Source organism: Amblyomma maculatum, chromosome 6, assembly GCF_055883805.1.
Source record: "Amblyomma maculatum isolate TAMU_Amacu chromosome 6, ASM5588380v1, whole genome shotgun sequence".
In the NCBI taxonomy this organism is placed as follows: Eukaryota; Metazoa; Arthropoda; class Arachnida; order Ixodida; family Ixodidae; genus Amblyomma; species Amblyomma maculatum.
The window spans coordinates 158,968,917-159,038,742 of record NC_139349.1 but is presented as its reverse complement, the minus strand read 5'-3'; the positions used below and the strand labels follow the sequence as shown (position 1 = coordinate 159,038,742).

At 50.2% G+C, this 69,826-nt stretch overlaps 8 protein-coding genes across 8 annotated transcripts; 2 read left to right on the top strand and 6 right to left on the bottom strand.

Moving 5' to 3' along the window:
• Positions 1-47,656: 47,656 nt before the first annotated feature.
• Positions 47,657-48,137, bottom strand: LOC146187299 (histone H4). The gene has a single exon (XM_084607628.1). The coding sequence runs from the start codon at positions 48,043-48,045 to the stop codon at positions 47,734-47,736; it is 312 nt and encodes a 103-aa protein (XP_084463754.1). The 5' UTR covers positions 48,046-48,137; the 3' UTR covers positions 47,657-47,733.
• A 622-nt stretch (positions 48,138-48,759) lies between these two features.
• Positions 48,760-49,978, bottom strand: LOC146187298 (histone H2B-like). The gene has a single exon (XM_084607631.1). The coding sequence runs from the start codon at positions 49,926-49,928 to the stop codon at positions 49,554-49,556; it is 375 nt and encodes a 124-aa protein (XP_084463757.1). The 5' UTR covers positions 49,929-49,978; the 3' UTR covers positions 48,760-49,553.
• Positions 49,979-50,075: 97 nt separating this feature from the next.
• On the top strand, positions 50,076-51,043 carry LOC146187297 (histone H2A-like). Its single transcript, XM_084607632.1, has one exon. It carries the CDS (start codon positions 50,151-50,153, stop codon positions 50,523-50,525), a length of 375 nt encoding a protein of 124 aa, XP_084463758.1. The 5' UTR covers positions 50,076-50,150; the 3' UTR covers positions 50,526-51,043.
• On the bottom strand, positions 50,822-53,299 carry LOC146187296 (histone H3). Its single transcript, XM_084607630.1, has one exon. The coding sequence runs from the start codon at positions 51,972-51,974 to the stop codon at positions 51,564-51,566; it is 411 nt and encodes a 136-aa protein (XP_084463756.1). The 5' UTR covers positions 51,975-53,299; the 3' UTR covers positions 50,822-51,563.
• A 5,236-nt stretch (positions 53,300-58,535) lies between these two features.
• Positions 58,536-59,020, bottom strand: LOC146187295 (histone H4). Its single transcript, XM_084607624.1, has one exon. It carries the CDS (start codon positions 58,922-58,924, stop codon positions 58,613-58,615), a length of 312 nt encoding a protein of 103 aa, XP_084463750.1. The 5' UTR covers positions 58,925-59,020; the 3' UTR covers positions 58,536-58,612.
• A 617-nt stretch (positions 59,021-59,637) lies between these two features.
• On the bottom strand, positions 59,638-60,854 carry LOC146187294 (histone H2B-like). Its single transcript, XM_084607626.1, has one exon. The coding sequence runs from the start codon at positions 60,804-60,806 to the stop codon at positions 60,432-60,434; it is 375 nt and encodes a 124-aa protein (XP_084463752.1). The 5' UTR covers positions 60,807-60,854; the 3' UTR covers positions 59,638-60,431.
• A 99-nt stretch (positions 60,855-60,953) lies between these two features.
• On the top strand, positions 60,954-61,553 carry LOC146187293 (histone H2A-like). The gene has a single exon (XM_084607627.1). It carries the CDS (start codon positions 61,029-61,031, stop codon positions 61,401-61,403), a length of 375 nt encoding a protein of 124 aa, XP_084463753.1. The 5' UTR covers positions 60,954-61,028; the 3' UTR covers positions 61,404-61,553.
• A 146-nt stretch (positions 61,554-61,699) lies between these two features.
• LOC146187292 (histone H3) lies at positions 61,700-62,914 on the bottom strand. The gene has a single exon (XM_084607625.1). It carries the CDS (start codon positions 62,852-62,854, stop codon positions 62,444-62,446), a length of 411 nt encoding a protein of 136 aa, XP_084463751.1. The 5' UTR covers positions 62,855-62,914; the 3' UTR covers positions 61,700-62,443.
• Between the last annotated feature and the right edge of the window lie 6,912 nt (positions 62,915-69,826).

Below are 69,826 nucleotides of genomic sequence, written 5' to 3'. Positions count from 1 at the left end.
CGGCTTAAAGCGGCGCCACCGCTATCCAGTGCTTATAGTCCGGAAGGGTAATAACAAAGAACCAACAATAACACGGCTTCATTTCTTAAAATGAAAATAGCACCGAAAAATTTCATTATGAGTAGTAAATGCTCGTTCTTCGCGATTGGTCGCCCTCTACACTGTTCCTGTAGTTTTACATCCATCATCCTTGCCAAAAACAACCAGGCAACATAGTTTCTCTCTTGCAGGCGAGCAGTGGTGAGCTTATGGCACCCATTAAGTTACGAATTTGTACAAGGCAAAGAGAAGACTTGTTCGCACTTTTCCAGTCTTTGAGTTCCTGAATAGGGGTGCCGTGAGCTGAAAAGGAATTTTTGTTGTCTGGTTACCGTTCGCTAATGGGGTACGTTGGGCTGTTCTATGAAAGTGACATAATGGCACGCCTACTTTGGTGTCACACCATCATGGTTTACGTCACCTCGCTACAGGGACTAGTAGTGGGGAACAAAACAAAATAAAGCTAAAAACTAAACATAAATATGCTGTTAGAAACTACTGTAAGGAGCTTAACACATAATATTAATAATAATAATAATAATATTCTTTTGCAGTCGTCATGGTTGACATCCCAATAAAACGAAATAAAACAAAAAATTACAAAATGTGGCTCGTGCGCTCCTTGCACGCAACTCGCTGTTCCCTAGTACTCAGCCGTGAAAGAGGTTAGAGCTAGACGGGGTACCCTCTGACGGAAATAACTTTGAGCCGATGACTGCACGTCACAGCGCTCAGTACCTCTCGAATGCATTACACATTTTTCAACACTAACTGCAAGAAGAAAGGTTAGGGGGTGATAGAGAAGACTCCTAGAAGTAGCGTGTAGCCCTGGAGTCCTCTTTTCCTTCTAGATGGGTTTAAATTCCGCGTAGCATATTGTGGCATATACAGGCCACAGTGTTCTTGTTTGGGTTTTACCATATGAAGTAGTGCTATCGCACTAACAGCATCCGAAAGTTTACCTTGTTACAGCGAAATGTCGTCCCAAAGCACTGTTTGATTTACTCCAAAAAGGAAACATGAACTGATGTCACTATTCGCTGAGCCGATCAGGGGTCAGATAAAGAACAGTTTACAACGTTATAGCTCGGTTGTGGTGTCATATGAGTGCACTAAAAGCCAAATATGAAGGAACCAATTATATCAGGTACCTCACCTGGTTTTCCTTTAAAATACCCGAAAGGGACATCCCTTACAATGAGATACTTATGAACATAGGAAGAAACTCTAATCATCACAGTGGAAAGTTAGGCTAGTTGAAGGCTGTTCATGATAAGATGGCGCAAACGGAACGTAGACACAGAGAAGAATACAACAGGATAAGCACCGTTTTACAACTGGCAACTGGTTTATTGGGGAAAAACGAACTCTTACGAAATAACAGGTATCTAATGCACAAAAGGTGCGGTCAGTTAGCAATTCAAGAAGAGAATAATTTCAAAATCTTCGCAGATATCCTATTTCTCACTTAGTGAAAACGAAGGCTTGCTTACGCACTTAGCATACGAGGCGATGTAGACCGCTTCTATCACCTCTCTGGTTCTTTGCTGAGCATGAAGAAATATGACCTGTGTAACTTCTCAGACAGGGCTGCAATTATTGCACTCTCGGAGGTGTTCACTCACCTCTGAAGAACTATAATTTTTTTGTTCGCGAAGACAGGTATTCCAACCCCTTCCTGTTTGTCCTTTGTGCGCCAAACCGCAGTGAAAACTAATTTTGTAAACCACACCCGATTCGCAAAGCACAAACCTTGCTCTATGCTTTACTTTGCTGGAGCTGGAAACACCGGCTAAATTTTCTGGCTTTCTTTGCACAATATGACAATCTTCCCAACTTAATGGGGGCGGATGGGGCTATTCCTCCAACGTGTTTTAACCCATGTGGCAGGCGAATGACAGCATGCTTCTTCAAGGTAACTTGAGTGGGTGATACGCAGCGTTTGACCCATTTCAATAACTTCATGCATGACTGGGAAATGACATTATTGGGGTAACCTGCATTTAGCAACCTAGAAACTTGGATAGTGAAGCTATCAGAGAGAACACGTAGACACGTTTTGCGAGGCTGGATCTGCACAAGAAACAGCTGTTCCGTTTTTACCTAGTTTGGAATAATTTGAGCTATAACTGAGCAGTGGGGTTTTTGATGTAGGACAACTTTGACAACATAGATGTGTGCGAGTACAGATTTAAATCAAGAAACTGTAACTTGTTTTCTTTAAGAACTTCTAAAGTGAATTTGAGCCCTGAGCCACACTCTTTGAAGATTTTCAAGGTGTTCAGCATGCAATGGCTAAACCCCCATCTGTCACTTAAAACCACAAAATCATCAACATAACGAAATATACCTTTGTGCAAGCCATCCAACCTCTGGCTAAGTACACGATCCACATTGCTAAAAAAATACTACTCAAAATGGGCGCAACAAACGACCCGATGCAAATGCCCGACTTCCGCAGATATATCTTGTCTTTCCAACGGACAATTGTGGCTCTCAGGTACACATTCAGCAGTTCAAAAAGCCCTTCAAAGGAGACGCCTGTTTCATTTGCAAACTTCATTTCATCATTATCCTTCGTTATGCACGACTTCACGGAAGACAAAAGCAGGTCATGCTGTAGGAAGTAATGCATAACTTCTATGTGCACGCTGAAGGTATACACTGCGCCTGTTTTTTTTCCAAGAACATATACCAAATGACCCAAATTTCAACTCTGTTACAATGTCTTTCAGAAAGGTGACAATGAATCAGAATTTGGGACACCAAAATGATCAATATGTACCAAATTCGATAGGTGCTTCTGTAAATAGGCGCCCATATGACGGCAGACAAAGTGAGACCATAGGCAAAGTGGTTAGTGCAAAACAATCAAAGGATTCTAGTATCAGATAAGAAAGGTGTTTTCACCATAGTACCTAACGGCACTTATAGCATCACGGCGCTCGCTGCAGTTTAAAAGAACTTCAAGGAAGTGTGTGCTCAGGCACCTTAAGGTAAAGAACAATCCCTGGAAATCCTTCTAGATTTGAATCTGGAAGCGTTGCACCGTTCGGTAAGCGCGGCCAAACTTGACAAATTTCAAGTTTTCTTTTCCGTCAAAACACACAAGCCTGACGTTCCGTTCCGTGTCATAAGGTCTGAACGGGGAACTTGGCAGAATCATGTGGCCGTCTATTTACAGAAGCACCGATCAAATTTGGTCCACATTATTCATTTTGGTGTTCCACATTCTGATTCTATTGCCATCTTTCTGAAAAAACACAATCCCGGCAGAGCGTATGACTTTAGCCTAGACATAGAAGACATGTATTACTCCCTACCCCAAAATGGGTTTTTGCATTCCGTGAAGTCATGCATAACGGAGGATAATGAAAAAATAAGGTTTGTAAATGAATAGGGTGTCTCATTGGAAGGGTTTTTAAACTGTTGACTGTGTACCAGAGTTTCACAATTGTCGGTTCTATAGACAAGATATATCTACAGAAGTCGGGCACTTGTATCGGGTCGCCTGTTGCACCTATTTTGAGTCGTATTTTTTTAGCAATGTGGATCGTGTACTTAGCCAGAGGTTGGATGGCTTGCACAAAGGTATCTTTCATTATGTTGATGATTTTGTGATTTTAAGTTGTAGAGGGGGCTTCTCTGCGGTTTGGCACACATAGGAAAAACCAGGCAATGTTTGAATATCCGTCTTCGAGAACACATATTGAAAATCTTCAAAGAGTGTGGCTCAGGGCTCAAATTCACCTTCAGATTCCTAAAGAAAACAAGTTACAGTTTCATGATCTAAAGCTGCACTTCATTCGCATGCATGTATGTTGGCAATATTGTCCTAGATAAAAAAAACACAGCACAGTTAAAGATCACAACATCCTAAACTAGTTAAAAATGCAATAGCTGTTTCTTGTCTCAGATCCAGCCTTGCAAAATCTTGCCCACATCTTCTCTCTGATAGCTTCACTACCCAAGTTTCCAGAATGTTAAATGCAGGTTATCCCAATAATGCAATTTCCCAGTCATGCATGACGTTATTGAAATGAGTCAAAGGCTGCGTATCACCCGCTCAAGTGAACTTGAAGGAGCGTCCTGTCATTCCATACATCTATCGCCTGTCACATGGGTTAAAACACGTCGCAAAAAGGTATGATGTAGGAATAACCCTATCCACCCCTTTTAATTAAGGAAGATTATGTCAGCTACTGCATAGAAAGGCAGAAAATGTAGGCAATATTTCCCGCTCACGCGAAGTCAAGTATAGAGCAAGGTTTGTGCGTTGCGAATTGGTGTGGTTTACAAAATTCGTTTTCTCTGCGTTTGGCACACATAGGACAAACCGGGCGAGGTTTCAATAACCGTCTTTGAGAACACTAAAATGATAGTTTTTCACATGTGAGTGAACACCTGAGTGAGTGCAATAATTGCAGCCCTATCTGTGAAGATACACGGGTCCTATTTAGTCATCTTCAGCAAAGAACCAGAGAGGTGATGGAAGTGTTCTACGTCGCCTCGTATGACAAGTGCGTAATCAAACCTTCGGTTTCACTATAGAGAGAAATAGGATATCTGAGAAGACTTTGAAATTGTTCCCTTCTTCTTGAATTGCTAACTTTGTTCCCTTCTTCTTGAATTGCTAACTTACCGTATCTGTTGTCGATTAGATACCTGTTCATTTTTAAGAGTTCTTTTTATTCCCAATAAACCGGTTGTGAAACGAAGCTTTTCCTGTTGTACTCTCTGTTCCGTTTGTAACCTCTTATTCATCATAAACTATCATCCTCTTGTGGTTTTTATATTTGTTAAGAATTATGTGGTAAAAATATGGACTATGGGTTCTTGGAATCTTACCGGGGAAATTTGACGTTGCAAGGTCCTGGGTCCAAAGTTCGTGAGCAGACGTCTGTTGTGAAGAACGAAAGGAAGTCGTATGCAAGGGAGAAGGAGCACGTGAAACAATGTGTCATCTCTACTTCGTTCCTGTCTTATTCTCGCCGTTTGTTTTATGCCTTGCATGGGACAGATCGATTTGGTTTCCCGCGCTATTCTTCTTGGTTATTTAGGTGATATTCTATCATCAACAAGTCGCCTACTAGAAATTCATGGCTCAACACAGCCTTTTCCTTTTGGCCAACTTTAGCTCCCATTATATGACTGCTATAGGGTCAGAGCTGTTCAATGTGAAAAAGACTACTATTCGAGCTAGCATTCTGACGCAGCTCTAACACAGTCGTGTGTGTTTTAGGTATCACTGTCACCAGCTGCACTGTGACTTACTGGGCCTTTTTTAATGGAATAATCCTCTCTGCACTGAAGAGCGAACGAATAAAATAAAATGAAATGAAACACGCTAAGTTGCGGAACTTAAGCAGTTCGTACCGTACACAATAACTGAACACTGATCGATTCTTTGGTAACATTTATGTATTACCTTACTATCAATCGATGGATTGGTTGGATGACTGGTTGGTTGTGTTTTATATATATGCGACGTCTAAAATTTTGATGTCAACAGAAAGACCAACACCGTGACGAGTATTTGTATTCTCCGCGGAGAGTTGCAGTACAATGCGAAACTCATTCTGGCTAAAACTTACAACGCAAAGTTTAAATGTAGAGACATAAGGGCTGTTACGTTTCTCCACCGAGAAGTGGGACAGCTGACGCGGCCACAGCATAGCAACAGGCAGAACCGCGAGCGGATCGGCCATTTCGACGCCGTTCATCGGCCGCGCAACGCTTCCTCCCGTCGACAAGTCTCAGCGTGTTCCTGCCACGCGCCAAATGTGTGTGCGTGCGTGTGTGTGGAAAAGCTGGCCAAGCCTGGAGCTCGAGGGAAAGTGCGTCGCCCTCTCCTGTCTGCAGGAGGTGGAGGAGATGAGGTCGGAACACCTGCGATTGAGTCATTCGTCGTGAACCAACATGTTTGGCTCTCCCTTTCCTGTGAGGGTTTACCCTTTTCCTGTGAACGGGAAAACCTATAAAAAGCAGCGGCCGACTCCGCTGGGACAGAGACTACTTTGACGCGCCGTTGGCACGACGCTAGACACCAGCTGTGTGAGAGTGTCTGTAATCTCTCCGGGTCAGCTTCACTGCCCGTTTCTTCCTGATGTTACAGTAAAGGTTGTTTCGTTAAAAGACGCCTCGTCTTTGCTGGCACCTTTGATGCCGTCCGCCGTCCACGGAGCCGCCAGGCAAACGCTACCGTGGGGCCGCGCGCCGCAGCGGTACGCTACCCCGGCACTCGCGACCCAAGCCTAACAACTGGTAGGCATCGGTGGGACGACCAAGCCGTAACCGTGGTTGGAGGGACGAGCCAGGCGATACCGTCGTCCAACAACTGGTGAACAGCGGTGGGACGACGACGACCAAGCCGTAACCGTGGTTGGAGGGACGAGCCAGGCGATACCGTCGTCCAACAACTGGTGAACAGCGGAAAGCGGAGAGACGAGGACGACCAAGCAGTGACCGTGGTCGGTGAAACGAGCCAGGCCTGACCGAGGTGCAACATCTGGTGGGAAGAGCGGAGATGTCCGAGGCGTGACTCGTGAATCAAAGCAGCTCAGCGGAAAAGGCGGGAGCAGTGCAACGAGCCCTGTGTGATGACTGGTTGCCTGCAGCGGAACGACTGCGTTGGATTCTTGGCTGCGAGGTTTGGTGAGTGCGGGACTTTCTTCTACTGAGTTTTGCCAGGCTTTTGTTAAGTAGAGAACAGAGCTGGTAATTGTGTTGTCGTTGTTGCTGGGTTAATAGCAGCAAGGCAATAGTGGGCAGTAGAGAAGGCAGCACTCGGAACAGCCATGAATTTGGATTTGGAGTCGTTGCGCAAACCGAAATTGTTGGAGCTTGCGAAGGAGTTGGGTCTGGATTTGTCAGACAAACTCAGAAAACCAGAAGTGTTAAAGGCTATTCTTGCGTTGGAAGCTGAAGATGACGAGCTTTTGGAATGCCTTGAGATCATTGACGAACGTCAAGAGGAACATGAACGTAGAGAACGTCACGAGAAAGAGGAACGTGAACGTAGAGAACGTCACGAGAAAGAGATGCGTGAACGTGGAGAACGTCACGAGAAAGAGATGCGTGAACGTAGGGAACGTCACGAGAAAGAGGACGCCCGCGTAAGGAAACTGATGCAGCTGGAGATTTCAGCACATCGAATGAGCGTGGAAAAGTTTAACGCTTTCAGTGCCATTCAGCGTAACGGTTCGATACCGCGAGACGGTACGCCACCGTTCCTCATCGCCGAGGATATGGTAGATTATTTGGCAGACTTCGAGCATGTCTGTAGAAGTAAACGCTTCGAGCGAGGTAGTTGGGCGCTGAAGTTGGTAGCTCTTCTCTCCGCTGAAGCGTCGGAAGAAATGAAGCGATTAGTTGGCGACCGGTTGAAAAATTACGATGAACTAAAAGAGTCATTGCTGATACGATATCAGATAACGCCTCATGATCTTCGGAAGAGATATGAGAGCGAGAAACATTGTGACGAGCCGTACTTTGATTTGGCCTATCAGTTGAAAGCAGCTGTAAGCGAATGGCTAGACAGTTCGGAAGTTCCGGAGCAAATCGAACTTGCACCGGACTGTGAGAAACAGCTTGGGGACGCGGCCGAGCAATGTGACCGCAGTAGCGAGCCGACCGAGCCTCTAACAGAAGAGCATCGTGTTACCTTGGTCGAGCCGCCAGCTGAGACGGTTAGCACAGGCTTAATCGGCGAGAAGTCCGAAGGGACGCCGTTAAGCGAGGTGAACTGCATGCCGACCCAAGTAGCTGTAGGAGATACAGTTCCATCCAATGAGTGTGGGGAACTGGTAGTAACTGAACCGCCTCTCGAGTCGAAAGCAGAAGCTTGTGTAGAGCGCGACGGAGAAGGAAACGAGCTAGGAGTGGAGAAAGTTTCAGTTTCCGAAATCAGCTGTGTCGTAGAGCAGGGCACGCAGAAAAACGAAGTGCCGATCAGCGAAACTGCGCAGCCCGCGAGTTGTGATCAGCCAGGGCAGACCGACGAGGAGTGCGCGTCCGCTGTAGAGAGCGAGACTTGCGAAGGCGACAGCGAACGTCTAGAGCAGAGTCAGAATCGTTCGTGCCCTGATACCACGCTAGGTTGTATTCGCGAAAGCAACCCCAGTGCGAACGCGGACGTGGCAGCACACATGACCCTCACGCTATCCGAAGCGCCCCAGCTGTCGAAGGAGCTTGATCGTGCGCCGGTTAGCGCTGAGCAATGCGGCTCATCGGAGGACCCGTGTAACGTGAGTGGCGAGCCGCCAGAGGAAATGCCTAGCTTGAGGGCTGGCATAAGCGGTTGTTCGCATTTGACTGAAAGTGAGTCATGCGATGCAGCCGCGGCGCCGCCAGAGGAACTGCCTAGCTTGAGGGCTGCCATGAGCGGTTGTTGTTCGGACTTGTCTGAAGGTGAGTCATGCGCTGCTGGCCGCGATGCAAACGCGGCGCCGCACTTTGACCACTTTGACGATCCCGGTGCCCTACTAGCTCCGGTTACCGCTAAAACGTTGACCGCTAGCTTGCCGGAGCTCTCGCCGAAAGAAAGTGGGACTAGAGTATTCAAGTGCTGCCACCGAAAAACGCGGAAAGGCAGGCGCGAGAAAAAATGCTGCCATCGTAAGAAGAACAAACTCAAACGGTTGCAAAAAGAAAGCAGAAGGCTATATTCCAGCGCTGCCGACGAAAAACGCGAAAGGGCAGGCGCGAGAAAGAATGCTGCCATCGTAAGGAGAGCAAACTCCAAAGATTGCGAAAAGAAAGCACAAAGCATGTGTTTCAGTGCTGCCGTAGAAAAAAACGGAAAGGCAGGCGCGAGAAAGAAGCGAGAAAGTTGAAGCTATCGCTAAAGAGAAAGCGACTATCCCAAAGGCACAAATGCGCCCGTGCAAAGAAAATGCGTGATTGGTGCGCCACACGTAAGGAGAGGGATAGGTTGTTTAGGAAAGTGAGTAACTTATGCTCATGTGTTTCTTTGCACAGAAACAGGAAGATACGGTTGTTCCGTGAAACGGACAGCCGAAGCTTTAGTGAAAAAGGTGATCTCAACGGTAACGCCGATGGCTTAAGTCGGAGCCCATAACGTGAGAAGAAGCCTTTATTCACTAGTCGGTGTTTTTCTTCCTGACATAGGATTTTGAACATTTGTATTGCATTATCTTTGTTAGAAGTGCTGTTTTGAAAATGCGATTTTCAAATTTGTGGACGCGTTCCAAGTGCTGCTAAGCTGCCCTTTAATGTAGATGGGGGCATAAGAGGGAAATAGTCGGGCAGAACTTAGTGAAGTTTGTGCCGTGCTTGCTGGCTGAACGGTTGAGTTTTTAGCGTGGTTGTGACGTTGTGGGTTGTCAGAAATCTCTCCTGAAGACAAGTTGCAGAGTGCCTTGGAAACCCGGACTTGCCAAGGAATTCTTCAGGCTGACTGGCTCAAGAGAAACAGAGTCGGATGACTCCGGCTAGCAGCAACATCCCGATCCCTCCGGACAGCGGATGCAGTCCCCTGCCCTTCGGGATCTCCCTTCCCCGGCGGGGCAGTCTGTTACGTTTCTCCACCGAGATGTGGGACAGCTGACGCGGCCACCGCATAGCAACAGGCAGAACCGCGAGCGGATCGGCCATTTCGACGCCGTTCATCGGCCGCGCAACGCTTCCTCCCGTCGACAAGTCTCAGCGTGTTCCTGCCACGCGCCAAATGTGTGTGCGTGCGTATGTGTGGAAAAGCTGGCCAAGCCTGGAGCTCGAGGGAAAGTGCGTCGCCCTCTCCTGTCTGCAGGAGGTGGAGGAGATGAGGTCGGAACACCTGCGATTGAGTCATTCGTCGTGAACCAACATGTTTGGCTCTCCCTTTCCTGTGAGGGTTTACCCTTTCCCTGTGAACGGGAAAACCTATAAAAAGCAGCGGCCGACTCCGCTGGGACAGAGACTACTTTGACGCGCCGTTGGCACGGCGCTAGACACCAGCTGTGTGAGAGTGTCTGTAATCTCTCCGGGTCAGCTTCACTGCCCGTTTCTTCCTGATGTTACAGTAAAGGTTGTTTCGTTAAAAGACGCCTCGTCTTTGCTGGCACCTTTGATGCCGTCCGCCGTCCACGGAGCCGCCAGGCAAACGCTACCGTGGGGCCGCGCGCAGCAGCGGTACGCTACCCCGGCACTCGCGACCCCCAAACTTAACAGGGCCATTAAATTGAAATTGTACTGCTGTTACCTCTTGCTACTACTTTGCGAGCATTGTGCACATGCCTTAAGGAATTGGCAAATGAAAAGTTTTGATCTCGAGGAAACTGTTTTGTCTTTGATAACACTGAGCTCTATGTTTTCTTACCAACACTGAGTAGACATCCGTCTGCTTTTGAACAGAGCACGCCCTCTTTTCTTATGCTGGGTTGTTTGCATTTCATTCTGATTGGTCCGCGTCTTGCAACCTGTCAACGAAATCCTAGGCCGCCTTACCTTCGCAGCGAGTCTTGCAAGCTTCGATTTGAAGGAAGCTGTCCCAGGCTCCTTCACAGAACCCGTACTGGGTTACTTCACATCGTCCTGTCTTCAAATTGTAGTAGTAGCGCCCATTGACTCCGTGCGAGCAGCGACCACCCTCCAAGGGGGTCCGACATGGGTCTGCAAGTGTTTTTCCTTTTATACTCTTGCATGAAACTGAGTAAAAGAAACGGATCTCGCAGTTTTCGTGGAGATTGCTTTTTGTGATTATGCGAAAAATCATGCAAATGTGTAGCTTATTTTACGCATTTTGTGTGTACGGAATGCTAAGCCTATTATGATTTAAATTAGATATGGGAATGTGACCTGAGCACTAAAACACAATCATCATCAGCAGCAGCAGCCTGACTATACCCACTGCAGGGCGAAGGCCTCTCGGATATTTCAATCAATCAATCATTTATTTCAATAAATATACAACCACTTTACCCCGTTCTGTGCTAGCTGCATCCACTTGACCCCTGCAAACTTCTTAACCTCATCCGCCCACCTAACTTTCTGCCGCCCCCTGCTACGCTTTCCTTCCCTTGGAATTCAGTTTGTTACCCTAAGCGACCATCGGTTATCCTCTCATCGCACTACATGTCCTGCCCATGCCCATTTCTTCTTAATTTCCACTAGAATGTCGGTAACTTGAGTTATTTCTCTGACCCACTCTGCACGGTTCCGATTTCTTATGTTACCACTACCATTTTTCGTTCCATAGCCAATGGTGAGCGATAAATACATTCCATATTATATACCTAGTAGAAGTCCTTCCTCAGTAATAATTGTTATTTTTCACTAGGGCAGAAAATTTATTTTCAGCGCTTTTTTTTCTGCAGTTGGAGATTTTATTACTTTCCGGCCATGCCCTTGGAATCAATGGCATTGATTTGCTATAACGTTACTCCGAGCAGCTTACTTTAGAAAAGCATAAGATAATACCAAAATATCTTACAATTCTGTTATTTTAATGATGCCAATGTTATCCTAATATGTCCAATTAGAGTGATCATGAAAAACATCTTCAGAAGTCATATAACCTAGACGGTATCGCTGTATTTTGAGCAAACGTTTTCTCTACATGCTTAATTAAGAAAGTTCGCCCTCATATTTGCATTATTCAGAGCAGAGTAATGAAGCAAAACTACAAAATGAACACAAGTAGCTGGTAGTACTGCTTGAAGATGTCTCCAGGATTCAGAAAATTTAGCTGTGCTCACTTCCTACACATTTTCAACTTGAATTGCGCGTGAAACTGTTGCACCATGACGATAGAACTGAATACATCAACATAATAAATTTCATGCCCCCGAAAATATTAGCTTTAAAAAATATATATACTAATAACCTGGCAAATTCTGTAACGGTCAATCGCACTTACTCTCACACTCGTCATAGCAGTCTTTGAAGGTGGCGAAGTTATTTCCACTGCCGTCGCAGCCACTGAACGACTCACAAAAGCCGGATGTCACGTTAAAAAAGCTCCGCAACACGGGATTGTTGCACCTGACTTGGTGCAGTGGAAGCTTGCACAGTTCTGCAGGCAAAACATTACAACAAATTATTGCAAGTGATATGGCGAAATCTCAACCAGAATCTGTATTCAACGTTTGCGTCGTTATCGAAAGTCTCGCTACTTCCACGACTTCAGTGATATGATTGATTGATGGAAACGCCAGAACCGGAAGTGACTACTACTCTTGGTTCCAGTGTTTCCAAGAATAAGATATAGTCAAGAATATAGCGACACTTTCGATAACAATGTAAACTTGGAGTACGGACGTAGATGTTGATTTCAAAGCCTAAAACTCAGTTATTTGGATTCAATACAGAAACATTTGACGACCCGCGCACGACATACTTGCGCGCTAAAATGTTTCGCATTGCTGTACAGTGAATGATACCTGTTTATTTATTATTATATTTGTTCTCACGTAGGAAACACCTTCGAGATAACTTCGTGTCTCTAGTAGCATTAACACGAGGGTGGGTCGCTTGCTTTGTCTTCGAAATAAAAAAAGTTCCTAATTCAGGTTTTCTGGTACCACACTTTGAAAGCAGGAATTTAAACGCGGTGTAAGCCTAGCATGGCGAGTTGACCACTGTCGCGTAATACCTTCGTTCAACATGCTGACCGACATTAGTATGACGATCTTCACACAAAGCTGAATATTTAAGTATTCCCAATCACTCCATTCTATGCAAAAAAACGCAGTTTTAGCAGGCTAGATCTAAGAGTTCTCTGCTGGCAGAGGTGTATGGGCTATTTAGAAGGGATAAATACGACTATACTTCTGGAAATTATTGAACTCGTTTTATACTACAGTGGTCGAATGGAGATTGGTACTTACTTCAATATACAGTTAGCCCATTCTGACAATATTGCAAGCAACACGCTTCCTATGTACTTTTCAAGTCAGTTAGGTTACTCCTAAGCCTTACCGTAATCTTCTAAATATAGCGGTGAAATTATAATTTCCATTTAACGATTCAGATTGATTTAACTGATTTCCTCGCGTCTATACGCTGTTGTAATTTATCATGCATTCACCTCTTCAGAAAAAATGAATGTATTAATACAGTCTAGAAGATCGTTCATAATATTACTTCAAGCGTATTGTAAACAGCGACACTTTTATGACAAAACCTAATAGTTACTGAGCGAAGATTGCATGTCTAATCTATAGGATATTGAAACTAAGCAGAAGCTCAGGGCTTTACGCAAACGTTGAAAACAATTATGCATCATTTTACTGGTTTCAATTTACCTAAGAATGGCACATTGCTTCTAAATACTTCTACGAATCCCCGTGTAACTCCTCTGTCTCAATCTACATATCTAATGCGCTAGATAGCAGTGGGCTGTCAGTGAAAAGTTCTGTATGTATACTTACCGGCTCCTTGGGCAGAACACAACGACACAATGGCCAGCAGAAATGCAGCTGTCCTGAGGATTTGCATCACCTGCCCAAAGGAGTGCGACACATATGGCTTACAATTGGCAAGAAGTCAAACAGCTTGGTGTAATGAATGAGATGCAGGCATGATCATATCGGAACGTACAATGTGTGACCCGCACGTCTGACAGTGTGCGCCGACGTTTCTATTGGCCGGGTATCTATCGCTCTGTCCAGAATTATGTGGCCGCATGTGAGCGGTATCAGCGCTAGAAGAAACATAGCCATCTGGACGCCTGCAGCCCATCACCATCGCAACTAGCCCATTTCACCGCGTGGGCGTTACATTGCTTTGTCCCTTTCCAGCCTCAACCTTGGACAACAAATGTATCGCCATCGCGACAGATTATCCTACGCACTACGCCAGTACCCGCGCCATCCGATCAGATGCGCTACATTCATCTCTGATTTCCTTCTTCACGATGCAGTAATCTATCATGGCGCCTTTCGTGAACTACTCACGGATCGTGGTCGCTGCTTCCTCCCCAGTGTGGTTGACGAAATTCTTCGTCTGTGCACCGTCCGCCACAAATTCGCCACCGCCTATTACCCTCAGACCAACGGCCTCACAGAACGCCTCGACCATGCGCTCACAGACATGTTGCCAATGTATGACTTTGACGACCACGGGGAATAGGACATTAACGTACCGTTTGTAACATTTGTCTACAACCCTTCTCGTCAACATAGCGCTGACTATTCTCCCTTTTATCGGCTCTTTGGCCGACATCCATTACTCCCCTTGGACATATCACTACCGGGTACTGAAACCGCCACCAGTACTAACGCTCTCAAGGGCCCCAGGAATGCCGTTGCAACAGTAGCAATCGCAATTCGTACTACGCTTCCAGCTATCTCGTTCTTATTTGGCCCCCATACTTCCAGGTGAGCTTGCGTGAACAACTTCTCCTAGGCTACGCAAACCCTTACTGTATCTTGCGCCGAGTCACCAAAGTCACTTACGAAATTGTACCTCTGAACGCAAAGGCTTCTGCACCCCTAGCCTCCGACATTGTGCATGTGACATGCCTGAAGCCGTATGATTCACGCTTGGCTTCGTTCACCAACGCACCGGGACTGCGCTTTTACGGAGGGGTAATGTTATCTGGCGTAACATGCTGGCATTCAGCAAGTGAAAGATGAAATCGGTGGATGGGTGGAGTTTTCCACTGATAACAATATTGAAAATTTGCATTACCTGCTCAGCTTTCATGCGCCAGAATGCTTACTAAAGGAAATTAAGTTACTCAGAAAATGGCACTCTTCATATATTTTATTTGCAAGAATTGTCATTGTGTAGCTTGTTATCTAGAGCATTTTTTCACGTGCACTGCTAAAATGACCAGCCCAGGCTTATTCGGGGAAATCGATGTCGTCAAGCAGACCCTGAGTGCGTAAGAGCCATTAACGCGGCATATATTTTAATGACCATCACTGCATAATCAACAATTAGATTTTTACCAGTAGCGTTTTTACCTCCCTAACCTTCTGGGCTCGATTATGAAATTAACCCAGAACGAACAGGTTTATTTGGTGTTTGACTCTGATAAATTTTCTTTCATGAGTCATTCACAAGAAGTTATCATTTAACAAAAACTCATTCAGTCTCATAACTTTCATAATTTCTGGTGTACCCCAGCCTGATCGCCTAATTGAAATTTGCCGTCCTCACTCGGAAGGTGAAATCGGAGGTCCGTTGGTGCGCGAGCATGAAATATTTCCTATCCTTAAGTTGCTACTTCTCTTACAAAACCCCGTTTCGTTTCAGCGCTATTGGCACCCAGTATAGCCGTTAAGAAGGGACTATTCGGTTTCCACGTGAAGGCAGCATTAAAGTACTTCAAAACTCAGCATATCTGCTTCCGAATCATTTGCAGTGTGCGTCTGCTTCCATTGGAGTAATTATTCATTGCAGGAACTTCTCATTGCCATTCTGATGGGAACCATGTTTACTTGCGCATGCTGAGTCCGCATGCTTAGGACGGAGCCCTATCAAAAAGGCTAAAATACCGCACATACGCTTCGGCTATAGGAAAGGAGGCAATGGTGGTCCGAATATACTTAACAGGGTTTTAGAACATAGTAAATGCATCCCATACAACTAAGCACTTAAATTGCACATATTTAGACAATTTCTGTTAGTGTCTCTCATAAACTGAGTCGCTTTGGGATGGTAAATCCCACAAAACCAATTTCTGTTAAATAGTAGTGCTGTTCGTACTGTTTAGCTGCGTTTGTGCGAAAGACGGTTGTAATGTTTTGTACATCTGCTGTGGTATCAGATTTTACATGGCAATAGTGTCTTGTACATTTCTTGTGCTAAGACGCAGAGCTCTAGTAGAGTGCTAGATTTTGTTTTCCGTAGTGGCCCAGTCGTACCTAAGCCCAGAAGAAACCGGCGTAATATCGGTTGATTGCCCTCTCTATTCGTATTTATTTTCTTTTTAACTAGCTTACGAGGTAAGACTACAAACAAAACGGGAAGCACAAAGCACCCACCATTCGTGGTCTGTCTCACTCCAAGGAGGTGTTCACAAGAAACGGCAATGACCTCGCTACAGGACGGCCGCAAAGAAAAGAGCTGTGCAGAATGCAAGTAAGATCAAACACCTTCCTCAGTTTTGCTTTGCTTCCGACGGTAGGACGCCCTCTTTCTCCGTAGTATCAACAAGGAAGGAAATGGCCAGCCCTTGGGTTATCGGTTCAGGAGGAAACAATTTTGTCGTCTTCTCGAACCGACTTCCACTGATGTGGTAGCATGCACGTGCCTCCTTACTTTTAGGGCAGCGGCAGGGGTCCTACATTTCTTTTCACGCCTTTTCCTGGTCTGTGGGATCCAGCTTTAGAATATTGTTTTCTCTGGTTCTCTTTTTTTTTTCCATCAGCATGTCACGCTGTCAGCATGGCAGAGATTCGGAAAGGTAGTCTACTATTGATCATATCCATACTATCAACCAGGCGACAGAAAAATGTTCTGAATAAAGCAAGTCCCCATACATACAATCAATTGATTACGAACAAGCATTTAACTCAGTCGAAACCTCGGCAGTCAAGCAGGTATTGCGAAGTCAGGGTGTAGAATAGCCATATGCGAAAGTACGGGAAGATCTCTATGGCGGCTGCATAACCATAGTTCTGCGTAAAGAAAATAATGTAATTCCTGTGCAAAACGTGTTAGAGAAGAAGGCATGCTCATTCCAGCATTATTCACAATTTGCTTAGACTAAGTTTTCAGAGACGTGGAATGGGATCAGTTAGGTGGAAGGGTTGGTGGAGAATACCTCAGTAATCTGCTATTCACTGATGTGGGGCGCACTTGGCAAGTACTCGCAGATTATGACTAGTACCTTACCGGTATCGCACGAGATGAAACTATATACCAATTGCATCTTACTTGCACTCACTTATGGAGCTGAAACGTGGAGGCTAACAAAAAGGGTTCCACGAAAGTTGACAATACACAGAGCTTTAAAGCAGAAGAGAATATGTGTATTGTTAAGAAATAAAAGTGTTCTGAGTAGGCCAGAGAAAAGCTTGGGGTTAATGATGTTCTAGTGGAAATCAAGACGAAATGGGCATGGGCAGGGCATGTAGTGCAGAGGATAACAGGGGTCGCTAAGGGTAACAAATCGGATTCCAACGGAAGGAAAGACTGGTGGGGAGCGGCTGGAAGTTAGGTGGGCGGATCATAATAAGAAGTTCGCCAAGATTATTTGAAAGCAGCAAACACAAAACCAGGTAGCGTGGAGGCCTTCACCCTGGAGTTGGTACAGTACGGCTGGTGATGATGATCTTGATGATGTCACACTGCGTTGTTCTACGGAAACAGTGTGCAGGCATGTAATAAATGGAAATGTGGACCGGCTAAATTGGGTCGCTTTTCGGGATAAAACCAGCGCATGCAGATGGTCGTACAACAGAAGGGAATGGATAAAAGATGCACTCTGACACACAACTACAGAGCCTCATTTGCAGTTCCAAAAAAATATGCTGGACTGCGCATAAATCTGCTTACCAGGAATTTTACTAACTACCTCATCATTGTCGCTCCTACTATCATCAACACCATTGCTGCTAATATCATTACCAACTGTAGCGTCATTTTTCATCGCTCTATATTCAATATTATTATTACTAAGTGCATCATTGTTGTTATAACTTACTTGTTTTATCGTAACGATACACAAGGAGAATTACGACGGGTTTCTCACAAGTCCAGCGGAACATAGTGGTTTCCTGGCTCGGCTGGAGATAGGAGGGATTGCGGTTCGATTCCCAAAGCAGACCGATTATTTTTCATTTACATTAACTTCGTGCGAATATTTCCTGCTGACATTTCCACAGAGCATCAGCCTAGAAAAGCTTTCGCCTTACTACATACCACAATATGTGAGCAAATGCCCAGGAATGCTTTAATTGTCCTGATTAACGGTTGAAGAAAACTAACTACATTTCAATATAACTAGCTTAGAAGAAACGTGGAACTGTTGCGTAAAGATTAAAATTCTCACCGTACGCTTAAGGAGCACCTATGGCAAAACGTTTAACCCCTCCTTATTGGAAAATTCAGTGCCACTGGAACACAATATGCCGGTTCATTACATGATTATCGTACCAGTGTGGTAGTGGATAGTGGGGCATGAGCACACTGGGTGACACTGTATACTGACACACTAGGTAACAATAGATACTGACACACTGGATGATACATGGATACTGACACATTGGTTGACACTGTGTATTAGCGTACTGGGTGCCGCTCGATACTAGCAGACTGGGTGACGTTGTGCACTGGCACACTGCCTGGGTGACACTGTTACTGGCATAGTGGCATGTTGGAACACTGACAGCGGCTAGCCAGCATACTGGACCACATGTGATACCAGCATGTAGGACAGTGTACAGCCTTAGAATAATCGGGTGATGCCCTGTTCCCATGGACTGCAACATAGAGCTTTACATAATTTATGCCTGTTATTTTCACACATCACCTTCTGATGACCAATGCGACTGAATTCCGCAAATATACCACGAATGACCTTTCGGCCCACGTACATCATTTTGGCAGTTGACATGTCACTTGGGTTTTCTGCGACCACCTTTTGTATATATTGTGCAGAAGACTATGGACCCCTTCGCTGGACGCTGATGAGAAAGAAGCAGCTGTAGAATTGCCATCGCGCAAATCATGTTGGTCTTAATCGCCCCGTCGAACTCGACGCTGTCCTCAACGTCCTTTTACATTTGGTGGAGGTGCACCTGATATCCTTGCCTCACGCTGGAGCTTCGCAACCGCACGCTCTCGGTAACTCGATAGCTAACGACGAACACCGCCCGGCCACCCCGACGACCCCGCCGATTGTCTGCTCTGGCTCTGTACACCAGCGAGACCCTGCGCTCTTCAGCGGGACTGACGACACTGACCGTGATGACTGGCTTGGTTCGTACGAGCGAGTGAGTTCGTACAATAGGGGGACGACGCCACGAAGTTAACAAACATCATCTTTTATTTGACCGGCGTTGCAAACTTGTTGTATCGTAACCACGAAGCCGATATCAAGACGGGATTTATTCAAGGCTAGTCTTACAAGCGTCTTTGGCCGTCCAGCTGTACGAAAGCTCCGCTCCGAACAACGTCTGCAGGATCAAACACAGCGACCCGGCAAGACATTTACAAGTTATATTGAAGATGTACTCCACCTGTGCTGTCGCGTAAACACTCAGATATCCGAGCCACAGAAGATAGTCCACATCCTGAAGGGCATCGAATATGACGCCTTTCAAATGTTAACCTTCCGGGATTTGACTACTGTTGCTCAAGTTATCAACCTGTAGAGTCACTTTCTGGCCTCCCCGCAACATCTGAGACCTCCTCTCTGCCGCAGCAGCTCAAAGACTTCAATCGGGAGGAAGTTGCTCGCCAAAAATATCTGCTACCCACAAACTGCGAGCTGTCCCGCAATTTGGCGCTCCTTCGACAGATCATCGCCGACCGCGTAGCGGAGGACTTCCCATCTGCCTCTCCACGAGCGCCCATGCCTCAGACCGCGCCGGCCATGGAGCCCCTCACTACGCCGACGTCCCTGTCGGTCCCCCATTGACATGCTTCCCGACTCCTGTCGCACCACTGACGTACGCTGCCTTCGCTGCCCGACCGCGGCCACCTAGCTACTCGGTCGTGTACGCTACGCCTCCAGGGCCTGTGCAAGAATTTCTTCAGGCACCACAGCCTTTGGGTTCCATTTCTTCAGCTGCTCCGCAATCCATGGCGAACCAGTGATAACTGTCCCATCTGTTATTCCTGTGGATTTGCTGGCCATATTTCCCGGTACTGCCGAAATCGCACTACCGATTATTTTCTACCGCGCCGAATGCCCGCTTCATGGCAGCCGCCCTGAAATCAGAACGCAGCCGACGATCCATCTGCAAGTTTCGTCGCGGATGACCGTACCACTTTTTCTCCTCGCCGCTCAACCTCGCCGCGTCGCCGTTCTCTATCTCCTCTGCGACGGCGTCCCAATCTTGCGCAAGAGAAAAACTGAATGTCGCAGTTCCTGAGGCGAGAACTGCGCAACGAGTGAGCTGTCAAAGGCCTCGCGTATCTCCCGAAAATCTGCTAGACGTTTCTGCTCACGGCGTTGTAGTACTGGCTCTGGTCGACACCGGCACAGCTGTTCCTGCCATGGCTGCAAGTCTTTGCCGTTCATTGCGCAAAGTGACGACACCAATTTCAAGGTTCTCGCTATGCACGACCAGTCAGTTCAGTTCAGGCGTTCAATCGTGTCCGACTCTTCGTGACCCTATGGACCATGTCACGCCACGCTTTCCGGTCTCTCACTATCTTCTTAACATCACATAGCTTCATCTGCAATGCCTCGAGAATGCCATCTAACCATCGCGTTCGCTGCCTACCCCTTCTCCGGCGACCCTCAACATTTCCCAACATCAAATCTTTCTCCAGCGACTCCTCTCTTCTCATCAGATGACCAAAGTAGCTGAGCTTTAACTTTAGAATTTGACCCTCCAATGAGCAGTCAGGGTTTATGGTCGACAATATCGACTGATTTGATCTTCTGGCAGTCCAAGGAACTCTTAAGAGTCTTCGCCAGCACCACAATTCAAACGCGTCAATTCTTCGGCGGTCAGCCTTTTTCACAGTCCAACTCTCGCATCCATACATCACAACTGGAAAGACCATAGCACGGGTTACACGGATCTTGGTTGGCAGACTAATGTCTGTGCTCTTTACTAGGCGGTCAAGGCTAACCATTGCTCTCTTTCCCAGAAGCAGGCGTCTCCTAAGAAAACCCTATGGCCAGTCACAATGCACGACCAATGCCCAGCCTATTGAGCTATAGCGGTGTGCACAGCACGAGTCGTCATTCAGGAAGTTGTGTAAGCAATAGAGTTCGTCGTTTTGCCTTCCTGCTTGCATGATCTTATCTTGGGCTGCGATTTTCTATCGCGTCATATGCGGTGATAAACTGTGCTCGTGCTGAACTGGAGATTTTTGAGATAGACGAACCGTCGCCGGACGTTCCTTATCCCAAAGTCGTCGTTGCCGAAGAGACTGATCTTCCTGCGTGGTCTTTCGTTCTTGTGCCCACCGCTTGTGCTTTTTCCTGCAGTACCGATGTACTTTTCACCCCATCACCTACCTCTCTAAGCCGCAAAAGTCTCCGCCTGCCTTATGCCGTACTTTCTATATCAGCTGGCCTCACCGCGCTCTGGATTTCTAATCCGTTCTCATTTCCCGTATCCCTGCGTCACGGTATGTGTCTGCATCATCCAGCTTATGGATTCTATTCTCACCGCTGAAGAACACCCTCTTCGCAGCCCGCTGACTTGGCTGCACTCACACCGCCTGTTCTTGCGCTAGACCAGTATTCTGCGAAGTTTTTCTCCGCTCCATCGATGCCAGTCTTCCTGGGCCTCAACGCTCTGAACTCCTCGCACTGCTCCATCAGTTCCGCTCTTCAACTCTGCCGGGGTGGCGCAGTGGTTACGGCTCTCGACTACTGTTTCCAAGGACGCGGGATTGAATCCCGGCCTCAGCGGCCGCTTTTCGATGGAGGCGAAAAGCAAGGCGCCCGTGTGCTGTGTGATGTCAGGGCACGTTAAAAATCCCAGGTGGTCGAAATTTCCGGAGTCCTCCACTGCAGCGTCTCTCATAGCCTGAGTTGCTTTCGGACGTTTAACCCCACAAACCAAACCAGTTCCGCTCTTCATTCGACTCATCAGCCTGCTTTGAGCAGCACATCAACTGTTGCCCACCACATTGACACCAGTTCCCATGCTCCTCTGCGCCAGCGTCCCTATCGAGTGTCTGCCACCGAGCGCCGAGTTATTGAAGCGCAAGTTCATACTATGCTTCAGAATGGCGTGATTGAGCCGTGTGATAGTCCATGGTCCTCTCTTGTTGTCCTAGTGAGGAAGAAAGATGGTTCTATACGCTTCTGCGTCGACTACTGTCGCCTGAACAAAATCACGAGAAAAGACGTCTACCCCCTTCCGCGTATAGATGATGCATTGGACTGCTTACAACTGCCTGCATGCATTGGCTAGAACGTTTCCACAAACCCATCAGCCATCGATTTGTTTTTTTTAGGCGAAAGCCTTTAGTGGCTCATGCTGTCCTGAAAAAAATGTATCCCGCTTTTGCGGCGTTCTGAGTGGCCGAGGCGGGATGCGTCCCTGCCATCTGCAGTGCCACACTTTAACGCGCGCCAAGAACGCCCCGCGACAGGACCGATTGTGCACCTTCCAAACTCACACTTGCCAGAGAAAGTGTGAGATACTGCGCCTTTAATTTCCTGTAAACCAATTATAATTATATGTAGCACTACAGCGAATGCCGACAAGAGGCTAACGATGGGAGGCACATTATAGGAAAGCAAGTACACCATTTTCCTCTTAAGAAACATCTAAGAGACCAGCTAATTTATTTTTTTATCAATTCCCTTTCTAGCGCTGTTTGTAGAAAGCGTGATTTGCTGTAAAGCTGAATAGATTGCAAACTGATTATCCCCTCAAAATTGATTTTGTTTCATTTTTTTGCGCGAAGTGTGAACGCATGTTCAGACCATGCGGCTGAGACGCATTATGAATGTTCACGATTTAACATTGCGTACCATATTTACTGCTCAATATGGAGGCCGTGTAATCCCCGACAATTGATAAGGTGTACTTTTACATCCTGTAAACGTCCTGGTTTCAAAAGACTACTATGCTGCTTGAAGCCGCATCTGGCGCTCTGCGGCGTTCACCGGCACTAGGGCGAAAGTGACTGGAAAATGCACCGGCAATCAGAACCCACAGTAGGCAGTGCAAGCAAGCAAGGATATAAAAAAATCTTAACAGGGTAAATTACATCATTGACCAGAGCATTTGTTCCACAAAAGCTGCAGTTATTACATATGTATTACATCAGTGCTTGCCTAATTAAAGTTTCGTTTGGTTTGTGGGTTTAACGTCCGAAAGCGGCTCAGGCTATGAGTGGAGGACTGCGGAACTTCCCACCCCCTTGGGGTTCATTAACGTGCACTGATATCGCACAGCACACGACCGCCTGGGTTTTCGGCTCCATCGAAAAGCAGCCGCCGAGGCCGGGATGCGGTGCCGAATACATCATTGGGAGCAGTACCTAAATAAAGTAAGCAGATTCACTGACATGCCCACACTGAGTTTCCTTCTCTACAGAGCCAATTCTTATGACTGCATAGATATTAATAACCATGTACGTCAAGGTACTTCTTAACGCCCTGCGAAAATAATACAGCAGTAGTGAAAATGCTCAATATTGCCACGAACTGTTTAAATCTTTATTTGTTCCTGCTATTCTGTTGTCACTGTTGTCATTGTTATTCTGGCGCACTTATCAATTCTGTATCCCGTGTTTGTTCATGCTCGTTGTCGCGATACGCCGCGTTATCATTTTCTTTGTTGCGAACGATGTGCCAAGATCTGTCTCGAAGATTCCGATCACTCGCGCATGTTTCTACAATGTTCCAAGTTGTGCTACCAGCGGTTTGAGACGTTATCCGTATGTTGGCACATATGATGGCACCTTACCTTACGTTCGAGAGCGTCTTGCAGGTACTCGTGTTAAGCACGCGTAAGTTAAGCACGCAAGCATACGTGCCAGATATCAGGATTGCAAGACGGACAAACACTACGGGAAAATCACGCAAAGGAATGACTAGCTTTCAGTTCAGTTCAGTCGTTCAGTCGTGTCCGACTCTTCGTGACCCTATGGACCATATCACGCCACGCTTTCCGGCGAATGCAGAAATCGCATACGCTGCACACACACGAACGGATCGTAAGTTGTACTTGTCGCGCTTGATTTTTACCAGCCTGAGAAGTCGTCTTCGCAATTCTTTCGGAAACCGGAACATCTTCCAGTCATATTGTGACTGGTTTGTGCAATGGGGAACGCAATCGCATTTTGCCCCCTGACAATGCAGTGGCCACGTCTCTCAACGAACCGTGATGAAGCGTGGGCAGCACAATGGCGGCCGCAGGTCGGAAGGTGGCACTCGCCCCTTCACAGAATGACTCCACCCTGCGAGAAGGCGCGTGCATCGAGGCACCCTAGCATGCACTGCGGGATGACAATCTGTGCCGTTTAGAGAACGGGTGTATTCTTCCCCCTCAAGCTGTTAACGACGAAGCCGACAGGTTTTGCAGAAAAGAGCTGCGGTCACATATCGTCTCAGAAAGCATCGTATTAGTCGGCCTTTTCGTATTTTTCTTTTAAGGAGCTCACCTCACAAAGACAAAGGACTTAACTTAGATGGAATCACATTGCATAAAGCAACATGTCGCACTATGAACCTGGACTCCATTGCCAGTGGTTACTGCGGCAGGTTATTTTCGTGGAAGCAACCAGAATTCCTTCGGTAAAATTAAATAATGAATAATTGTACATTTTGTGTCAGAGATAAGCAGATTCAATGTATTTTTTATTCAAAGCTATCCACAAATTTATTCAGGAGACCACTCTAACAGCTTCGTGGCATTCATTGAAAATTTCAGCATCCTTTTGTAATCCAATTTCACTGTCTAAAGCACTCAATCCGAAGATTGCCCGGCATGCATTTGTCATTTTCGCATGCGCCCAATAGGCACGAAAGTTTATGACCTGGTCCCATCCACTCGTACTCTTTATGCGTAACAACCTGCAAGTAAAAATGAAGATAATATTACTGTGTAAAATTTTATTGTGAAAGTAATATTCCGCCCATGGAAGGCATTTTGCGCAATCCTGGACCGTGCCAAGTTTGACCTTTAAGCGCCAACCATGGATGACCGATGACGTCATACCAGCTGCGAGAGATGGGCTACCAAGTCGTGTTGTCGGGCGATCCCGGATCGTGCCACGCCGGCCAGCGGTTCTCCCGCTAGAGGCGCTGCTCTTCCACTTTGAGTGACGGTATAAAAGAGGCGCGCTACTCCTCTTTAGACAGACGTTATGAATAAGGAGAAAGAAATATTGCGCCAGGTCGCCGGATTGCTTTCGCAACCTACCAGGCTTACCCAAAGCTAAGCCCCAGCAAATGTTTTTAAAAAGACGCGATACTCCTTGCTCTCAGAGCAGAAAGTTACTAAAATATTGTTCTATCGTCATTTCCATTTAGCAACAAATGCGTTAACTGTCCTTTCTTTGTAATAAATTTTCACCCAAAGGGGGAGACCTCCCGAGTACTCCTATTTAACAGATTGCTTACAGCTGTTAGCTAAGGTGTGCTATTTTGTGATGACAGATTCACTTATTTTGTATCCCGCGCTGCAGACGATATGTATCACAGCATACAATTAAATAACCGGCTGCAATGTATGTCAAATTTGCCTGTTTAATGATTGTGGGACGAACCCATTTAATTACCTCTTTTCAATAACTCATCATGGATGATAAATCCCAGCTTTCTAGACTTTGAAAAAATAATAATTTCAAAAATGCATCAAAATTGCATAACAATTCAGACGCTCACCTTTAGTTTCTGAATTGATGCTTTGTTCTGATTTTGTACTCCAATACGCTTCACAGATTTGTTGTTCTTTTTATAGAATTTAGTCAGGATGTTCTATCTGATATGAACAACAGACAGATATTTTCACTGACATTCTAAGGCTTTTGACCGTCTAGCTTATTCGCTTGATTTCCAAGCTCTCCGCTTGAAAATCGACTCTCTATCGCTATCGTGCATTACAAATATTTTGTCATTTCGCACGGAATTCACCTACATAAATGCTTGTTGATCTTCCTTTTCTTAAGTATCGTCTGGCGTTCCTGTGGCAGTGCTTTTGACTCTTTGCTATTTCTCATATATATTAACAATCTACCTCATGAAATCACCTCTACCATTCGTTTGTCTGCTGATGATTATTACATACCGTAAAATATCAAATACAAATGACCATCTTGCTCTACACAAAAACCTGGACCCTATAACGAACCGGTGTGCTAATGGCTAATGCCAGTTAACACAGAAACAAGCAAATTTATTACATTCAGCCACAAGCTATGAAATTCCACTTTCATCTGTTCCCGCAATAATCAACGAATCTCAACACGGCTTCTTCGCACAAATATATCAGCTATCATTCCACTGCTAATCCTGTCTCTTCCAAACATATACATAAAATCACAGGTAAGACTGCATGTACGATCGGATACCCAAAGGTAATCTTTGCGCTGCATCTTCTACCAATCGGAAAGCTTATCAGATATTTGTCCGCCCACAACTTGAAGTTTCTTCGCCCATTTGTTCGCCTCATCAACCTTACATAATCATAGTCTAGAATCTTTATCAGAACCATGCTGCATCCTTCATCATTCGCGATAACAACTGTCATTCCAGCGTGATAACACCAAAATATCGCTCTCTTCCACGTTTAGAATCGCGTGGAGCAGTCGCACTTCTCTGGTTATTTCCTGAATTGTGTTCATACCCGCCATAAATACGGTGCTTTCGTCATAGCTAAGCCGTATATCTCACTGCCTTAACAATCACAACAGGTTCACGAGGATGTTTAGTTGCACCAATGCATTTATCTGGCCTACCCTCCGAAGTCCACAAGCCATTAGAATAACGTTTCTGTTGACGTTACTAATATCAGTGACACTGCAGCGCTCCGAGATGTAGTCATCGACATAATTGCTGAATCTCTTTGATCTGTACGTCCTTAGAAAAGTAACTTTTGACATTGTATAAAATCCGCATAATTTAATTCTTGGGAGCTTCAACTTATTTTAAAGCGCAGCTCTAATTGGCGCCCAATTCCTGGGTTTCGCGCCGTTGTCGCCGTCGGAGTCATCGTCGGCGTTTTTGTTGTGGCTGTAGGAAGAAGGAAAAGAAAGTACACGGGCCTGCTACTGGCTCTGTAGCTGAGCCACCTCCGCTGCCTGATTTTTTTTTCCTTCTGATTTATTTATAGGAAGGGAAAGGCACGGTAAATGTCTCACTTGATTTCTGTGGACACCGCAACCGCGCCGCAAGGGAAGGGAGGGAAGTGGGAGTGAAAGTGGAAAGAGAGAAAGAGTGCGGACAGAAGAGAAAATAGAGAAGAAAGGAAAAAGAAGAGGAAGACACGCGTCGCAACAGCAGCCATAGTCCACCAAAGAAGCAGTTGTGGGTGCAATTGCGGCCTACAACAGATAAAACTAGGTGGCTGGCTAGCCCCTGCCACAAGCGGTGTTAACCTACCGTCCCAGCCCCGTAGGGCCAGGGACTGCCACCAACAGCCGTCGTCTACCACCGAAGCGGTGGCGGGTGCAATGACGGCCCACAACAAAGATTCGGTGGCAGGCTAGGCGGATACTCCGCCGTAAGCGGCGGGCCAGGAGCAGCCACCCTCCCCATCACTCCTGCACGTCGTCGACGTTGTCCCTCGTAACCAGCTCCACTTTCACTCCCACCTTCCTTCCTTCCCTTACAGTGCAATTCAGATGCCCACAAAAACAACCGGGGTGGTGCAGTGGTAAGACGTCCGACTACTGTCCGGAATACCCGGGTTCGAACCCGACCTCGGCGGCTGCGTTTCGATGGAGGCGAAACGAAGAGGCGTCCGTGTGCTGTGCGATGTTAGCGCACGTTGAAGATCCCCAGGTGCTCGAAATTACTCCGCAGCCCTCCACTACGGCTCCCCTTTCTCTCTTTCCTCCTTCACTCCCACCCTCATCCCTTCCCTTATGGCGCGGTTCAGGTGTCCACTGAGCAAGTGTGACAAATACTGCGCCTTTCCCTTCCTGTGAACCAACCAACCAACCCACAAAAAGAAGTGTGACAAATACTGCTCCTTTCCATTCCTATGAACAAATTATGAAAGGCACATAAGCTTTACAGCTCAAGTTGACTTTCACTCCCTTCTTCCTTCCTTCCCTTACGGCGTCTCAGGGGTCCACAGAAACAAGTGGGACCGATACTGAGAAAATACCGAAAAATACCTAGAAAATACTGATACTGAACAGGCAACCATACAGAGAAATTGAGGTGATGTGGGTGCCGGCTCACTCGGGGAATCAGGGAAATGAGGCGGCCCACAACATGGCTCGAGGTTTCGTCAACCGAGTCGGTAGGTCCTTCGTATCCATGGGTTACTCCAAGGAGGGGCTGGCATCTTTTCACGATATCACAAGTCAATAGAGATTGGAACGGCACAAATTTCCACCACCTGACAAAACGTTGGATAAGGCGCAGGAGACCGCTTAGAGGAGACTCCAGACGAGATCGTTTCTTAGCCCTTACCTATTAGCAAAAATGTACCCGGATGACTTTAACCGGATGTGCAGGTTCTGTGGCGAAACAGCCACGTATGACCACATACTATAGCAATGTAAAGAAGAACCTCCACCGAAAGATCTAGTACAAATTTCTTCTCTTGAGCGATGGGAGGCCGTTCTGGTCACCTCGGACCCGGGCATTCAAGCCTTGGCCACCGAGTGGGCCACTAAGGTCGCCGCCTGCCATGAACTGGAGGCCATCTAAAGCGGACCGTCTGCATCTGCATTTTGACGAATAAATGTTTTCCAATCCAAATTCAGAGCTCAAGTGGAAGACGTGACCACACATGGTACACATTGCGAATATAATTAATGAGTAATGCAAGCGCCCACACCGAACTGCAGGGTAACCTGTGCAGTAACCCAGAATTCACGCTAACAGAGAAAAGCATCATACTTTGATGTAGTTTGTGTATATAGAGCTAGTTCACCACGGCAAAAAAAAAAAAAAAAAAAAAGCTTTGCTTTTTAAAACAATATCTCGAATGGCATCGTTTAAACATTAAGCTGTTCGGCGCCCGTTTCTGGGTTTCGCGTTGTCGTCGTCGCCGTTGTTTCTCTTAACCAGTTGTCGTTAATTGTACATACATGCCTTGCTCGAATTATTTGCCTCAACCTATCGAAAAGCTGAAACAGCGGATAGGCTGCGCTCAAATTTCGCATTATGAAGTACCGTGATCGTCGGCATTTTTTTTTTGCGTTCAGTTACATGTAGCCTTATTTTTAAACTTTGTGTGGCTGTTTCCCTGTTTTAGTGTTTTGTGTTTAATACTTCAGGGTAACCATTGTGTAACGTTTACCTTTATTCGTTTTATTTGTTCTAATTTTGTGATACTTCATTTGTATGTCCCACTCACACAATACTACTATGTAAAAGGAGTCTGGGAGTTATTGGAATAAGTAAATAAATAAATATATAGCCACATCCTACTTAGACGAGGCGCTGTTAAACAACAGACAGATTAGACTTTAAATGTCTTGGTCATTTCACCGTGAATGATAATTAACTCATCGCAATTACACACTCCTAGAGGTATTATAATAGACCTGGTGACAGCTTGCTGTGTTTTTCGCAACGGCGTTAAGATACCGTGTGGTGTGCCGTGTGGTGTGATGCGATATTCGATCGCAGATGACCAACTACATGTTTGTTCCGTTCTATACGCGGTCCAAATGTTTTAGAGCGCAGCTCTTTGGCGGCCGTTCCTGGGTTTCGCGGCGGCGTCGGCGTCGGCCTCGTACCCAGTTCCGCCCCCCTTTCAGCCCCCCCGCTCGAGCCGGTGCTTTGGCCACCGGAGCCTCGCAGGAGGAGGGGGGGGGTACACTCAGCGGCGAATGATGGGGGCAGGAGCGCGCGCAGCTACCGGAGCACACGAGGAAAAAAAAAGGGGGTCGCCGGAGGCAGCGCTAGCAGCGACTGACTGACGTCGCTAGCTAGTCAACACAACGTGCTGCGTAGAACACTGTCGCCGCCATGCAGAAAGAGGAGACCCCCCCCCCCCTCTTCCTGAGGGGAGGCGAGGGTGCTCTCCGGTTGCGGAAACGCCGACCCGCTCCGCAAGTATGCGGGCGCACCGAGACGACCGGTCCGGAGGGGGATGCAATAGCGCTCGCATCCTTCATCCGCAGAAAGCAACCGTACAGCGGCGGATCACGGTGCGTGCATCCCGTTCTCACTCGCTTCCAGGCTCGCTTCACTCGCTAGCGGCGTCAGCGAGTCGCTGCTATCTGTTCGTTGCGCAACGTTCCTATGGACCCACGCGCTGCCTCCCGCAACCTCCCGATAACTCAATTGCTCTCTTCATTTCTCGGACCACAAAGCTTCTTTCATGACAGCCAAGAACTGTTAGTGGAGTGTTTCTTGAAGGAATACGTGTGAAAAAATAAAAAAAAAAGAAGTATGTAATTGTGCTTATGTGTCTTGCTCGAAATCCTTGCCTCTTTTTTTTTCTGTATTGTTTCTCGGGAAAGGAAAGGCGCAGTATTTGTCACATTTGCTCTGTGGACACCTGAACCGCGCCGTAAGAGAAGGGAGGAATGTGGGAGTGAAAGTGGAAAGGCAGAAAGGGGAGCCGTAGTGGAGGGCTACGGAGTAATTTCGACCCCCTGGGGATCTTTAACGTGCCCTGACATCGCACAGCACACGGACGCCTCTTCGTTTTGCCTCAATTTATCGAAAAGATGAAACAGCTGATGAGCTGCGCTCAAATTTCGCATTAGGAAGTAACATAATCGTGGGCATTTTTTCAGCTGTGCAAAGAGCCAAGCGACAAACGTCATGCGCCGGCAGGCCTCGACATTGTTCTCGACCAAAAGAACATTTTTCTGGTATACAAGTGCATTCGCGTAATTATGGGAAAAAAGAACAAGCAATTTATTGCCCTTACAAACGAATTGTGCTGGATGCTGGCCAACCGCGCTCTAAAAGGCCCGGCCGGCATGCGATCAGTTGCAGCGCTTTTACAGGTTCTTGCTCGGCAATGAATTTATTCGAGTTCAGTGGGCCATGTTGAAGGAGCTAGATCTCTCACCAAACGGCTCCCAAGGTCATCCCAGCGGCATGACCGCAGAAGTACATCCCTTGACGGAATTGTTATATAGCTCGTTCAAAAGCTATCGTGTCCCAAGCGAAAAGTGTTTTTATTGAAATCATTGAGGTGCCCTTATGAATATTTGTGCGCCTTGCATGAATACGATTTTGTGTTACAAATACCGCTTTGTTACTTTCCATACCACGGGACTCATTCGCGTCTTATTGCTGGCCGAACATAACAAAAACTAAAAATGTCTGTACTTGGGATAACTTTCCTTTCTCCCTGTCGCTCACTTTGATTTCTCCTACCCGTCTCCTTGATATCCCTTAATTCCGCCTCCCCAGTTCAGGTGCTTCAGCTCATTTCGAAAGCAGATACCTAAGCAGGCAAAAAATCGTTTTCCTTTCTTTATTATTTTTATTTTATTCTATAATAAAACTAGTGACTACTGCTACTTGAGGCAGAAATTATCCAGCCAAGCACGAAGTTCGCGTGTGCGCTGCTGTTTTCGCTCATAACTGCCTATGCTTCGTGGGGCTCGCAGTCGATTTTGCGAAGATTAAAAAAAAGAAAAAAATTATGCTTGTAACATGCCTGCATTGACCCGTCTTCCAGCATGCTTACGTCCTATGAGTTTCAAGCGTTTGGTAGTGCTTCAGGTCGTCCGCAAGCGGCCGTGCCAGTTCATTGAACAAAAATAATTGCATGCACGCTTGCCGAGACTCATCTTTTTCAAGGCAAACATTGCTAATAGGTGCGTGTACTACGGAGTGCCGCATATTGTGCAGGATGCGAATATGACTATCGCAAGATTTGAAGCAAATATTGCACAGCAGCGGACAGCTTCCCGCCGCTCCTTGCAGCCGGGATACCCGGCTGAAAGGAGCGTTTTTGCCCACCAAGCCCAGCGCGCCCCCATCGTCACGTGCCTGCCTGACGTCACATTGTTTGCAAACAGGAAGAGGTCTATTAGAGATTGCATTAACTGCCGATTGTTTTCAACTTGCAACGCTGAATTGCCAGTTTTGGTGATCGTGTTATCTTGTCGCCAGAATGCATGATCAGAGTTCTACTCGTCAGTGAGGTGGAGGAAACAGTGTTATAACCCAAAGCTTGCCTGTGAGCATTTGATGCGCAGTATTTTGTGATAAGTATATAAAAAACCTCTTCGCTCATGAGTGTACGTGTTTCTTAGAACTTCAATTGGCAGGACCAATTGTTATCAATCGATGTTATTAGCTCTCTATTATGTATGCTTGGTGTGGCCGTCAGTTACACGAAAAACAATAATAATCACCGTATTGCTATTATTGGTTCATTCTATATCTCTCTTGTTTTATATTGGGATGCGCAGCGCCGAAACCGCGGAATGGTTTTAATGAACGCGCTTATCTCCCAGGGCGAAATCCGGACGTTCAGAGATTTTATGTGCAAATAAATCGCAATCACCAGTTCAAAAATAATATAATGTCTTAATGGAATGTAATGAAATGTTTGAAAACCTTCAAGAAAAATGTTTGTTATAAATAAAGGGTTTTATTTTGCCGGAAACATGCTTAAGTTTCCTGTTGTAGGTCAGGTACCGACAACAGATAAATATCGCCCTGACCTCTATAAACCCAACGCCGCTTGCGGCGGGGGCCGGCCAGCCACCGAATTTTCCTCTTGTAAGCCGTCATTTCGCCCGCCACCGCTTGGGTGATAGACGACGGCTGTTGTTGCGGCGCGCGTCCTTCTCTCCCTCCTCCCCTTCCCCGCTCTCCATTTTCTCCTCTGTTCGCACGAGGCAGCGGAGGCGGCTCAGCTACAGAGCCAGTAGCAGGCCCGTGCATTTTCTTTTTCTTTTTTTTTTACAGCCACAACACAAAATTAGCTGTGGCTTAGCTCTGGTTAAGCCTAGAGTGATTGCGAAAGCAATACCTCCCTGGCTGCGCTTGGCTCTGCTAGTGCTTTGGCTTGGCTTCTCCTTTTATGCAACTAAAGGATTTACTCTGGACACAACATGGTTTCTACTGTTTGTTTATTCCAATGAACACGCTTTGGTGGTCCGTAAAGTAGTGACTATTGGTCTGAACACTGGCTCGCTCACTGAACTTGTAGAACGCCGCCGGGCTCGCCATTCTGCGGCATAGGTGCGTTGCTTAGCCAACCGCTCTTGCCTTTCTTCATCTTTCTCCTCGGCACGGCGCCGGCGCTTGCGCGCAGTACGTCGCTCCAGCGACGCCCTTGTGTACGAGAATACAAGACGCGGGATCCTGTTGGAACGCCGTGTAATTTGAAAGTGTGGCGCCCAGGCCTGGCTCCTGGAGGGCAACCATGGCTGGTACAAATTCGAAGGTTTCAAGGTAGAGGCGGAAATTGGCCCGCTTAGTACGGTCCTTAAAGCCTCTACAGTTCCATTGTGATATTAAAGTTGAGAAGGCCGCATTAGAGGTGGGAGAACGCCTTTGATAGGTGTCCCTGAAACTCAATCGGGAAGTCCTTGACCCACCAGAATGCCCCCATAATGACCGGGTAGTACTCGCCTTATATCTCGAAGGGGCATTTCATAACGTAACACACGAGATCATACTCACTAACCTAACCCAGACCGACTGTGGCCTCAACACATTCCAATACATAAAGTAATTTCTCACGGATCGTCAATCCTACATTCGCCTCCAAGATAATGAGCATGGTCCTTACCTAGTCGGCACGCGGGGAACCCCCCAAGGCGCGGTACTTTCCCCGCTGCTCTTCAATTTGACTATGATGCACCTGCCTGCCCAGCTCGATGGTGTCACTGGTGTGCAGCACGCCCTGCATGCCGATGACATCACCCAGTGGGCCACGCAAGACAGCATAGGGGACATTGAAACCAGCCTGCAAACAGCGGCGACGATAGTAGACCGCTACGCCCGCCGCTGTGGTCTTCAGTATTCCCCACAAAAATCGGAATTTGTGCACCTCCGCCCTCGCCAAAGTGCACAACTCAAATCACTCTGTCTTTAGACAGTGGTCCTATACACGAAGCTGACGAGATACGGGTACACGCACTTTGCATTCACAAACAAAGACGGTCAGACACAACATTGGCCAAACTCCGTAAGGTGGGGGACCAGGTGGGCCGCATGGTCCGCCGGATTTCAAACAAACGCGGGCGGTTACGAAGTAAAGATGCCTTGCGGCTGGCAAACGCCTTCGTGGCCAGTCGGATTCTCTATTCGACACCTTATCTCCACCTACGGAAGCAAGAGGAGGATGCCCTTGAGGTCATCCATCGCAAAAGTATTAAGCGTGCCCTAGACCTCCCCAGTCACTACTTCAAACAGCCGTCTTATGGCCCTTGGAGTGGTGAATACTTTCCGGGAGCTCCGGGAGGCGCACCTTACAAATCAGTACACGCGTTTATCGCAAACGGAGTCGGGTCGCCGCCTTCTTGCTCGATTCCGTATCGAACACACCACTCTCATGGAAGACAAGTTTCGCACCCCAGAACTGTGGAGACGCGCACTCTGTGTGCGACCTCTTCCAGCCAATATGTCACACGAAGATCATAACGGTCGGGGCCGGGCACGAGCGGAAGCCCTAGCCCGACATTATGGCAACAAAATAGGTGTATACTACGTGGACGCCTCCGGCCCTCACCATGGGGGATGGTACACGGCCGCTGTAGTTGACAACAGCAAAACGGGTAATGGTCTCACCTTCAGAGCACACAGTACAGCACACGCAGAAGAGGTGGTGATTGCTCTTGCGGCCTCACACGCAGATTCAACATACATAATTACCGACTCGCGAGGAGCCTATCGGAGCGTCAGACAAGGCTGGTCTCCCTTACTAGCCTATCAAATCTACTCAAATTGCCTACGGAATACGGACCCCGCACTCCGTTACCTGATATGGGCCCCTGTTCATCAGGGTTTGGCAGGAAACGAGGCAGCAGACGCAGCCGCCCGCGCGCTCTCTCACCGGGCTGTTTTCTCCTCCCCACCCGATCAGGAACCCGATTTTAATCCAGCCTAAACCTTCAAAGATATCCCGATGTACTATCAGAAATGTCATCGCCTTTACCCCAGCCCATGTAAAAGCCTCAAAAAGGCGGATGAGAGGCTCCTTCTCCGCCTTTTCACCAATACATTGCTGTGTCCGGCAGCACTAAAACATTTGACCCCTCCTTTAGTGGCAGTTGCCCACACTGTGGAGCGATGTCCTTTGACATCTATCACATGGTGTGGACCTGTCCCTCTAATCCGGCTGTTCCCCCCATCCCCAACCCAACCCGGGAGGACGGGGAAGCGATCCTGCTCGGCTGCCACGACTTACAGGCCCAACAAGGCTTAGTCGGGCGCGCCCGGGCGGCGGCAACCGCCACTGGGGTCCAAAACTAGGGACCTCCAACTAGTGCTTGTAAGGACCGGTCCCATATGGGCCGATCCGAACATACCTCCAGGCCCTTGTATAGGTAATAAATGTTCTTACCACCACCACCACCAGCGACGCCTTGTACAACTCCTCAGACGGAGCGCGCCTGCGGCGCCCCGTTTATCCTCTCCTAGCGAGCGCCCTCACGCGGCGGGCGGAGGAGGCCGTCACTTAGTAGCCGCCGCGCCAAGCGAATGAACGGTGGTGGTGGTGGTGACTATGATTTATTTTTTTGGGGAGGGGTACTGGTCACGTCTTATGTTAGCCATCTTTGTGGCATCACTCTTGGTGACCAGGGGGAAGGGGAAGTTGGGATTAGGGGAAGGTTGGGGAGGGGAAGGTTGCTGATGCCGCATATGTCGCCGCCATTTCCGCACGAAGCACTATAGGCCCATGCAGGCCTACAGAACAGAGCTGAGGCCAGACTCCTCCAGATAAATCAGGAGGAGCCGGTGAGCAGAAAGTTGGTTCAGAGCTGGGAAGAGCAATTGCCCTTCCGTATCAGCAGGGAGACCAAGATTCCGATAGCCATTCAGAAGTTTCTGGCGATGGCCAGCGGAGGCTGGACACACGAGGAGAAAGTGTCCCAGTGTGCCAGTATTGCCGCAAGAGGGACAGGCTGGGCTGGGGGCTCGACCACAGGCATACATGCGGGACGGAGTCCACGCGCAGCCTATTCGAAGTCGTAGGAGGAGGGATTTGTCCTTCAGTGAAAGTTTGTCAGAGAGCCGTTGGAGATGTTCACCAGCGGCAATACGATGGTCAGGATGGAAAGACCTTATCGACCTTCTCAAGAGGGGTCTTGAAAAGTCAAAAGGTGTGACAGCCTCAGTGACTGGGGCGCCGTTGTCGTGCGCCGCTTTGGCCAAGGCATCCGCCTCTTCATTGCCCTGGACTCCAGTATGTCCTGGAACCCAATGTAGGGCCAGTTGATACCCCGAGTCCTGAAGGGCTAGGAGACGGGCTCGGAGAATGTTCACCGAGAGGTTGGTGCCGTGGTAGATAGTCAGGAGCTGCAGAGGTCCAGGAGGGACACTGGAAGCGATGAACTGTGCGGCTAGGTGTAGACCGGCCAGCTCAGCAGCTGTTGAACTGGCAGGGAATGACAGGCGGCAGGACCTAGACTGGTCTAGCTGCGGTGCTGTCATAGCAGCAGCTGCTTGGAAGGTAGCGGGTCGAACCGAGCCATCCGTAAAGAGGAGTGTAGATCCTTTACACTCCTCAAGGAGGGCTGCAGATGTCTGCTGGAAGGCAGCTGCAGGGGTGTGACGTTTGGTGTGACCATCCGTATCCAAAAAGACAGGAATTGGGGGTCGATTGGGTGGAGGGGGTAGGACTGAGAAACCTGGGACAGGACCGATGATTTCTCTGTACACTGTATACAGCTTACCCATACGAGAATGGGATTTGCTGTGCAGCCGTGCTAGGAGTGAGGCACCATCTGGAGCATGGCTGAGACGATCAATGTGGGTCAGTCCCCTCTGGGCGAGGAGAAGATCCAGAGGGTAGATACCAGCTTCCGCAAGGGTAGCGGGGATCTGTGAGGATTGAGGGACTCCGAGGAATCTTCTAATCCAACGCCTTCGAATCGTGTCGAGACGAATGACTCGAGTCGACCGAAGGGAGACGAAGGGAAGGGCATATAGGATGACCGATGTCGCCGCTGCCTCGAAGAGCTTGATTGCCCAAGTGGAAGAGCAACCATTGCCATTTGCAAGGAGACGCTGGACTGCTCTTCCCACACGATCAAGATGGGGAATGAGGGCTTTGTCAGCTGGGATCCAGGTGAGACGGTCGTCAATTGTGAGACCTAGGTATCTCACCTGGCGTTTCCATGGAAGAGGGGTTCCTTCGATATGCAAAGTTGCAAGACGGCGGGAACTCCGTGCTCCTCTGGGATGGTAGACGAGGGCCTCAGACTTAGTAGCCGAGAGGGTCAATCCCTTAGATGATAGGAAGTACTGGACGCCGTCCAGTGCCTGTTGCATAGCCTTCCTAGCGGAGACAATACGTCTCTTTCGAGCTCGGATCCAGAGGGCTATGTCATCTGCATAGATAGAGCAGGAAACTTTGTGGATTCTGATCTGCTGAACGAAGTTCGGTAGGCCAGCTAGGACGAGGTTGAACAGCCAAGGACTGAGGACTGATCCTTGGGGAACCCCAGATGTAACAGGACGAGGAGAGCTAAGTGTTTGCCCAACTCGAACTTGGAAGGTGCGATTGGAGAGGAATGCCGAGACAAAGCGACGCAGTTTCCCAGTCACTCCAAGGGCATCCAGAGCCTGCTCAATGATGGTATGGGGCAGGTTGTCAAAAGCGGACTGGACATCCAGAAGAACCAGGAAGACATCACCCGCATATTTGGCTTCCTCAAGGGTGGAGACCACATCCGCTATAGAGTCTGCAGTACAGCGGTGCTTCCGAAATCCTGTCTGCATCTCTGGAAGGAAGTTGGTTGCTCTGGCGATCCATGTGAGTCGTTCCAGGGCGATGAACTCCATGGTCTTGCAGGCTGCAGAAGTGAGAGATACAGGACGGTAGGAGGATAGTTGTTTAGCCGGCTTACGGGGCTTAAGGATGGGAACAACGATGGCATTTCTCCAGTTGTCTGGTAGTATGCTGCTGTCCCATGTGTTGTTGAAGACTGCGAGGAGGCGCTTCTTCTCTGGGGCATCCAGATTACGGAGCATCTGGAGTGTAAGTCCGTCAGCGCCAGGAGCTGATTTCTTTTTCGAGCGGTTGAGGGCACGGTGAAGCTCATGAGGGGCAATGGGTTCATTGCAGAGGGCAGAGATGGTCTGTGCCAAAGCTGCTGGTGGCGAAGGGGTAGACCGAAGGGGCGAAGGGGGATTCGCCACTGGAAGTCCAGCGGATGGAGGGGGCGTGACTGACTTGGAAAGGAAGTCGGCAAGTTGCTCTGCCAAGTCTTGAAAGGAAATGCCTCTTGCGATGGGTGCTCCCAGGACAGGTTGTCGATTGGAGGCAACCTGCAAAAGGGATTTCATGCGCCAGGCAGCAGAGGACTGTCTGGCTGACTGTATGGACCGGCAAATGCTGGCCCAGCTTTCCCGGGAACGACGATTGGCCTGACGACGGCAGCAAGCATCGATCCTGCGGAAGGCCTTCCAATGTTCGGGATGGTGGGTGCGCTCGGCCACTCGCTCAGCCCTTCGTCTGGAGGTCCTAAGTCCGAGTAGACGTAGGTCCGGGACTGGTGCATGTAGTGGGCAGGTGATTGTGGAGTTCTTGGCACAACGTCCAAGAAAATCCAGGAAGTCACCTGCAAGTGGGATGTCTTTCACTCGTTCTCTGAACTCGGCCCATTTGGTAATGGGGTAGAGCTTTTCCCTCCTCCTACCCCTCATAGAGGGGTTAAGGAAGATGGGAAAATGATCCGAGCCCAAAGAGTCAGGTGCTCTGGCCCACGAATAGTGGCAGGCATCAGAGATGAGAGCCAGGTCGATGAAAGAAGATCGTCCTGGCCGAATGAAGGTTGGGGAGGTAGGCTGTAGGAAACGAAGGCCAGCCGCGTTGATGGCGTCCAAGAGCATTTTGCCTCGGGTGGTGCTGGACTGGTTGCCCCATGCCCTGTGGTGGGAGTTGAAATCCCCGCAGATAAGGACATCCTTACCTAGACGGGAATGAAGGGCAATGAGGCAGGAGGGGTCCCAAGGAACTCCTGGAGGGACATATACTGAAGCAACTGTAGTGTCCGTGTCACCCATACGGACGCGCACGGCACAGATCTCCAGTTGTCCTAGGTCAGGTTGGGCAACATCCATCAGTGTGTGGGGTATGTCACTCCTCACATAGATGGCTGTGCGGGGCCTGTGTTGTGGATGCGAAGGATCCAGGCAGGGGGCATCATTGCAGTCCTGGTTGGAGCAGCATGAGCGGCCAGAGTACCCGGTGAATCCTGGTAGTCGGAGGTTCTCCGCTGGGACTCGGGTCTCCTGTAAAGCAAAGACATCAAATTCCAGAGATCTCTGGAGGATTAAATCTTTGAGGTCCGCATGTCGTACTCGCAGGGAGTTGGTATTCCACTGCAAGACACGCGGTCTCCTGGGAACAGGGTTGCGTCTGTTCCTACGTCTGGCCATGATGGCGAGTGGTAGGGCTCCCAGTAATGAGGGCAGCAGCTTCTCCCAATCGGCGAGTGCCGGAGTTGGGTGGGAGCTGGGTCATGAGCGCTTGGACAGCAAGTCGTAGCGCTTCGGTTACCGAAGTGAGTGTGGCTTGGATATCCACCGCCACAGGTTGCTGAGGGGGCTCCCGAGCTAGTTCGCTGGGGTGCTTGGGACTCCGTGACTGTAGGGCCTTCGAGTAGGATTCGAACTGGGTAGACCCAGACCCAGTGGGCTGAAGAGGGCGGAGCTCGTTGAGCACTTGCCGCCGATCTTCAGGTGTTGTTGTCTTGCGGAGAGCCGTGGTTAGCTGCTGTTGGTGTCGCCACTTGGGACACGAGGGATCAGCAGCCCGGTGCCGACCTCCGCAATGAAAACACTTGGGAGTGCTAGAAGTGCACTTCCGAGTGTGATGTGATCCGCCGCAGATGGAGCAGCGATCAGGCCTGGTGCAAGCGGCGGAGACATGATTAAAGGCTCCGCAGCGGGTGCACTGGAGGGGACGAGCTTTCAGTGGTCGAACAGCAAACTTCATCCCATTGATGTAGACATGGTCAGGTGGAGGGGCAGCGAAGCGGACGGAGACAGGGTGGCCTCGACGACGGACGCCGAGTATCTCAACATCAGCCTCAATGCCCTCGGCAATGTCCTGTTCCCGGACCTCGCGATCGACGCCGAAGATAGTGCCCACATGGAAGTCCATGCGGGAAGCCTCGAACGACCGAACGGGAATGTCGAGGAGGGACTTGAGGGTCAGGAGGTGATCGCGGGCTTGTTGCGATGACACATCAGCAGCCACGATGTTTCGTTTCCGGTTGAGCCGGACCTCGATGACCCCTGGCTGGCCATACAGATAGGCACTCATGTGTTCTTTGATGGTTGCCCTGAAAGAAGTGTTCTTCTCTCGAGGGGTGAACAGCACCGTGGCCACACGAGTCACCTTGGGGCGGTTGACTCGGCGTGTGACCGTAGTCCAACCACCGGTATCCCGATCGTGATCAAGAGCCGGATGGTTGGAGCGGGAAGGCTGTTGTGCCGTGGTGGAGTTGTTAGCCTGGTCCTGAGTTAAATCAGAGGAGGTAAACCAGGGAACCTCCGGAGGCGAACCGGAGGAATGTAGGGCAGCGGTCTTGTCAGAATCTTGGTGTTCAGGATCCTCGGCTAAGGCTGCAAAGGAGTTATGCAGAGTTACTTCACCTTGGGAAGTGAGCTCTTGCGAGGGTCCGGAGGAACGAGGCTTGCGGAGGCGGTTCGCAGTAGCGAGCACATCGTCCAGTGCCTTGAGCTGGGAGGCAAGGTCTTCTTTCCCAGCTGGGAAGAAGGTAGTAGATGAAGTGTTGCTCTCACCAGATATAACAGCCTCGAGTGCCTGGAGAGACGCCTCTGGCTGTCCGGTAGGGAGCAAAACGGAAGGTGGTCGGCTCGAGTCGGACGACTCGGCTGTCGCAGCGGCATCGTCGGTGACCTTGCGCTGTTGGCGCTTGGCCTTTCCTTTGCGCTGAGGCTTGGGAGGTGGGTTGTCGGCAGGATCCTTAAGGAATTGCGCCGCTCTCAACCGGGTCACAGGGGGCGATGGGCTGCGGCTACCGGTCGGAGATGAAGAGACCTGGGGCGGTGGAGGCCCTGAGGCAGGAGGGGGGACAAGGTTGCGACGGGACTCCTCAATGGAGGGGGTTGTCAACAACCGAAGACTCTCATAGAAGTCCTCAAGTTGTCCCCGGACATGGCACTCGATATCGGCACGATAGGATGCCGGATCTCGGCCGAGGCTGCGAGTACGGCGGCGTTCCGGTTGGAGACCGCCGCGGCGAGCGGTATGTTGCTCCATAGCAGCAACAACCTGAAAAAACTGGAAGCGAGAAAAGCGGCCGAAACCGCAAATTAGTGCGCTATAAGCTCACCTTGATAGCGACGGAGGGATAGAAGTGTGGTCCGATGAGAACAGATGGGACGAGGAGTTGGTCCCAGCGGCAAGGCGGGACCATGCAGCCGGAAGCCCGGCACAACCCCGGAGGGGCCGGCAGCGGCGATGCGCTTGCTCAGTGGTCCACGGTGAAAATCCGAGTGATGGAATTCTCGATGATTATTCCACGTGAAAATCCACAGATGAGGCACACAGGGGCACCGCGGCACTCGCACAACAGACGCGCAACGCGCCACAAGCACAGGGGAGGCTTCCGAGGCAGCGCGGCGCTGAGGAGCACGGCCGGGGAGCGGGCGGCGCGACGAGCGCGCGCGTACTCGTCGGAGCGAGCAGCGCACGCGTCCGAACGCGCCGAGAGCTGGAGGCGAAATGCGGCGACAACAGGCGCGCACGAAATCGAAGGGAGCGAGCGACGGAGGTCCGCTCTCGCTGAAGGTTCCGAGGGGACATCGGTGGTGGTGGTGGTGACTATGGTTTATTTTTGGGGAGGGGGTACTGGTCACGTCTTATGTTGGCCATCTTTGTGGCATCACTCTTGGTGACCAGGGGGAAGGGGAAGTTGGGTTTAGGGGAAGGTTGGGGGGGGGAAGGTTGCTGACGCCGCCTATGTCGCCGCCATTTCCGCACGAAGCACTATGGGCCCATGCAGGCCTACAGAACAGAGCTGAGGCCAGACTCCTCCAAGTAAATCAGGAGGAGCCGGTGAGCAGAAAGTTGGTTCCGAGATGGGAAGAGCAATTGCCCTTCGGTATCAGCAGGGAGACCAAGATTCCGATAGCCATTCAGAAGTTTCTGACGATGGCCAGCGGAGGCTGGACACACGAGGAGTAAGTGTCCCAGTGTGCCAGTATTGCCGCAAGAGGGACAGGCTGGGCTGGGAGCTCGGCCACAGGCATACATGCGGGACGGAGTCCACGTGCAGCCTATTCGAAGTCGTAGGAGGAGGGATTTGTCCTTCCGTGAAAGTTTGTCAGAGAGCCGTTGGAGATGTTCACCAGCGGCAATACGACGGTCAGGATGGAAAGACCTTATCGACCTTCTCAAGAGGGGTCTTGAAAAGTCAAAAGGTGTGACAGCCTCAGTGACTGGGGCGCCGTTGTCATGCGCCGCTTTGGCCAAGGCATCCGCCTCTTCATTGCCCTGGACTCCAGTATGTCCTGGAACCCAATGTAGGGCCAGTTGATACCCCGGACATCGAAGCGCGCGCACTGAGCGGTGAGACGCGCTGCGCCGCTCCTCCTCGCCCTGTCCGCCTAGCTGATTGGTCGACGGAGGGACCGATGGCTTCCCTCCGTTCAGCGGCCCCGAGAATGCTGGAAATCGACACTTTTTGAGCGCGCGTTGGTTTCGCGCACCGCATGCGTGACAAACGTCTAGGTGTAACCGTGCTACACCAAGAGATTACGGTGCGCCTATCCTTTACCTTTGCCGGCCAAGCAAAAGCAGGCCTCTTGAGAGACGCGGGCATAGGCGGCAGCGTCGTCAGCGGCGCGTGTGCGCGCTGCTGGAAGGAGCCTGTGGGCCGGCAATTGCCTGCTCCCGGATTGTTTCCTTTTAAAATAAAATAAAACAAAATTTTAAATAATCGCAAACACCTCCCGGCGCACAGAGATAGGGGCCGTCGTCACAAGGTGTTAGCGCAAACGCTACGGCTGTCGGTATAGATCTCCGTTCGCCGTGAAGCTACGCGTGGTGCTTAAATTATTGAACGTTCAAGGTAGAGCGACGAAGCAAGAAAATAGCCCGAGAGCTAGGACGCTTTCAACTTGGTTGGTGTCGCCGCCGCTGGTATAAGCACAGATGGATCTGCAGACAGTGGGCAACAGATGTGGGTTTTATTACGATTGAACATGGCTGCCATTGCAGTGGTGTTTTTCTGTTTTCCTATTAAAGGCGACCTCGCACACAACAGCCTCTTTCCGAGACAGAAGCTCTAGTTGATACCGACAAGGCCTGTGCTGCAGCTCTATTAAGGTAGAGAGGAATCTAGCAAGATTGCGAGTGACGAGGTAAAGTGTCAGCAGCGCGATATGTACATGCTCTTCAGTACGGCAGACGTGCGCAGTCACGACACACAGGTAGCCGCGGCAGGTTGTTGCGTGCAAGCTTTTATTTTTTTGGTCAGCTCAGGAAGGGACTGAGATGGAGAGAGAGACTGCATGGGCACATTAGGGTATGGAAATTGGAACGAGAGTGAATAAAAGTCAAAGTAGCAGCCTGCACGGCGCCCGAAAACGCACGCTTGCTAGTGAAGTGGTAAGTCACTGACATGGCCAAATGTTTCGTAAGACTAGTGTCGCACCAGTAGTAGGTGGCATAAAAGTAGTTGGAACGGATAGACACACAACGCCAATGAAGTTGGTAATTATTACCTGGCCGCCCAAGAAAACAAAAGAGAGCAGCCACGTCTCGAGAGGCAGTGAAGTCAGCTCCGGCCAGCCAGGCAGGCAGGCGCCACACTTGGACCTTTACGCAGACATGCTTGGTGCAATTATTTTGCAAGCTAGCATGCACAAGAGCTCGTGGCATGCGGGAGTAAGAATGCCAAGCAAATTAATGCCGAAAATTTTTCTCCGTTCGCCATAGAGGTTCATCCACATGACCAGAGAGTGACAAAGGTTTCCACTTTGGCATTGCATACACCTGAAACGCAAAATAAAACGACATCGTAGGCAACTTAAGGCCCCTACTGCAACCTTTCAAGAATTAAAGCACGCGTTAGCACGTAAGTTAATGATGGCAAAGAACCATTACTACCAAGTTATTCTTCCTTCATATTTAAATACTTATCCTAGCAGATTTTGGAGACATCTAAGTAAGAGAAAGGAAGTGATAGATAGAGTGAAAACGGATGAAACTGTGTTACTTGATAGCCATAAAATTGCGGATTCTTTTAATCATTACTTTCAAAGCGTTTTCACATTGAAACCTGTCCTTACTAAACCGAAAGAATGTATAGATCCTAGTAGTATTCCTTCCATCTCAACAGAAGGCGTATTATCATTGCTACGCCAACTTGACACAAAGAAAGGCTGTGGAGTGGACGGCATACGAAACACTTTTTTAAAACGCTATGCTTCACAGATTGCTGAGTATTCAGCCAACATGTTTTCAGTTTCCTTCCGTACAAGCGATTTACCTTTTGACTGGAAAGTAGCACGTGTAGTGCCTATTCACAAATCAGGTGATCGATCAATACTATCCAATTACCGTCCTATATCAATAACTAGCAGCTGTTGCAAAATTATAGAACACATTCTGGCGGGTATCGTTAGGGATTTTCTCAGTGACAAAAACATTTTATCACCTTTCCAACATGGATTCCGAAAAGGAATGTCAACAGTTACCCAACTTGTGTCAACTGTTCATGAATTATCCTCTGCCCTTGACAATTCCGGCCTTCGATACGGTCGCACACAATAAACTTATTCGTAAATTAGAGCTAATATGTCTTCCACAATATATAGTTCAATGGATAGAGGCATACTTGGAAAAGAGAAGTCAGTTTGTTGAGGTGAATGGTGCCATTTCCGAATCACTGTGTGTCACTTCGGGTGTACCGCAGGGAAGCGTGTTGGGTCCATTATATATATAAATGATTTGCCTGATGTTATTCCAAATTCTGTATCCATACGATTATTTGCAGATGATTGCATAGTGTTTAAGCAGATAAGGAAAACTTCTGATCATGGTATTCTTCAAGCCTCTTTGACAGCTATTGACAAATGGTGTGTGGAACGCAGCATGAAACTTAATGTCAAGAAAACTGTACTCCTACGTGTAACAAGGAAAAAACATTTTAGCCCATTTACTTATTCCCTACAAGGCTCCGATATTAAAGAAGTAGCAAGCCATAAGTATTTAGGGCTGACACTTACCAATCAATTGGACTGGTCACCGCATATCTCACAAATTTGTTCTTCGGCATTCTCGACACTCTGCTTCCTAAAACGCAAACTTAATCGCGCCCCCTCTAATATCAAATTTTTGGCATACAACACATTCATCCGAACTAAGCTCGAGTACGCCTCTATCATTTGGGACCCTCACACAAAAAAGAACATCACTGCTCTTGAAATGATACAAAGGAAAGCAGTCAGGTTTATTTTCCACAAGTACAGCAGATCTGATTCTCCCACACAGCTGATGGTAGAAAATGACATCTCGCTCCTTTCAGTCCGCCGCAAAATGAACACAATTTTGTTTCTTGGTAAGATTCTGTCACAGGAAGTTAATATTCCATTACCTAACTTTGTCCAACCTTCTACTGCCAGACGAACACGACACACTAGGGAACATATGCTGCAACCTGTCTTTGCCCGAACAAATTCATTTAAGTACAGTTTTTTCCCACGGACCATCTCTGATTGGAATTTGCTTTCAGAATTTCTTTTCCAAAGCAGTAATTTTAACAAGGCACTGGAAGGTCATTTGTTTGGTTAGGCTGCTCAACTTTTCAGTACTTTATATCTGTTTCCTTTGTTCATGCCGAATTGTGCTGTGTGTTATTGCCTATTTTTATTTCTTAGACTGTCAAATTGTTTAATAATTACTATTATGATTCCTTTTTTCTCGCCGAATTGTAGTGTGTATAGTATTTTTTTTTTCTGTGTGTGATTGTTACCTGGTATGCCCCTCCTGCTTGGGTCATAAGGCCTGCAGTATTATGAAATAAATAAATAAATTTGCTTCTCTCCGTGCGCGAAGTTTGGAACGCCTCTAGCAGTAAGTAATAGCGGGTTAAGTCGCACAATCTTTTCATCACGCAGTATATCGTTTATGTACGTTTTATTGCAGCCGTAAACCGGTGGCATTAAGGGAACGGCGACAACACGCGTAGACAGGGAACGTAGAGCGGGAACATGACGCAAGCATTAAAATTTGGGCAGCCGTCGCAGTTTTCAGTCCCGCAAAAAACAGACAACGTGTCCACATCAACAGTGTCTGGCTAAAGGCTACTCACGTGTGACAATGCAGTGCAAGGAATACATGTGTACAAAGACGGTCACTAGCAAGCGATCGACACTCGCCAAGGTACGGATGATAGCTAGGTCTAGATTGAAAACCGCGCACGCTAGCTTTGCATGCTGACAGGAGAAGAGTGAACGCTGTAACGGCCCTTGCTCCGCATTTAGAATTTCGCTTCCAGCTGAGCACTGTTCTTTTGGAAATAAATCGATAAGCTAGAGTTGGTGTGCCTTCAGCCAGACGTCGTGCTGCAAAAGCCTGTCTCAGGGCGGAAGAAACGCTTCGCATGCTTTGAAATCAACCTCACCTGAAGTACTCATTTAATATGAAATAAATATTAGGAAGAAGGCCGTCGCGCGAAGCAAAATCATGCACGTGCGCTCGGCAAGCAGGACAGGGGAAGTGAATGTGAGCCAAATTTTGCTACCTTGATACGGTGCACAAAGGACAAAGCTTCCCAGTAGGCGTATAAATGCATTACAGTAGCTGGCGCTTTATGCGGCCGCAGAATTGCACGGAGAAAACTCGAGCTCTTCGGTACCCAAGAGCGCGCGTGGGCGATGTAAACAGACCTGGCGCGGCAGCGGCGCCCTCTCGATGTCGCCTGGGGAAGTACGCGGCCCTCCGAGACAGTAGTCTGCGCAACAGATATCTCGGAGGCTGCAAGCACTTCCAATGCAAAAGTGAGCTGTCGATGTCCAGTTGCCCCTGAGCGGCCGCAAAGTTCCAGCTAGCGTCGAAGCGAAACGATTCGCAGCATTACGCAACCAGCACGCCTAACGACACATAAGGCGGGCACAATTAGCCTTCTGGGCCCAAAAAGACATGAAAAACAAGGTGATTGCAAATTAAGCTAACGCACGTCATTCGCTGATGCATAATATGCAGCTCTCCAATTAAGCGACCTTAGTGCACTGTCTTGGGAAACACCCGATGGAGGGAACACAGCCTCCGTTCAGAACGCGAGAAGATATGACGGTCCATGTTCTGCTAATAATCGAAGCATTAAATGGATAAATTGAGCAGCTGAAATCGAAATCGGCACCTCGCGTTATATTCGTATTCAAAGTGTATTTTTTTTTTCTTTTTCCAGCTGACAACCGCTCCTGGCGAGACAATTTTTGCACTGTATTTACATTGAAAATACTGCCCAGCGTCCTCCTATCGAGAGAGGCACCAGTTTAATTGCGGTGAAAAATCTCGTAAACGATGCTTCCATACATAATCGCGCAATAGGCGCGGCGAATTCATGACAAGCAATCACTTATCGAAATATCGCATGCCGCTGCTCACCTGCAGTCCGTTCCGAACAGTTTCTTCTTCCACGAGCACCAACGGGAAAAAACAAAAACAAGGAAATAAAATAAAACAAGCGCGCGCATGAGAGGGATGAATGTGATCCGGAGCTGAGGAAAGCAACCAACGGCTGCCCATCCAGCACTTGGGTAGCCCTTAAGAGGGCTGTTTGTAGCGAGAAGCGGCCTTGCAGGGCTTGTAGCGAAGGAGGGCTGGCGACCACAACTTAGCCTCCGAAGCCGTACAGCGTGCGGCCCTGACGCTTGAGCGCATACACGACATCCATGGCAGTGACGGTCTTGCGCTTGGCGTGCTCCGTGTACGTGACTGCGTCACGAATGACGTTCTCGAGGAACACCTTGAGTACGCCGCGGGTCTCCTCGTAGATCAGGCCAGAAATGCGCTTGACACCGCCTCGGCGCGCCAGGCGACGGATGGCAGGCTTGGTGATGCCCTGGATGTTGTCTCGCAGGACCTTGCGGTGACGCTTGGCGCCTCCTTTGCCGAGCCCCTTGCCGCCCTTGCCACGTCCAGACATGATGAAGACGATGAAGAAAACGCGTCCGCTACGATCAGAGAAAGGAACGGGAATGACTTGTTTGCGCTCCTCCGGCGCGCGCCAGAGTGAGTGCGGGCACGCCATTGGCTGGCTCCCTCGACCACTCACGGTCGATGCGCCGGCACGTAGCGCGCCAGCACCACTTACTCGTTTTGTAGGAGCCTCGGGCGAGCCAAAATAAGGGTAGAAGCCCAATATTAATTTTGCACGAGTGAGAAACTAAAAGCGGAGCCGCGACCCGTCTACTGCAATAGAAAATTGCCTTGCGCACGGTGGCTGTAAAAAAGTGCCCAGTGCGGCTTGCTTTCCGCTTTGCGAAGTAATCGCGTGTATTTTTCAAACTTTCGCGTTATTCTTCAATTCCAATTGCTCATAACCGTTTGTTTCAGTTTGCCTCGTACCAAGAGACGCTTTCTACGCCTGTTTCATATACGCTAATGCAATTTTCTTTTTACTTTTCAATTCTTGCTTACGCGGAAAAAATAAAAAATAAATACTACTATAGCTGTTTACATCAAATTCAGAGAACTCGTGCAGCCAGGCAGTGTGACAAGCACCGCAAGATATAGTATAAAAATAAATCGCAGAGTCCTTTCTCCCTGCTTTGTTTTCCGCGTTGCTGTTCGTTTCATTTCCGAAACCCGCCCAGGTTTGTCTGCTTCCGCTAATTGCGAAAACAGATATTGTAGCGTGCAAAAAAAAAATTTTTTTTTTTTTTTTTATTCCTATTGTGTCACTATTCAAAAACCAACAACCAGCAGCAACTGCTAAGGCAGCTCCCAACCTCATGCCGCTGATGGCGATTCGCCGCTTCCTGGTGATCTCCTGCCGTGCGCCAGAATGCTGGAATAGGGCGAGTTTTTGCGGCGGTCCAATTTGAGCTCCGCTTTTCTCCACAAGTACGGCACGCACGCAGTTGCAATTTTCCACACTAGTACGGACTCCTTTTAGGCCACTGGACAAAAAAGTTTAATGTCACTGCACCAATTTTCCAATGCGCTAGCGGGGCTTTTCTTTTCGCGACCATATGTCGGCAAGCGGGGCAAAAGGTGCTGCGACCGCCAAGAATCCCCAATACCGCTCGCGCGGCAGCTCCTGGCTCCCCTTATTTTTTTTTTTTTACTTTCCCCTAGCTGCGAGCAGAGGAGACACACGAAAATACGAGCGAGCAGCGAGACCTACTACTCAGTCACTATTTTATCGCCTGGTCGAACTGCAATAGACATTGGACGCGGCAAATATACCTAACGTACTTCGTTCATAAAACATTATTCGCAACGCCTGTACGCGTAAGGCTTTGTAAACAAGCAGCTAGTACGCAAAAGTAGAATAATAATAATAATAAAGCAAACAAACACAGTCTGAGAGGGAAAATGGTTCCGAGCATTGTAGCGGATCGCTCACAGCATGTTTGCCAATGCAGGCATTGCGGTTGGCTCTGATAAGAGCCGTTGAGTTTGGCGCCGACGACGAGCTCAGTTGCGCGCCTACTTGGAGCTGGTGTACTTGGTGACAGCCTTGGTGCCTTCGGACACGGCATGCTTGGCCAGCTCGCCAGGCAGCAGAAGACGCACGGCAGTCTGGATCTCCCGGCTCGTGATGGTGGAGCGCTTGTTGTAGTGGGCAAGACGGGAGGACTCCGCTGCAATGCGTTCGAAGATGTCATTGACGAAGCTGTTCATGATGGACATGGCCTTGCTGGAAACTCCGGTGTCCGGGTGCACCTGCTTCAGCACCTTGTAAATGTAGATGGAGAAGCTCTCCTTCCTGCGGCGCTTCTTCTTCTTCTTATCGGTGGCGCGGACGTTCTTCTGCGCCTTTCCGGCTTTCTTCACGGCTTTTCCGGACGGCTGAGGCGGCATGATGCGTTCTACGAGACCAACGGTGTCGAAAATGGTCCGCGCGGCGTTTTTATGCGGGCACCGTGGTGTTCAAGCGACCGAGGCGAGGCCGGCGCGCGATTGGTCGGCGCGCCGCGACCTCCTCCTCCTCGCGCCCGAAACGGGCCGCAGAATGCTGGTTCCGGCTCATTCTGGCAGTGAACGTTGTCGCTGCTGCCCCTTGTCGATCTCCCCTGCGCAACAATGTCTGGACGTGGTAAGGGCGGCAAAGCCAAGGGCAAGAGCAAGACCCGCTCCAGCCGCGCGGGACTCCAGTTCCCAGTGGGCCGAATTCACCGTCTCCTGCGCAAGGGTAACTACGCCGAGCGCGTCGGAGCGGGCGCTCCCGTCTACCTGGCAGCCGTTCTCGAGTATCTGGCCGCCGAGGTGCTCGAGCTGGCTGGCAACGCCGCTCGCGACAACAAGAAGACTAGGATCATCCCTCGCCACCTGCAGCTGGCCATCCGCAATGACGAGGAGCTGAACAAGCTGCTCTCCGGAGTGACCATCGCGCAAGGCGGCGTACTGCCCAACATCCAGGCCGTGCTTCTTCCCAAGAAGACCGAGAAGAAGGCGTAAGCAGCGCTACGACCGTCTACGTAGGCACGCCAGCAGCGTCAGCTCGCGACTAACGGTCCTTCTCAGGACCAACCAAGCGCCTGCCTTGGCGGGGCATTGCTCTGCGATCCGTCTTCTCCGGACCGCTGAATCCCTCTCGACCAAGTTGCTGTTTGTTTATTTCGTGTCATTACCGGGCGCGGCGGTCTGCAATGAGTCCGCCGCACTGCACGCAAGTACGCTTACTATTGTGAGATTCGTTTACAGTGCAGACAGGCAAACATGGGAGGGAAGTGACATGACAGAGCGCTGAATGGTATATTTATATACTTTTATTGACCGATACAAACAGAATGGCGCACAGTGATTGAAACAACTAGTTGCATACCAATCGCAATATTAGTGTTTTAATTTTCTTTCGCGGTTTCCGACACACGACCAATCACGCTTTAGTAATCCCGTGAGCGGCGATAATTTCCCTCCCCGTCTGCAGAACCCGCAGAACCCATTAGCGTGCCAAAAAAAAAAAAAAAAAACAACCAGACGCACACCCGCAGTCCCGCTTCTCATCACTGACGCGCTACGCGTGCGAGATGAAATAGTGTAAACAGGGGCAACTGCGACGCGAGCAAGCATGGAACGAAACCTGCGGTCTGATGTGATAGGGACGATTAAATGAATGGTGCGTGCACCTATTTAGTAGACGGCTCAGGGTACCAATCAAAACCACTTGCCTTTGCACAGGGACGATGCAGTTGAATGTTTCGCTGCTTTCCTCTAGCACGCATCGTGCGAGTGCAGCAGCTGTAATGTATGTCATCGACAAAGTGCGGCCAGCACGGAGCCGCAAGTGAAGGACGCGAGCAATCGCTTTCACAGCTACTCACCGGTTTCCAGCACGTACGAAACGAAACGTGCAGCATGTGAGAGAGAGAGAGGAACGTGGGTTCGGAGCTCAGGTTCGCCGCTGTCCCGTGGCCAAAGCAGACGTTTTGGTGGTCCTGAGAAGGACCGTTGAAAAGCGTTGCTGCACAGGGGGCTCCGAAGCGGCTGCGCTTTTTAGGCGCGCTCTCCGCGGATGCGCCTCGCCAGTTGGATGTCCTTGGGCATGATGGTGACGCGCTTGGCGTGGATTGCGCACAGGTTGGTATCCTCAAAGAGGCCGACCAGGTACGCCTCGCTAGCCTCCTGAAGAGCCATGACGGCCGAGCTCTGGAAACGCAGGTCGGTCTTGAAATCCTGGGCGATTTCCCTCACCAGGCGCTGGAAGGGCAGCTTGCGGATGAGGAGCTCGGTGGATTTCTGATATCTGCGGATCTCTCGCAGGGCTACCGTTCCTGGTCTATAACGGTGAGGTTTCTTTACGCCTCCGGTGGCTGGGGCACTCTTACGAGCAGCCTTTGTAGCCAGTTGCTTGCGGGGAGCCTTCCCACCGGTGCTCTTGCGGGCAGTTTGCTTTGTCCTAGCCATAGCGGCGGCACACGAGCGTCAGACGTGAGCGACGGAAGCGCGCGCACTGAGGTGGTGGTGGTGGTGACTATGATGATGGGGGATGGGGTACTGGGCACGACGTATGCCAGCCTGAGCTAGCGGCGGCACTCTTGGTGCCCAGGGGAATGGGATAGGGGAGGGTTGGGAAGGGAGGGGGAGGACGCGCGAGAAAGTCCGCAGAGTCGGGGGCCGAAGAACGGCAGCACTGCGACGAGGTCCGCAGAAAACAGAGGGCTATCCTGGGCGCCCAACGGGTAGCACACAGAAGAAGCACAGCCACCACAGGTAAGTCACCACACAGTGCAGGTTCGGCTTTGGTGCGAGCAGCATGCTGCTCGGCAAGCGTCCTTTTCCTGTGACAGATCAGGACGCCGGGGTGACTGCAGATGGTCTGCAGTGCGCTGCCACGTCGGAAAGTCCGGGTGGCAGTTGGGAGGACCGCTGGGAAACCGCTGCCTTGGCAGCGGCGCGGCGGGTAGGGGCATCTCGGGAGATGGCACTCCTAGGCCCGTGCGCGAGAGGCACACGGGACACTGTCTCTTGGAAAATCCTTGAGGCAGCGGAAGGGACCGCAGTGGTACCTCAGCCAAGGCTGAGGCGCGGCGGGTGACGCTGGAAGGACCGCCGGGAAGGGCGGCGCGTCGAGGCCCGAGAGCAGGAAGATCCCGGGATTGCTGCCGAAGCAGCAGGGAGGGCCGCGGAAGCGGCAGGTGACGCTGGAAGCGCCGAGGCCCGCGAACCTTGCGGTCAGCGGGAAACTGGCATAGGCCAGCAGGACTGTGCCCCCGAAGGAGCAGCAGGGAGCCTTGGCGAAGAACCACGAGTCCATTCCAGCACTGGGGCTCGCCTCGGGCGAGGGCGACGTCGGTGCGCCACAGGCGAAGACCAAGGTCAAAGGGGGCCGCACCGATAACTCCTCAAGGGAGGAGGGTGTGCTGGCAGGGACAGACCTGGCAACGCCCGCAGCACGGGACACACTCGCACGCCCAAGGGTCGGGGGTTGGGCTGGGAGAAGGGTCCGGGCTCCGCTTCGGCTGGAGGGCTGGAAGAACCAGCAGGGATGATCCAAAGGACCAGGGAGGTGCGCCGGTAAGAACCAGAGCACCGGAGGACGGAAGTTGCGACGGGGCGAGCAGGGCGAGCCAGCGCCGGAGGGAGGCGAAGGCGAGCGAGCGCTCGGTGAGAGCGGGCGCGCACGAGCTCGCCGGAGCGAGCGCCGCACACACCCGCCCCCACCGAGAGCTGAAAGGCGACTGACGCGAGAAGAAGCGCGCCTGGTCGGGAGGCAACGGAGCGTGCGGCCGCTCCCTTCAGAGGCGAGCGACGCGCGCACTGAGCGGTGAGACGCGCTGCGCCGCTCCTCCTCGCCCTGTCCGCCTAGCTGATTGGTCGACGGAGGGACCGATGGCTTCCCTCCGTTCAGCGGCCCCGAGAATGCTGGAAATCGACACTTTTTGAGCGCGCGTTGGTTTCGCGCACCGCATGCGTGACAAACGTCTAGGTGTAACCGTGCTACACCAAGAGATTACGGTGCGCCTATCCTTTACCTTTGCCGGCCAAGCAAAAGCAGGCCTCTTGAGAGACGCGGGCATAGGCGGCAGCGTCGTCAGCGGCGCGTGTGCGCGCTGCTGGAAGGAGCCTGTGGGCCGGCAATTGCCTGCTCCCGGATTGTTTCCTTTTAAAATAAAATAAAACAAAATTTTAAATAATCGCAAACACCTCCCGGCGCACAGAGATAGGGGCCGTCGTCACAAGGTGTTAGCGCAAACGCTACGGCTGTCGGTATAGATCTCCGTTCGCCGTGAAGCTACGCGTGGTGCTTAAATTATTGAACGTTCAAGGTAGAGCGACGAAGCAAGAAAATAGCCCGAGAGCTAGGACGCTTTCAACTTGGTTGGTGTCGCCGCCGCTGGTATAAGCACAGATGGATCTGCAGACAGTGGGCAACAGATGTGGGTTTTATTACGATTGAACATGGCTGCCATTGCAGTGGTGTTTTTCTGTTTTCCTATTAAAGGCGACCTCGCACACAACAGCCTCTTTCCGAGACAGAAGCTCTAGTTGATACCGACAAGGCCTGTGCTGCAGCTCTATTAAGGTAGAGAGGAATCTAGCAAGATTGCGAGTGACGAGGTAAAGTGTCAGCAGCGCGATATGTACATGCTCTTCAGTACGGCAGACGTGCGCAGTCACGACACACAGGTAGCCGCGGCAGGTTGTTGCGTGCAAGCTTTTATTTTTTTGGTCAGCTCAGGAAGGGACTGAGATGGAGAGAGAGACTGCATGGGCACATTAGGGTATGGAAATTGGAACGAGAGTGAATAAAAGTCAAAGTAGCAGCCTGCACGGCGCCCGAAAACGCACGCTTGCTAGTGAAGTGGTAAGTCACTGACATGGCCAAATGTTTCGTAAGACTAGTGTCGCACCAGTAGTAGGTGGCATAAAAGTAGTTGGAACGGATAGACACACAACGCCAATGAAGTTGGTAATTATTACCTGGCCGCCCAAGAAAACAAAAGAGAGCAGCCACGTCTCGAGAGGCAGTGAAGTCAGCTCCGGCCAGCCAGGCAGGCAGGCGCCACACTTGGACCTTTACGCAGACATGCTTGGTGCAATTATTTTGCAAGCTAGCATGCACAAGAGCTCGTGGCATGCGGGAGTAAGAATGCCAAGCAAATTAATGCCGAAAATTTTTCTCCGTTCGCCATAGAGGTTCATCCACATGACCAGAGAGTGACAAAGGTTTCCACTTTGGCATTGCATACACCTGAAACGCAAAATAAAACGACATCGTAGGCAACTTAAGGCCCCTACTGCAACCTTTCAAGAATTAAAGCACGCGTTAGCACGTAAGTTAATGATGGCAAAGAACCATTACTACCAAGTTATTCTTCCTTCATATTTAAATACTTATCCTAGCAGATTTTGGAGACATCTAAGTAAGAGAAAGGAAGTGATAGATAGAGTGAAAACGGATGAAACTGTGTTACTTGATAGCCATAAAATTGCGGATTCTTTTAATCATTACTTTCAAAGCGTTTTCACATTGAAACCTGTCCTTACTAAACCGAAAGAATGTATAGATCCTAGTAGTATTCCTTCCATCTCAACAGAAGGCGTATTATCATTGCTACGCCAACTTGACACAAAGAAAGGCTGTGGAGTGGACGGCATTCGAAACACTTTTTTAAAACGCTATGCTTCACAGATTGCTGAGTATTCAGCCAACATGTTTTCAGTTTCCTTCCGTACAAGCGATTTACCTTTTGACTGGAAAGTAGCACGTGTAGTGCCTATTCACAAATCAGGTGATCGATCAATACTATCCAATTACCGTCCTATATCAATAACTAGCAGCTGTTGCAAAATTATAGAACACATTCTGGCGGGTATCGTTAGGGATTTTCTCAGTGACAAAAACATTTTATCACCTTTCCAACATGGATTCCGAAAAGGAATGTCAACAGTTACCCAACTTGTGTCAACTGTTCATGAATTATCCTCTGCCCTTGACAATTCCGGCCTTCGATACGGTCGCACACAATAAACTTATTCGTAAATTAGAGCTAATATGTCTTCCACAATATATAGTTCAATGGATAGAGGCATACTTGGAAAAGAGAAGTCAGTTTGTTGAGGTGAATGGTGCCATTTCCGAATCACTGTGTGTCACTTCGGGTGTACCGCAGGGAAGCGTGTTGGGTCCATTATATATATAAATGATTTGCCTGATGTTATTCCAAATTCTGTATCCATACGATTATTTGCAGATGATTGCATAGTGTTTAAGCAGATAAGGAAAACTTCTGATCATGGTATTCTTCAAGCCTCTTTGACAGCTATTGACAAATGGTGTGTGGAACGCAGCATGAAACTTAATGTCAAGAAAACTGTACTCCTACGTGTAACAAGGAAAAAACATTTTAGCCCATTTACTTATTCCCTACAAGGCTCCGATATTAAAGAAGTAGCAAGCCATAAGTATTTAGGGCTGACACTTACCAATCAATTGGACTGGTCACCGCATATCTCACAAATTTGTTCTTCGGCATTCTCGACACTCTGCTTCCTAAAACGCAAACTTAATCGCGCCCCCTCTAATATCAAATTTTTGGCATACAACACATTCATCCGAACTAAGCTCGAGTACGCCTCTATCATTTGGGACCCTCACACAAAAAAGAACATCACTGCTCTTGAAATGATACAAAGGAAAGCAGTCAGGTTTATTTTCCACAAGTACAGCAGATCTGATTCTCCCACACAGCTGATGGTAGAAAATGACATCCCGCTCCTTTCAGTCCGCCGCAAAATGAACACAATTTTGTTTCTTGGTAAGATTCTGTCACAGGAAGTTAATATTCCATTACCTAACTTTGTCCAACCTTCTACTGCCAGACGAACACGACACACTAGGGAACATATGCTGCAACCTGTCTTTGCCCGAACAAATTCATTTAAGTACAGTTTTTTCCCACGGACCATCTCTGATTGGAATTTGCTTTCAGAATTTCTTTTCCAAAGCAGTAATTTTAACAAGGCACTGGAAGGTCATTTGTTTGGTTAGGCTGCTCAACTTTTCAGTACTTTATATCTGTTTCCTTTGTTCATGCCGAATTGTGCTGTGTGTTATTGCCTATTTTTATTTCTTAGACTGTCAAATTGTTTAATAATTACTATTATGATTCCTTTTTTCTCGCCGAATTGTAGTGTGTATAGTATTTTTTTTTTTTTCTGTGTGTGATTGTTACCTGGTATGCCCCTCCTGCTTGGGTCATAAGGCCTGCAGTATTATGAAATAAATAAATAAATTTGCTTCTCTCCGTGCGCGAAGTTTGGAACGCCTCTAGCAGTAAGTAATAGCGGGTTAAGTCGCACAATCTTTTCATCACGCAGTATATCGTTTATGTACGTTTTATTGCAGCCGTAAACCGGTGGCATTAAGGGAACGGCGACAACACGCGTAGACAGGGAACGTAGAGCGGGAACATGACGCAAGCATTAAAATTTGGGCAGCCGTCGCAGTTTTCAGTCCCGCAAAAAACAGACAACGTGTCCACATCAACAGTGTCTGGCTAAAGGCTACTCACGTGTGACAATGCAGTGCAAGGAATACATGTGTACAAAGACGGTCACTAGCAAGCGATCGACACTCGCCAAGGTACGGATGATAGCTAGGTCTAGATTGAAAACCGCGCACGCTAGCTTTGCATGCTGACAGGAGAAGAGTGAACGCTGTAACGGCCCTTGCTCCGCATTTAGAATTTCGCTTCCAGCTGAGCAGTGTTCTTTTGGAAATAAATCGATAAGCTAGAGTTGGTGTGCCTTCAGCCAGACGTCGTGCTGCAAAAGCCTGTCTCAGGGCGGAAGAAACGCTTCGCATGCTTTGAAATCAACCTCACCTGAAGTACTCATTTAATATGAAATAAATATTAGGAAGAAGGCCGTCGCGCGAAGCAAAATCATGCACGTGCGCTCGGCAAGCAGGACAGGGGAAGTGAATGTGAGCCAAATTTTGCTACCTTGATACGGTGCACAAAGGACAAAGCTTCCCAGTAGGCGTATAAATGCATTACAGTAGCTGGCGCTTTATGCGGCCGCAGAATTGCACGGAGAAAACTCGAGCTCTTCGGTACCCAAGAGCGCGCGTGGGCGATGTAAACAGACCTGGCGCGGCAGCGGCGCCCTCTCGATGTCGCCTGGGGAAGTACGCGGCCCTCCGAGACAGTAGTCTGCGCAACAGATATCTCGGAGGCTGCAAGCACTTCCAATGCAAAAGTGAGCTGTCGATGTCCAGTTGCCCCTGAGCGGCCGCAAAGTTCCAGCTAGCGTCGAAGCGAAACGATTCGCAGCATTACGCAACCAGCACGCCTAACGACACATAAGGCGGGCACAATTAGCCTTCTGGGCCCAAAAAGACATGAAAAACAAGGTGATTGCAAATTAAGCTAACGCACGTCATTCGCTGATGCATAATATGCAGCTCTCCAATTAAGCGACCTTAGTGCACTGTCTTGGGAAACACCCGATGGAGGGAACACAGCCTCCGTTCAGAACGCGAGAAGATATGACGGTCCATGTTCTGCTGATAATCGAAGCATTAAATGGATAAATTGAGCAGCTGAAATCGAAATCGGCACCTCGCGTTATATTCGTATTCAAAGTGTATTTTTTTTTTCTTTTTCCAGCTGACAACCGCTCCTGGCGAGACAATTTTTGCACTGTATTTACATTGAAAATACTGCCCAGCGTCCTCCTATCGAGAGAGGCACCAGTTTAATTGCGGTGAAAAATCTCGTAAACGATGCTTCCATACATAATCGCGCAATAGGCGCGGCGAATTCATGACAAGCAATCACTTATCGAAATATCGCATGCCGCTGCTCACCTGCAGTCCGTTCCGAACAGTTTCTTCTTCCACGAGCACCAACGGGAAAAAACAAAAACAAGGAAATAAAATAAAACAAGCGCGCGCATGAGAGGGATGAATGTGATCCGGAGCTGAGGAAAGCAACCAACGGCTGCCCATCCAGCACTTGGGTAGCCCTTAAGAGGGCTGTTTGTAGCGAGAAGCGGCCTTGCAGGGCTTGTAGCGAAGGAGGGCTGGCGACCACAACTTAGCCTCCGAAGCCGTACAGCGTGCGGCCCTGACGCTTGAGCGCATACACGACATCCATGGCAGTGACGGTCTTGCGCTTGGCGTGCTCCGTGTACGTGACTGCGTCACGAATGACGTTCTCGAGGAACACCTTGAGTACGCCGCGGGTCTCCTCGTAGATCAGGCCAGAAATGCGCTTGACACCGCCTCGGCGCGCCAGGCGACGGATGGCAGGCTTGGTGATGCCCTGGATGTTGTCTCGCAGGACCTTGCGGTGACGCTTGGCGCCTCCTTTGCCGAGCCCCTTGCCGCCCTTGCCACGTCCAGACATGATGAAGACGATGAAGAAAACGCGTCCGCTACGATCAGAGAAAGGAACGGGAATGACTTGTTTGCGCTCCTCCGGCGCGCGCCAGAGTGAGTGCGGGCACGCCATTGGCTGGCTCCCTCGACCACTCACGGTCGATGCGCCGGCACGTAGCGCGCCAGCACCACTTACTCGTTTTGTAGGAGCCTCGGGCGAGCCAAAATAAGGGTAGAAGCCCAATATTAATTTTGCACGAGTGAGAAACTAAAAGCGGAGCCGCGACCCGTCTACTGCAATAGAAAATTGCCTTGCGCACGGTGGCTGTAAAAAAGTGCCCAGTGCGGCTTGCTTTCCGCTTTGCGAAGTAATCGCGTGTATTTTTCAAACTTTCGCGTTATTCTTCAATTCCAATTGCTCATAACCGTTTGTTTCAGTTTGCCTCGTACCAAGAGACGCTTTCTACGCCTGTTTCATATACGCTAATGCAATTTTCTTTTTACTTTTCAATTCTTGCTTACGCGGAAAAATAAAAAATAAATACTACTATAGCTGTTTACATCAAATTCAGAGAACTCGTGCAGCCAGGCAGTGTGACAAGCACCGCAAGATATAGTATAAAAATAAATCGCAGAGTCCTTTCTCCCTGCTTTGTTTTCCGCGTTGCTGTTCGTTTCATTTCCGAAACCCGCCCAGGTTTGTCTGCTTCCGCTAATTGCGAAAACAGATATTGTAGCGTGCAAAAAAAAAATTTTTTTTTTTTTTTTTATTCCTATTGTGTCACTATTCAAAAACCAACAACCAGCAGCAACTGCTAAGGCAGCTCCCAACCTCATGCCGCTGATGGCGATTCGCCGCTTCCTGGTGATCTCCTGCCGTGCGCCAGAATGCTGGAATAGGGCGAGTTTTTGCGGCGGTCCAATTTGAGCTCCGCTTTTCTCCACAAGTACGGCACGCACGCAGTTGCAATTTTCCACACTAGTACGGACTCCTTTTAGGCCACTGGACAAAAAAGTTTAATGTCACTGCACCAATTTTCCAATGCGCTAGCGGGGCTTTTCTTTTCGCGACCATATGTCGGCAAGCGGGGCAAAAGGTGCTGCGACCGCCAAGAATCCCCAATACCGCTCGCGCGGCAGCTCCTGGCTCCCCTTATTTTTTTTTTTTTACTTTCCCCTAGCTGCGAGCAGAGGAGACACACGAAAATACGAGCGAGCAGCGAGACCTACTACTCAGTCACTATTTTATCGCCTGGTCGAACTGCAATAGACATTGGACGCGGCAAATATACCTAACGTACTTCGTTCATAAAACATTATTCGCAACGCCTGTACGCGTAAGGCTTTGTAAACAAGCAGCTAGTACGCAAAAGTAGAATAATAATAATAATAAAGCAAACAAACACAGTCTGAGAGGGAAAATGGTTCCGAGCATTGTAGCGGATCGCTCACAGCATGTTTGCCAATGCAGGCATTGCGGTTGGCTCTGATAAGAGCCGTTGAGTTTGGCGCCGACGACGAGCTCAGTTGCGCGCCTACTTGGAGCTGGTGTACTTGGTGACAGCCTTGGTGCCTTCGGACACGGCATGCTTGGCCAGCTCGCCAGGCAGCAGAAGACGCACGGCAGTCTGGATCTCCCGGCTCGTGATGGTGGAGCGCTTGTTGTAGTGGGCAAGACGGGAGGACTCCGCTGCAATGCGTTCGAAGATGTCATTGACGAAGCTGTTCATGATGGACATGGCCTTGCTGGAAACTCCGGTGTCCGGGTGCACCTGCTTCAGCACCTTGTAAATGTAGATGGAGAAGCTCTCCTTCCTGCGGCGCTTCTTCTTCTTCTTATCGGTGGCGCGGACGTTCTTCTGCGCCTTTCCGGCTTTCTTCACGGCTTTTCCGGACGGCTGAGGCGGCATGATGCGTTCTACGAGACCAACGGTGTCGAAAATGGTCCGCGCGGCGTTTTTATGCGGGCACCGTGGTGTTCAAGCGACCGAGGCGAGGCCGGCGCGCGATTGGTCGGCGCGCCGCGACCTCCTCCTCCTCGCGCCCGAAACGGGCCGCAGAATGCTGGTTCCGGCTCATTCTGGCAGTGAACGTTGTCGCTGCTGCCCCTTGTCGATCTCCCCTGCGCAACAATGTCTGGACGTGGTAAGGGCGGCAAAGCCAAGGGCAAGAGCAAGACCCGCTCCAGCCGCGCGGGACTCCAGTTCCCAGTGGGCCGAATTCACCGTCTCCTGCGCAAGGGTAACTACGCCGAGCGCGTCGGAGCGGGCGCTCCCGTCTACCTGGCAGCCGTTCTCGAGTATCTGGCCGCCGAGGTGCTCGAGCTGGCTGGCAACGCCGCTCGCGACAACAAGAAGACTAGGATCATCCCTCGCCACCTGCAGCTGGCCATCCGCAATGACGAGGAGCTGAACAAGCTGCTCTCCGGAGTGACCATCGCGCAAGGCGGCGTACTGCCCAACATCCAGGCCGTGCTTCTTCCCAAGAAGACCGAGAAGAAGGCGTAAGCAGCGCTACGACCGTCTACGTAGGCACGCCAGCAGCGTCAGCTCGCGACTAACGGTCCTTCTCAGGACCAACCAAGCGCCTGCCTTGGCGGGGCATTGCTCTGCGATCCGTCTTCTCCGGACCGCTGAATCCCTCTCGACCAAGTTGCTGTTTGTTTATTTCGTGTCATTACCGGGCGCGGCGGTCTGCAATGAGTCCGCCGCACTGCACGCAAGTACGCTTACTATTGTGAGATTCGTTTACAGTGCAGACAGGCAAACATGGGAGGGAAGTGACATGACAGAGCGCTGAATGGTATATTTATATACTTTTATTGACCGATACAAACAGAATGGCGCACAGTGATTGAAACAACTAGTTGCATACCAATCGCAATATTAGTGTTTTAATTTTCTTTCGCGGTTTCCGACACACGACCAATCACGCTTTAGTAATCCCGTGAGCGGCGATAATTTCCCTCCCCGTCTGCAGAACCCGCAGAACCCATTAGCGTGCCAAAAAAAAAAAAAAAAAAAACAACCAGACGCACACCCGCAGTCCCGCTTCTCATCACTGACGCGCTACGCGTGCGAGATGAAATAGTGTAAACAGGGGCAACTGCGACGCGAGCAAGCATGGAACGAAACCTGCGGTCTGATGTGATAGGGACGATTAAATGAATGGTGCGTGCACCTATTTAGTAGACGGCTCAGGGTACCAATCAAAACCACTTGCCTTTGCACAGGGACGATGCAGTTGAATGTTTCGCTGCTTTCCTCTAGCACGCATCGTGCGAGTGCAGCAGCTGTAATGTATGTCATCGACAAAGTGCGGCCAGCACGGAGCCGCAAGTGAAGGACGCGAGCAATCGCTTTCACAGCTACTCACCGGTTTCCAGCACGTACGAAACGAAACGTGCAGCATGTGAGAGAGAGAGAGGAACGTGGGTTCGGAGCTCAGGTTCGCCGCTGTCCCGTGGCCAAAGCAGACGTTTTGGTGGTCCTGAGAAGGACCGTTGAAAAGCGTTGCTGCACAGGGGGCTCCGAAGCGGCTGCGCTTTTTAGGCGCGCTCTCCGCGGATGCGCCTCGCCAGTTGGATGTCCTTGGGCATGATGGTGACGCGCTTGGCGTGGATTGCGCACAGGTTGGTATCCTCAAAGAGGCCGACCAGGTACGCCTCGCTAGCCTCCTGAAGAGCCATGACGGCCGAGCTCTGGAAACGCAGGTCGGTCTTGAAATCCTGGGCGATTTCCCTTACCAGGCGCTGGAAGGGCAGCTTGCGGATGAGGAGCTCGGTGGATTTCTGATATCTGCGGATCTCTCGCAGGGCTACCGTTCCTGGTCTATAACGGTGAGGTTTCTTTACGCCTCCGGTGGCTGGGGCACTCTTACGAGCAGCCTTTGTAGCCAGTTGCTTGCGGGGAGCCTTCCCACCGGTGCTCTTGCGGGCAGTTTGCTTTGTCCTAGCCATAGCGGCGGCACACGAGCGTCAGACGTGAGCGACGGAAGCGCGGTGGTGGTGGTGGTGACTATGGTTTATTTTTGGGGAGGGGGTACTGGTCACGTCTTATGTTAGCCATCTTTGTGGCATCACTCTTGGTGACCAGGGGGAAGGGGAAGTTGGGATTAGGGGAAGGTTGGGGAGGGGAAGGTTGCTGGCGCCGCCTATGTCGCCGCCATTTCCGCACGAAGCACTATAGGCCCATGCAGGCCTACAGAACAGAGCTGAGGCCAGACTCCTCCAGATAAATCAGGAGGAGCCGGTGAGCAGAAAGTTGGTTCCGAGCTGGGAAGAGCAATTGCCCCTCCGTATCAGCAGGGAGACCAAGATTCCGATAGCCATTCAGAAGTTTCTGGCGATGGCCAGCGGAGGCTGGACACACGAGGAGCAAGTGTCCTAGTGTGCCAGTATTGCCGCAAGAGGGACAGGCTGGGCTGGGAGCTCGGCCACAGGCATACATGCGGGACGGAGTCCACGTGCAGCCTATTCGAAGTCGTAGGAGGAGGGATTTGTCCTTCCGTGAAAGTTTGTCAGAGAGCCGTTGGAGATGTTCACCAGCGGCAATACGACGGTCAGGATGGAAAGACCTTATCGACCTTCTCAAGAGGGGTCTTGAAAAGTCAAAAGGTGTGACAGCCTCAGTGACTGGGGCGCCGTTGTCGTGCGCCGCTTTGGCCAAGGCATCCGCCTCTTCATTGCCCTGGACTCCAGTATGTCCTGGAACCCAATGTAGGGCCAGTTGATACCCCGAGTCCTGAAGGGCTAGGAGACGGGCTCGGAGAATGTTCACCGAGAGGTTGGTGCCGTGGTAGATAGTCAGGAGCTGCAGAGCAGATCTGGAGTCGCACAGAACATTCACTGGTCCAGGAGGGACACTGGAAGCGATGAACTGTGCGGCTAGGTGTAGACCGGCCAGCTCAGCAGCTGTTGAACTGGCAGGGAATGACAGGCGGCAGGACCTAGACTGGTCTAGCTGCGGTGCTGTCATAGCAGCAGCTGCTTGGAAGGTAGCGGGTCGAACCGAGCCATCCGTAAAGAGGAGTGTAGATCCTCTACACTCCTCAAGGAGGGCTGCAGTTGTCTGCTGGAAGGCAGCTGCAGGGGTGTGACGTTTGGTGTGACCATCCGTATCCAAAAAGACAGGAATTGGGGGTCGACTGGGTGGAGGGGGTAGGACTGAGAAACCTGGGACAGGACCGATGATTTCTCTGTACACTGTATACAGCTTACCCATACGAGAATGGGATTTGCTGTGCAGCCGTGCTAGGAGTGAGGCACCATCTGGAGCATGGCTGAGACGATCAATGTGGGTCAGTCCCCTCTGGGCGAGGAGAAGATCCAGTGGGTAGATACCAGCTTCCGCAAGGGTAGCGGGAATCTGTGAGGATTGAGGGACTCCGAGGAATCTTCTAATCCAGCGCCTTCGAATCGTGTCGAGACGAATGACTCGAGACGACCGAAGGGAGACGAAGGGAAGGGCATAAAGGATGACCGAAGTCGCCGCTGCCTCGAAGAGCTTGATTGCCCAAGTGGAAGAGCAACCATTGCCATTTGCAAGGAGACGCTGGACTGCTCTTCCCACACGATCAAGATGGGGAATGAGGGCTTTGTCAGCTGGGATCCAGGTGAGACGGTCGTCAATTGTGAGACCTAGGTATCTCACCTGGCGTTTCCATGGAAGGGGGGTTCCGTCAATATGCAAAGTTGCAAGACGGCGGGAACTCCGTGCTCCTCTGGGATGGTAGACGAGGGCCTCAGACTTAGTAGCCGAGAGGGTCAATCCCTTAGATGATAGGAAGTACTGGACGCCGTCCAGTGCCTGTTGCATAGCCTTCCTAGCGGAGACAATACGTCTCTTTGGAGCTCGGATCCAGAGGGCTATGTCATCTGCATAGATGGAGCAGGAAACTTTGTGGATTCTGATCTGCTGAACGAACTTCGGCAGGCCAGCTAGGACGAGGTTGAACAGCCAAGGACTGAGGACTGATCCTTGGGGAACCCCAGATGTAACAGGACGAGGAGAGCTAAGTGTTTGCCCAACTCTAACTTGGAAGGTGCGATTGGAGAGGAATGCCGAGACAAAGCGACGCAGTTTCCCAGTCACTCCAAGGGCATCCAGAGCCTGCTCAATGATGGTATGGGGCAGGTTGTCAAAAGCGGACTGGACATCCAGAAGAACCAGGAAGACAATATCGCCCGCATATTTGGCTTCCTCAAGGGTGGAGACCACATCCGCTATAGAGTCTGCAGTACAGCGGTGCTTCCGAAATCCTGTCTGTATCTCTGGAAGGAAGTTGGTTGCTCTGGCGATCCATGTGAGTCGTTCCAGGGCAATGAACTCCATGGTCTTGCAGGCTGCAGATGTGAGAGATACAGGACGGTAGGAGGATAGTTGTTTAGCCGGCTTACGGGGCTTAAGGATGGGAACAACGATGGCATTTCTCCAGGTATCTGGTAGTATGCTGCTGTCCCATATGTCGTTGAAGACTGAGAGGAGGCGCTTCTTCTCCGGGGCATCCAGATTACGGAGCATCTGGAGTGTAAGTCCGTCAGCGCCAGGAGCTGATTTCTTCTTCGAGCGGTTGAGGGCACGGTGAAGCTCATGAGGGGCAATGGGTTCATTGCAGAGGGCAGAGATGGTCTGTGCCAAAGCTGCTGGTGGTGAAGGGGTAGCCCGAAGGGGCGAAGGGGAATTCGCCACTGGAAGTCCAGCGGAAGGGGGGGGCGTGGCTGACTTGGAAAGGAAGTCGGCAAGTTGCTCTGCCAAGTCTTGAAAGGAAATACCTCTTGCGATGGCTGCTCCCAGGACAGGTTGTCGATTGGAGGCAACCTGTAAAAGGGATTTGAGGATGCGCCAGGCAGCAGAGGACTGTCTGGCTGACTGTATGGACCGGCAAATGCTGGCCCAGCTTTCCCGGGAACGACGATTGGCCTGACGACGGCAGCAAGCATCGATCCTGCGGAAGGCCTTCCAATGTTCGGGATGGTGGGTGCGCTCGGCCACTCGCTCAGCCCTTCGTCTGGAGGCCCTAAGTCCGAGTAGACGTAGGTCCGGGACTGGTGCATGTAGTGGTACTGCGCAGGTGATTGTGGAGTTCTTGGCACAACGTCCAAGAAAATCCAGGAAGTCACCTGCAAGTGGGATGTCTTTCACTCGTTCTCTGAACTCGGCCCATTTGGTAATGGGGTAGAGCTTTTCCCTCCTCCTACCCCTCATAGAGGGGTTAAGGAAGATGGGAAAATGATCCGAGCCCAAAGAGTCAGGTGCTCTGGCCCACGAATAGTGGCAGGCATCAGAGATGAGAGCCAGGTCGATGAAAGAAGATCGTCCTGGCCGAATGAAGGTTGGGGAGGTAGGCTGTAGGAAACGAAGGCCAGCCGCGTTGATGGCGTCCAAGAGCATTTTGCCTCGGGTGGTGCTGGACTGGTTGCCCCATGCCCTGTGGTGGGAGTTGAAATCCCCGCAGATAAGGACATCCTTACCTAGACGGGAATGAAGGGCAATGAGGCAGGAGGGGTCCCAAGGAACTCCTGGAGGGACATATACTGAAGCAACTGTAGTGTCCGTGTCACCCATACGGACGCGCACGGCACAGATCTCCAGTTGTCCTAGGTCAGGTTGGGCAACATCCATCAGTGTGTGGGGTATGTCACTCCTCACATAGATGGCTGTGCGGGGCCTGTGTTGTGGATGCGAAGGATCCAGGCAGGGGGCATCATTGCAGTCCTGGTTGGAGCAGCATGAGCGGCCAGAGTACCCGGTGAATCCTGGTAGTCGGAGGTTCTCCGCTGGGACTCGGGTCTCCTGTAAAGCAAAGACATCAAATTCCAGAGATCTCTGGAGGATTAAATCTTTGAGGTCCGCATGTCGTACTCGCAGGGAGTTGGTATTCCACTGCAAGACACGCGGTCTCCTGGGAACAGGGTTGCGTCTGTTCCTACGTCTGGCCATGATGGCGAGTGGTAGGGCTCCCAGTAATGAGGGCAGCAGCTTCTCCCAATCGGCGAGTGCCGGAGTTGGGTGGGAGCTGGGTCATGAGCGCTTGGACAGCAAGTCGTAGCGCTTCGGTTACCGAAGTGAGTGTGGCTTGGATATCCACCGCCACAGGTTGCTGAGGGGGCTCCCGAGCTAGTTCGCTGGGGTGCTTGGGACTCCGTGACTGTAGGGCCTTCGAGTAGGATTCGAACTGGGTAGACCCAGACCCAGTGGGCTGAAGAGGGCGGAGCTCGTTGAGCACTTGCCGCCGATCTTCAGGTGTTGTTGTCTTGCGGAGAGCCGTGGTTAGCTGCTGTTGGTGTCGCCACTTGGGACACGAGGGATCAGCAGCCCGGTGCCGACCTCCGCAATGAAAACACTTGGGAGTGCTAGAAGTGCACTTCCGAGTGTGATGTGATCCGCCGCAGATGGAGCAGCGATCAGGCCTGGTGCAAGCGGCGGAGACATGATTAAAGGCTCCGCAGCGGGTGCACTGGAGGGGACGAGCTTTCAGTGGTCGAACAGCAAACTTCATCCCATTGATGTAGACATGGTCAGGTGGAGGGGCAGCGAAGCGGACGGAGACAGGGTGGCCTCGACGACGGACGCCGAGTATCTCAACATCAGCCTCAATGCCCTCGGCAATGTCCTGTTCCCGGACCTCGCGATCGACGCCGAAGATAGTGCCCACATGGAAGTCCATGCGGGAAGCCTCGAACGACCGAACGGGAATGTCGAGGAGGGACTTGAGGGTCAGGAGGTGATCGCGGGCTTGTTGCGATGACACATCAGCAGCCACGATGTTTCGTTTCCGGTTGAGCCGGACCTCGATGACCCCTGGCTGGCCATACAGATAGGCACTCATGTGTTCTTTGATGGTTGCCCTGAAAGAAGTGTTCTTCTCTCGAGGGGTGAACAGCACCGTGGCCACACGAGTCACCTTGGGGCGGTTGACTCGGCGTGTGACCGTAGTCCAACCACCGGTATCCCGATCGTGATCAAGAGCCGGATGGTTGGAGCGGGAAGGCTGTTGTGCCGTGGTGGAGTTGTTAGCCTGGTCCTGAGTTAAATCAGAGGAGGTAAACCAGGGAACCTCCGGAGGCGAACCGGAGGAATGTAGGGCAGCGGTCTTGTCAGAATCTTGGTGTTCAGGATCCTCGGCTAAGGCTGCAAAGGAGTTATGCAGAGTTACTTCACCTTGGGAAGTGAGCTCTTGCGAGGGTCCGGAGGAACGAGGCTTGCGGAGGCGGTTCGCAGTAGCGAGCACATCGTCCAGTGCCTTGAGCTGGGAGGCAAGGTCTTCTTTCCCAGCTGGGAAGAAGGTAGTAGATGAAGTGTTGCTCTCACCAGATATAACAGCCTCGAGTGCCTGGAGAGACGCCTCTGGCTGTCCGGTAGGGAGCAAAACGGAAGGTGGTCGGCTCGAGTCGGACGACTCGGCTGTCGCAGCGGCATCGTCGGTGACCTTGCGCTGTTGGCGCTTGGCCTTTCCTTTGCGCTGAGGCTTGGGAGGTGGGTTGTCGGCAGGATCCTTAAGGAATTGCGCCGCTCTCAACCGGGTCACAGGGGGCGATGGGCTGCGGCTACCGGTCGGAGATGAAGAGACCTGGGGCGGTGGAGGCCCTGAGGCAGGAGGGGGGACAAGGTTGCGACGGGACTCCTCAATGGAGGGGGTTGTCAACAACCGAAGACTCTCATAGAAGTCCTCAAGTTGTCCCCGGACATGGCACTCGATATCGGCACGATAGGATGCCGGATCTCGGCCGAGGCTGCGAGTACGGCGGCGTTCCGGTTGGAGACCGCCGCGGCGAGCGGTATGTTGCTCCATAGCAGCAACAACCTGAAAAAACTGGAAGCGAGAAAAGCGGCCGAAACCGCAAATTAGTGCGCTATAAGCTCACCTTGATAGCGACGGAGGGATAGAAGTGTGGTCCGATGAGAACAGATGGGACGAGGAGTTGGTCCCAGCGGCAAGGCGGGACCATGCAGCCGGAAGCCCGGCACAACCCCGGAGGGGCCGGCAGCGGCGATGCGCTTGCTCAGTGGTCCACGGTGAAAATCCGAGTGATGGAATTCTCGATGATTATTCCACGTGAAAATCCACAGATGAGGCACACAGGGGCACCGCGGCACTCGCACAACAGACGCGCAACGCGCCACAAGCACAGGGGAGGCTTCCGAGGCAGCGCGGCGCTGAGGAGCACGGCCGGGGAGCGGGCGGCGCGACGAGCGCGCGCGTACTCGTCGGAGCGAGCAGCGCACGCGTCCGAACGCGCCGAGAGCTGGAGGCGAAATGCGGCGACAACAGGCGCGCACGAAATCGAAGGGAGCGAGCGACGGAGGTCCGCTCTCGCTGAAGGTTCCGAGGGGACATCGGTGGTGGTGGTGGTGACTATGGTTTATTTTTGGGGAGGGGGTACTGGTCACGTCTTATGTTGGCCATCTTTGTGGCATCACTCTTGGTGACCAGGGGGAAGGGGAAGTTGGGTTTAGGGGAAGGTTGGGGGGGGAAGGTTGCTGACGCCGCCTATGTCGCCGCCATTTCCGCACGAAGCACTATGGGCCCATGCAGGCCTACAGAACAGAGCTGAGGCCAGACTCCTCCAAATAAATCAGGAGGAGCCGGTGAGCAGAAAGTTGGTTCCGAGATGGGAAGAGCAATTGCCCTTCGGTATCAGCAGGGAGACCAAGATTCCGATAGCCATTCAGAAGTTTCTGACGATGGCCAGCGGAGGCTGGACACACGAGGAGTAAGTGTCCCAGTGTGCCAGTATTGCCGCAAGAGAGACAGGCTGGGCTGGGAGCTCGGCCACAGGCATACATGCGGGACGGAGTCCACGTGCAGCCTATTCGAAGTCGTAGGAGGAGGGATTTGTCCTTCCGTGAAAGTTTGTCAGAGAGCCGTTGGAGATGTTCACCAGCGGCAATACGACGGTCAGGATGGAAAGACCTTATCGACCTTCTCA

Bases quoted from the DNA above. Each gene is read 5' to 3' on its own strand.
- LOC146187293 (XM_084607627.1), top strand. From the start codon at position 61,029: ATGTCTGGACGTGGTAAGGGCGGCAAAGCCAAGGGCAAGAGCAAGACC.
- LOC146187296 (XM_084607630.1), bottom strand. From the start codon at position 51,974: ATGGCTAGGACAAAGCAAACTGCCCGCAAGAGCACCGGTGGGAAGGCT.
- LOC146187295 (XM_084607624.1), bottom strand. From the start codon at position 58,924: ATGTCTGGACGTGGCAAGGGCGGCAAGGGGCTCGGCAAAGGAGGCGCC.
- LOC146187294 (XM_084607626.1), bottom strand. From the start codon at position 60,806: ATGCCGCCTCAGCCGTCCGGAAAAGCCGTGAAGAAAGCCGGAAAGGCG.
- LOC146187299 (XM_084607628.1), bottom strand. From the start codon at position 48,045: ATGTCTGGACGTGGCAAGGGCGGCAAGGGGCTCGGCAAAGGAGGCGCC.
- LOC146187297 (XM_084607632.1), top strand. From the start codon at position 50,151: ATGTCTGGACGTGGTAAGGGCGGCAAAGCCAAGGGCAAGAGCAAGACC.
- LOC146187292 (XM_084607625.1), bottom strand. From the start codon at position 62,854: ATGGCTAGGACAAAGCAAACTGCCCGCAAGAGCACCGGTGGGAAGGCT.
- LOC146187298 (XM_084607631.1), bottom strand. From the start codon at position 49,928: ATGCCGCCTCAGCCGTCCGGAAAAGCCGTGAAGAAAGCCGGAAAGGCG.